This window comes from Megascapheus bottae, chromosome 7 (assembly GCF_031878675.1).
Source record: "Megascapheus bottae isolate mThoBot1 chromosome 7, mThoBot2.hap1, whole genome shotgun sequence".
NCBI lineage: Eukaryota > Metazoa > Chordata > Mammalia > Rodentia > Geomyidae > Megascapheus > Megascapheus bottae.
The window spans coordinates 69,574,969-69,647,057 of NC_143515.1; the positions used below are offsets into that span (position 1 = coordinate 69,574,969).

The window sequence follows — 72,089 nt, forward strand, 5'->3', positions numbered from 1 at the left end:
AAAATTCAATATTAATTTTTCTACTCTCCATTTCAAAACTGTATACTCTTTTTTATTATGTCTTCTGAACAACATTTCTTTTTTCTGCTTCTGGACTATTTTCTTCTCCATCTTTTCAGAGCTGCAAATGATCTTGAGTGTGAACAATCTGTGTTCATGTCACCACCTCTGCTGAAAACTGAACTGATAAATTATGAATTTGTGGTCTCGTTTCACACCATACTAGCCCAGGCTAAAGTGCTCCCATAAGAAATGTCAGTTTTCATCTAAATGCACTGAGCAGTAAATGTCTTCTCCCTGGAGCATGCCCTATTTGTTGACGAGAGACACAGAAATTTCAGAGTTCACGTGTAGCATTTAGGCATCACCCAGCTGGCTTAAAAATTAGTACATTTGGAATAATTAATGGTTGACTGGAGACATTCTGCTGTTGAGTGTAATTCAAAATATTCTTCGCCAAGAGAATGTAAGAAAATTTCCCTAAAATTCTACAAGATTAACTTTTATAAGAGAATCTGAAACAAAACAAAGCAAAACAAAACAAAACAAACAAACACAAAACCCAGACTCCCAGGAGTAGGAGGGCAGCTACACAGTTTCAGAAAGAGGTGCAAAATTCATGACAACATCTACTGTATGGTGAGGAGCAAAAAGGTTAAAACATAGACAAGCTCATACATAGTACATGTTTAACAGATTTACTATATTTTTTCCTCTAGTTCTGGTGGCTTTTATCATGTAGTGGTATCCCCTCTGTATATCACCTCCACAATAACATTCATTTTTTTAAAAAGCACAGATATTGAGAGTCACAAAAGGAAAACCAACCAAATTCACATTGGTCACACTGAAACAGAGTTAGAATTTCTATAGAAATATCTGCTTTTAGATGATATAATACATTTATTTTAGCCTCTTTACTTTTGTTAATATTTGTTGAGTACCTTGCATGGACCAGATATTTTTTGTAAATGCTAAGCTATAACACTGAAAAGAATGGCCATTTCTGCCTGCCAAACAATTCGTATTACAGGAAGAGAAGAGAGATACTATGTAAACAATGACTGCATACATAGCATGTTGAATAATGGAAGGTACTGTAGACAACACCAGAGCAGAAGGGGCAGTAGAATGAGGGCACCGAGTGACTTCTTAGAAGGAAGACGTTTCTACTGAGTCAGTGTTTGGACGATAGACTAAAGGAAGTGAGAGAGTACCAGTGTGAGCTATGTGGCCGTCCAGATTTCAGCAGTTGGACCAGGAGAACTTAAAGGCCAGTAAGTTACACTTGGACATGATTAAATAAGCAGCATTCTAAACTGTCACAAGGTGAGACCAAAGGAGGATATTCTTAGGAGTGGATCACACAGCTCCAAAGCTATGTGCATGCAATCATATAAAATGATGCTTAGCAAAAGGAACTCCAAGAAGTGGAATCAATATGATTTTTTCATATATTTTTATTATAATTAATAGAAGGGTTACATTATATTCACCACATAGAAGGTGCATTAATTCACATACATTGATACCCTTTCTCACGTCTTGGTCCCCATTTCCCTCCCCCCACTCCCACCCCTCATCTTGTTTTCCCCCCTTCCCTATCCAATTTCAAATAACCAATATATCCAATATATCAGATAACAAAGAGAAATACTGTAAAAATATGAGATAACCAAGGGACAGCAAAAGAGATGAGAAATAACACAGTACATTAAGGACAACAATCACTCATTATATGGCTTTTGTTTCTATATCCTAGAGGTCCTTTCATTTAGCATCATTCCATATGGCCTTATGTATCTAAGTTTTGCTCTATTGCAGATCTCTGCTAGGAGAGCCCAAGGTTTCTAGTGATTATGACAAGTGAGGGAAACCATTGAGCCTATGTTCCTTTGAGTCTGGCTTACTTCACTTAATATGATTTTTTCTAAGTCTTTCCATTTCCTAACAAATGGGGCGATGTCATTCTTTCTGACAGCAGCATATCAAAACAACTCTAAGATTCCACCTCACTCCAGTTAGAATGGCTAGGATCAAGAAAACTAATAACAACAGATGCTGGAGGGGATGTGGCCAGGAGGGATCACTACTACACTGTTGGTGGGAGTGCAAACTCGTTCAACCACTATGGAAAGCAGTGTGGCAGTGCCTCAAAAGACTAAACATAGAGCTCCCCTATGACCCAGCAATTCCACTACTTGGCATTTACCCAGTTGCCCAGAAACAAGGACATACTAAATCCACTAGCACAATGATGTTTGTTGCAGCACTATTTACCATAGCAAAGATAAGGAACCAGCCCAGATGTCCCTCAGTTGATGAGTGGATCAATAGGATTTTTATTGTACTGTTTGTGGTTCCTTTTTTTCTGTTATTTTCTGTTTTGGTCATTGTTTTTTATTTCTGTACCCTTTCTTTGTCTTATGTGTAAGTTTATCTGATTTGGGGAGAGTAAGGAGAAGCATAGAAATGGTGAGACAAACAGTGAAGTAATTCAGCAGTAATACTCACTAAACACTATGTTTGAAATGAACTATACAACTTGGGGACAGGGGAGTCTGGAGGGAAATAATCTGGGAGAAAAGGAGAGGATGACACTGTCCAAAAAGAAATGTACTCATTATCTGACTTGTGTAAGTAACTCCTGAGTACATCACCTTTACAATAAAAATAAAGAAATAAAAGGCCAGTAAGAGAGTTACATAAAGATGTGAAAGTTTCAGCCTGCAGTTCCTGAGATGCATCTTCTGGAGTATCAGCCCTATTTGCACTGAGAGTCACAGTTTTAAATAGGTTCACAATAAGAGAGATAGAAAAGATGAGGCTTAGTTGCGCTTTGAGGAACTCCAAATGCAGAGGTTGGTGTTAGAAAAACAAAACAAAACAAATTCCTCTCAGGAGCAATAGTAATTGAGAAGAGAAAATCAAGGGAAAATGGTGTCTTAAACAGAGCAAAAGAGATTTTAACAGGTTAAAAACCTACTACCTAGTAGATTAAAATTGGGGCTAATATCTAACAGCTACTGACTTGCCACCTAATTTGCCATCTATATTTTGGGGTTACTAGCCTTGAAACTAAAAGGTTTAGAATTTTCTATATGTTAAGCAATGATTCCCACGTTGGGGAGATAGTGGTACTCTGTGAGAGACACTTCCCTTTTCTTGAATGGAAATGTAACAGTTTGTATGTGGAAAGTATGCAAGAATGACTGAAAAGACACCGAGTGTTCGGTCTCATTTCTGAATGTCTATACCTCCTCCTTGACAAAGCTTGGGTTAAGCCATTTAATCCTCCTCTACGTTTCAATCTCAGAAAATGATGAAAGCAGCAGTCATACCCTCCCTTACCTTCTCCTGCCTCTTCACTCCATCCATCTCACCCCTGACTAAGCCGGTAACCTTAGTTTGTTCAACTGGGATTTTTCTTGAGGCCCTTTCTCAGGGAAACATCTTGTCAGCTCAAAAAATACAAACAAATAAACAAAAAACTTTTAAAGATGAGTAATAAATGCAAATGTGGAGTCTTACCTCTTTCTGGAGAATATTCAGTAACTCATTCAATCAACCAAGAGCCTGCTCTGGGTTACACAAGTTATGACTACTAGATGGGTTAAATACAAAACAGAAGAGAAATGCAACAATGTGAGAAAAACAGTACGAAATTAAATCACCTATTATGGAACATGAACCCAAAATGGTCTAATAATTTGTATGTATGAAAAAAATGTAAGAAAAGTTATTTAGGAAATGAGGAAAATGTTCCAATTTCTTTGCTACAATTTCCATATTTTCCTAATATCCCTTACATTAGTGTAATGGATTTTCTAACAGCAAAGTAAACTTTATTGAACACAGTAGACCTGGAAGTCTTTATAAATTTATTTTTCTTTAATATTTAATAGCAGCAAAAAAATAGTGCTCATTCCTACTTACCCTTCCATGAAGTTTACACCCTATTTATGAACTTCCACTTCAGCTATGCTAATGCTGCAACCATCAGCAGCCCACTACCTGCTATCATAGAGGATTGCCCCAGGTGCTGCCTTCTGAAACTGCTGTTTTATTAATGATCTTGAACCTGAAATACGAAGGAATAAAGAAGTGTTAAAAAAGACTTGTGAGATGCTCCCAACATTTGCCAAGAAAAATGAGCCTCGTGAAGAAGAGACAGGACTGGGGAGGCCAAGTTCTGTTTCCTGAGCCTCTGACCTTTGTCATCAGCCCTCTGCCAGCCTGAAGACAGGAGTCTTCTAGGAGGTAAGATGTATCCTTGATAGAACCCAGGATTGATTGAATTTTATTTCTAAACAGGTTTCAATTGCATCCTGCTTATAATTGGGTACAGAAAAATGGTTTCAGGCTTCACAGTCCTCCCACTTGATTAATTTTTTTTCAATAAAAGAGAATGATTACTGGAGCTGTGATTATCCTATGGCCCAGAATGCCTAAGTTAAACTAGCATGTCTTTAACATGTGACGTTTTATAAAATAAAAAAATAATAGTATGAAGTGGTAACACCATCAATTTTTTAAATTTCTTTTTAAAATTTTATTGTAGGGATAATGTATAGAGGGGTTATATTTACATTCATCAGGTAATGGGTATATTACTTCCTGAACCTTGATACCCTTTCTCATGTTTTTATCCCCAATCCCTCTCCCCACCCCCTCCCAATCATCTTGTTAATTTCAAAGATCTTTACATGTAGAGATAGCCATACCACTTATTTTATTTGAACTGAAGAAAATATCAGGTGTTAAGAGGATGTAATAGACTCCTGAGACACACACACACACGCACACACACACACACACACACACACACACAGAGGCACTGTTTAGATTGTTAAGATCAGGGCAGTTTTGTGAAGGGATAGCTATTTTTGGCATAACCGAGGCATATTTGTCCCTTCAAGTGTATGAAGCAAGGTATTTTTTAGCATAGGAAGAGTTCCGGTAGTTCTTAAAGGATCTGGTAGCTTCTCAACTCCAGAGCAAAGGACTGAAGTCCTGTCTTCTTGGGTGGCCCCCAGGACATATGCGTTACTTCGTTTTGACACAGCTGGGGGAGGCTGTGCAATGGCAGGAGCAGAGGCTCCTTAGCAGCAGGCACAGGTGGTGAGCGTCACCTCCACGGGTGTTCCTGGCGCATGGCCTTCATCCGGCATATCCTGTCTTGTTCCCTGCACCATGCTCTCAGAAATGGATGCTCAATTGTCATTTTCACTCATGAAGAAAGGGTTGTTTACAGAGACTTGGTGACTTGTCAAAGACAATATTGCACAATGCGCATTTAAACTGAGGCCAGAATTTACTTCTCTAAAAACTGCAATGCTCCCAACATTGCTTTTGTTTCCCCCTTCTTCTTCTCCTTCCTCCTCCTCCTCTTCCTCCTCTTCCTCCTCTTCTTCTTCCCCTTCTTCTTCTTCCTCCTCTTCCTCCTCCTCCTCCCCCTCCTCCTCCTCCTCCTCCTCCTTCTTCTTCTTCTTCTTCTACTTCTTCTTCTTCTTCTTCTTCTTCTTCTTCTTCTTCTTCTTCTTCTTCTTCTTCTTCTTCTTCTTCTTCTTCTTCTTCTTCTTCTCCTCCTCCTCCTCCTCCTCCTCCTCCTCCTTCTTCCTTGTGCCCACACTGGGGCTTGAACTCAGGGGCTGGGCCCTGGCTGTCCCTAAGCTTCTTTGCTCAAGACTGGCCACATCTCTTGAGCCACATCTTTGCTTCTGGCCTTCTGGTGGTTAATTTAGAGTGTCACAGACTTTCCTATCCAGGCTGGTTTCCAATGGTGACTGTCATATCACAGTCTCCTGATAGGCTAGGGTTACAGGTGTAAGCCACTGGTGCCCAGTTTCAACGTTGCTCTTATTAGACACTGTGTCCTTAGGTTGCTTTAAGTTCTTTATCCTTACTTTCAAAACTTTCTTCAGCCCTTTTAAGAACTTCTTTCTGTTGTCTCTTCCTGAGCATCTGCAAACAATCAACACCTCTAAAATGAAATTCACCCAAAATAGCAAGGCCTTCTAGTGAAATAAAAGCCATGAAAAGCACACCTGGCATTCTTGGAAAAAAAGGATGCTGTTTTTGATGGCTCTAAATTGGACTTCCACATTAGACATACTTAACCATGTTATATTTGACCTAAAAATCACCTCCACATTGTCAGATGTACCTTTTTGAAGACTTACATCAGACAGCGCGTGCTGATGTGATTTACCGAAAGAGAATTGACATGAATGGCTAAATTCTCAGAAGTAGCGCAGCGATTTCAAAGAGTGCGTTCCCCCCACGCACCTGGAAATGATGAGATTCATTGACATAAGTGCCTGTGCCACGGCCATCAGGCTTTGCAAAGCACTTGGCCATCTAATTGGATGGCTTCTAATCCAGACAGCTCAGGCTCCTCATTGCCTCCCTCTACTCAAGGGCTCCCATTGATTGCACAGTGATGGGTTATAAGGATTTTCTCGGAAACTGTGTCCCTAGGCTTCCATACGTCAATAGCAGAAGGAACAGGGCTCAAAGAGTGTTGTTCATTGTTCTTGAGAATTCTCCTCCCAGCTTCTCATAATGGAATGAAATGATTTCAGCATCTCTTTTGTTGCTATCGACCCTCCTTCCACATTCAAGGCTGTCCTGCAGTTCCCTGGCATGGAATCCTCTGCCCTGCTCTTCCTACCAGAGACCCCACTTGTTTCTCTCGCAGTAATTAGACTTTTCATTATACGTAATCAACTATTCAGGAAATGCTAACACTAGCACACAACACTAGCACACAACCTGTTTTGCACTGATGCAATAAACATACATGTATTGACGCCATGCACGGTAGGCATTGTTACAGGCATTGGAGTTAGAGTGAGGAAGGAAAAGCCATCATGAGGTTCAAGCTGCTAGAGAGGAGGCAGTAAGAAACACATATATAATGAGGAAGTCAGACAGTGATAATCTCTAGGGACAAAATAAGATATGGACAGGTGGATACAGCCACGGAGATGCAGACACATTTTGTTCTGAGAAATCAAGGAAGATCTCAATGTTTTGGTGTGCTTTTTAAAATTGCTGTTATAACTGTGATAGAAGTTACCTAAGTTGGCTAATGAGTACATTTCTTTTTTTTATTGTCAGGCTAATCTTTAGAGGGGTAATAGTTAAAATCGTCAGGTAGTAGGTATGTTACTTCTTAACACTGATACCCCTTCTCATGTTTTTCTCCCACTTTTCCTTCCCCCACCCCTGCCAATAATCTTGTTTTACCCTTTCCCTTAAAAATCTATTCACTGTTATGGTAGAGGTGATGCCCAGAGGGGTTTCGGTTACAGAAGTCAGTAATGAGTGCATTTATTTCTGGGCTATGTCACCACTTCTCTTGCTCTCGCCCAAAGGGAAGTAAACAAATAGCGACATGCATATGAGCATGTAAAATAACATTTGACCAAATGAACTCCAAGAAATGGAATGACGATCTCAATTTTCAAGTGACACCTAATCAGAAACTTCAACACTTGTGGGAAGTGAGGGAGAAATGTGGGTGTGGGGGGAATATTTAGAGGAAGAGTGTACAGGACAGGGAGGCCAGAGTGTGGAATGGGCCCGGAGCAGCAGGGATGACTGTCTACAGCGGCAGGAGCAATGCAGAAAGGCCAGGTTGGAATCGAGATCATGTGAGATCTTGGAGGCCATTATCAGAGCTTGCACTTTTACTGCAAGTGATAAATGAAGACTCTGGATGGGTTTCAGGCAAAGGATAACATAATCTGACTTTCATTTTTAAAGAATCACCATGGTTGCCAAGATAAGAATAGACAATAATACAAGGAAGGGAAGAAACAGAGACGATTGCAGTAACCCAGAAGAAAGATCAGACAGAAATAATAGAGGTATAACAATTGGATGAATATGCACAGACATTATGAAGATTCTCTCAGGAAAACTTAAGAGAAGTGATTGCAAATGCTTTAAACTTCCCCAGCTCCTTAAATCATTATCCAACAAGAAACTTCCATCTGCTCCTGATGTCCTTTACTCTTCACACCTGGGTCAAAAATATATTACTATCATAAAGAAGAAATGGGTCTCATTCTTGCTAAGCAGGGGATATACCACTGAGTCATGTTTCCAGCTTAATATCTTATTTAATTGAAGACTGCTTCTTTCTCTTTTATTTTCTTGGTCTACCCCACCCCCACCAAAAAAAACCTCTTTATATTTGACATCTTAAATTTTAAGCCTATCACAACATCTTATATCTATTTATAGTTTTACTAGTGGCTCTCTCCATCTTTTTCTTCTTACACTTTTCCTCCTTTCCCTCGTTCTTTACCTTTTCATTACAGAGAGGCTATTGAGAACTTGGCTTACTGATTTCTTGCTTGCTAAGCTGTCATTTGCTCTTTCAATTCTCAGCTCCTCCCCTGTTTCTCAAGACCTTGTAGGAGTTCCCTACCACTTACTATTTAGCTGTCTTGTTAGGGTGGGCCACTTTAGGGTGGGTGGGTCTAGGGGAAGGAGCTTGCTCAGAATATCCTTTGCTGGTTAGGTATCTTCTGGTTTAGTGGATCACTAAATCCTGGACATGTTTTGACAAGTCCCAGCTTTGCTTATGCTTTTGGACATAAGCAAGTGGATGCAGATGGTATCAGAATGCTTCACCCTGCCTGGACAGCCTGGATTCCTTCCACAATGCTATGCCCGCGGGACCTCAACTACTCTAATTTCTAGTTTCATAGAAGTAGGAGTAATCCTTTTAATTCTACATTCATGATCTGTGCTGTGAACCTCCTCAAACCCTAGGATTGGTTCATGGTAACTACAATGCAATGATAACTTTTTTTCCCAACTCACATTTTATGATCGCCCGATAACTACTTGTATTCTTGCTGCATCCCGAAGAGGGCTCAAGCACACCAATGCACACTTAGTTTTTATTTGAAAAAAAAATGAAAAATAAAAGAGAGTCCTTAGAGAACTATGACAGCACTAAGAATTATTACAAAGTCTGAAACTTTGCTTCTAGGGTATGACATTGATATCCCGAAATCTCCTGCTTTTTTTTCTAATTTAAAACTTGCAGTTCTCTCCTTTTGCCTTAATTCCTTCCAAACTAAACCAAAGCATTTAAGTGGCACTTCATAATTTATAAACTACATTTATGCACATTCTGTTATTTAAACAGTGTCTACCACACAGAAAATTTCCTTGGAGGGAAACGAACAAAAAAAAAAATCCTTAGTTTTCTGCCTTCAAGGAGTTTTCTATCTGGTGGGACAGAAACAGACATAAAATAATTAACTCATGATTATGCGGTTGGAATTATCATTAATTATTATGTAGGCTAGGGCTTGTTAATAGGCAAAATATTTGGACCAGTGTGAGGAAGGCTGAAGAAGCTTCTGACACAGCTCTCTCCTTGCTGGCTGAGCAAACAGCTTAATCCTTAGCTTCTCCACCTGTCTTCTTGGAAGTGCCAAAAAGTTTCCACCCCTTTCTCCCCTCCCCTGGCTCCAGCCAACTGTGCTGGGCTGGGCCTGTGAACTGATTGCATATGTTACCCAGGAAATTATTGGGATGTCAAATGGCAGTGTCATCTTCCTGGCAACCTATCCTTGAGCAGATTGTGATTTGGTGACCGACAGGAACATCATTCAAAGTGCCAGTCCCATAGCTGAGCTGTCCCCCACCTCCTCCACCCTTCAGGCTGGGACCCCATCTGTCAACAGAGAAGTACAAATAGACCCAGAGCTCAGTTCTTCAGACTTTCTCTACAGCAGGTACTACTCTCTGCTTTTCATCTAGTCCCAGGTCGAGTTTGCCACCTCGGTTTTTCCACCATAGCCCTTTCACTCTACACACAATAATATCATAGCAAACAAGGCTTTAGAGAAGGGTTTATAAATTTATTAAAACTTTGGACCGTGAGTTTTTCATTTCTGAAGCCATAAAATAGGTGAAAACGTAGCATATGTTATAACATTTGCTCAGAATAATTCCTCACTTCTTTGTCCCTGAATATCAGATGCTTTCTCATCCTGTTTTCATTTCTTGAGATGATTGTGTGGATGGGTTTTTGTACAGCCCTAGGTTTTCTTGTGTCCCTTTGATGTAGACTTAGTTTGATATTCCAGATGAACATTGTGTTTATTTTATTACAAGAAAACATAATTCTCTTCAAAAGTCAACAAGCATGTTGAGCTCTTCAAAGCCTGTCTTACACACAACGAGTATGAAAGGCTAGCTTGTTTAATTCATTGATATGCAATCTTCCATTAATTCATTCTGCAAATTAGTACTGTACATCAAGTAAAGCACAATGTTATGAAATAGGAGGTTAGAAAGAAAATCAAGCAGATCTTGTTGTCAAGGGACAAAGCCTATAAAAATAACTACAATTGTGATTTGTATAAGATTGAGTTTAAATGCTGAGAGAGATACATAGCCTTATGGAGAATGTATGATTAATTTATATTTCCTTTCTTTTCTAAAATAAAGGAAATCTATTCATTTTTCTCCACCATGATATAGTTTGTCTATGAAGTTTGTTGTAATGAACATATATAAGGATATTCATCTATATTTGAACACAGGAAGGATTTTAGGACGGTTCTGATACAAATGAAAGCATAACTGGTCACTAGCTGTCATGGCTGCTAGCACATTTTATTGATTCTTTTTTCAGTTTATTGATTCTTTGAACAGTCAAAATCTGGGACATAGTATTGCCCTAATAAGCAGAAAAGCACAGCAGCTTGATTCTTAGCTCATGGTGAATGAAGGCGAGCAAATGAGCACACAGTCTTAGTTGAATACAGATTGTGAATATTGGACCCAGCACTTAACAGTCACTTCTCCTTTCTCTCACAGGAAAGAGTAAAAGTTCTTCACGTAATTTCTCTCTCTGGCCACTCTAACATAAATTATGAAGTAGAGGTACTCTGTGCTGAATGGCCATGTTATTAAAGCTGTGCTAACCTATGGTGTCAGAGAGCTTGTAAATTTTGAGAGGAAGGTGAAAAGGTTCACAAACACATGTAGACAAAAGCACAACCCAAGACATCTCCATTACCCTGAGTGGAAAGAAAGCATTCTTGACTCTGGATTTTCATAGTAGTAAACATTTAAAAAATTGTGTGCTTGCCAATGGAGGAGTCAGATTTTAGCAGTGAATTCTGACAGTCCCCCCACTTTTCTTTTTCTTCTCCCTCTCTGTCTTATCACTTCTACTCAAAAGGTATCAGCTATATGTGATCATTTGATACTAAATTCTGGTTCCCTCTCCATAAAATATCTTTGAGTAATTATTTGGAAAACTTTTATTTATATTTTGGATTGTTTGTACTGTTTCTTTTTCTCACTTAAAATTCCTGTATGAATATTTCACTGATCATATTATTTTGCTACTGTGATATTATTATAATCAAATGTAATTTTGTTTGTTTTTGTATTTTCCTAATGAATGTAAGATTTATACCTTCAGTACCTAGGATAATCACTGTTTTATATAGGAACAGATCAATACATGTTGAAGTAACAGAGGGAGAAAAAAAGGCTTTAAAATATCTAAGAAGAAAAAGAAAGAATAAAGAGAAAAAGCCAGGTATTCTTTGCCTTTCTTTTTTTTCTTCCTTTGGAACTAAAACAATATGCAAGTAGAATATAACTGTTGCTGAACAGTCAGCAGAATAACATAAGATTAAAAATGTTTACATAGATTTTGGTCTTTCTACTTAAAAAATATAAGCTGATACTCATTTCATTGGATTACATGCAATTCTGTTCATTTCTTTTCTCAAAGCTTCTGAGTATTCTGTAATGTGGGTAGAGAATGAACTAAATTCATAGTTGTCTGTCAATAGTTATTAAAATAGTTTCCAGGATTTTCCCTTTCAAACATTACAGCAATAAATATCTTTGCACACATGGGTCAATATTTATGTAGACCCAATTGTGAGAGAAAAATTGATAGATGCAAACAAATGCGATTCAACCTTTCAACAGATCTTGACAAACTGCTTTCCAAAATAATGTTGTCATAGACCTCACTCAACATCGCCAATCTCAACTTTCCTTCTAGATCAATTTTGTTGAGGTTTGTTTTTTTTTTACTTATAATTTGTATTTATTAGAATGCCATCATTTTATCTATTATTTTGGGGGAACATTTTGTACCTATTATTTACTGCTTTCCATATCATATTATAGTACAGATTTCAAGTCTATTATGCATGTAATAAATAATTCCTGCAAGTCATCTAGCAAGGTTTTGGGTAAAACTATTTTATAAAGATTCACTGTTGAATGTAATATAACTTCCTGACAGGTGCTGATCCACGTATCATTTGCACAGTACTTCTGTGTCAACAAGAATTAGCTAGAGCCCTTCAGTCCCCAATGGCTCTGTGTAACAAGGATTTCATACCACTCCAGTCCCAAAGGGAATCGAATCCTATATGTAAAACAAGGAGTTCCTCAGATTGCTGAATCATTAATGAAATTGTGCACCAGCCTGGACTGACAAGACATGCCAGCATTGCCTTCTTCCTGGTGAACTCCCCAGTGTTCTGAAAAAGAATGTGACAGTGATTCTGACATGTCTTTCATGCTTAGGCAACTTCTTTCGAGAGGGAAAGCATGCTTCTACCAATTATGCTTCATCTGACCTGGGATGATCAGCTCCTTCATCATGTCACAGCAGGTAGATTATCTTAGGGGTAATGTGCAGGGCGGAAGTTTTTTTTTTAACTTAATTTTGTTTCAAACTATTGAGACAGAGGATATCTGTTATATTTGGCAGTCTACTTTTCACCTACTCTTGTCAGACTTGAACGTCAGATGTAATACTTTGCAGTTAAAATTTTTTGATATTATAAATGTGATAGATTGAGTAAGGCCAGTTAAAAAAAGTCAGAGAAAGAGTAAGTTACTTTTTGAATGATATCAGATCTTCCCTTACTCTCTCCCATATAAATTTGGCAAATTTATATCATCTTTAAAAGAATCTATCAATTTATAGTTAATGTATATATATATATTCAGTAGTACATTCATCTATCTATCTATCTATCTATCTATCTATCTATCTATCTATCTATCAATCCATCCATCGAGTATCAATTTAGTTTGCTAAAAAATTATCTAGGACCTCTTACAACTAAGAAAAGGACAATAGAGTAGTGCCAAAAATAATACAAGTTCCTCACAAACCTCACAATTATGTGTTTGTGACACCACATATATAGTAACATTTTATGTAATTTTTTATTACACTGAATTGAAACACCTCTGTCTGGAATGTAAAAGCCAACATTTGGAGTCTGCCTTATTCATCCCTAACTATTTCCACTCTATATTCTATAACACATCAAGCATATAATTCAGTTAGAGTTTATATTACATTTACTCATGAAATCACTTCCACCATTGGGTACACAGTTTCTCTATTACCCAGACCAAAGAATTCCTAGAGCCTGCTATACTTCCTAATTCTCAGAAATCTTATAAGCATCGGACCCAACAGTAACTCTTTTCATCAGCTTATCTTTTTACCTCGTGTAATGTAATGTGATTCCTCTGAGTTGGCATATGTATAAATAAGTTATTCATTTTAGTACTTAGTTGTGTTCAACCTTATAGACGTGCCACAATATCTTCACATACTAGTAGATGCCCACAGAAGTTGTTTCCAACTTATAGTTATTACGAAAGAATTAACATGAACATTTCAGCAGAAATTTGTTATTATGTGCTTAAATAACAAAGAATAGATCTACAGAGTCATGTGGTATGTGAATTTATACTTGTGTATACACATGTATACATACATAATATATATGTCAAATAGTATAGTTCAGTATAGTTGTATCCTTGGTATAGGCATGGTATAATAGTATAGTTCAGTATAGTTGTATCCTTGGTATAAGCATGGTATAAGTATTGCAGTTTCTTTTAAATCTTAACCAGTTTAGCAGAAGTGCAGTTTTAATTTAGGTTAAGTTAAATTAATCAAATTAAATTAAAATTTAGTTAACAGTAAATTAGTGTGTTATTTAATCTCATATCATTTTGTTCGACATGGTTCTACATGTAAGGCTACATGTGTCCTATATATAAGTTACAGCACAAGCATACAGGCTATGTCATGGAGGTCCGTGTAATGTCACACCCCATAGAATTTGTCCTGAATAATATCAAGTCCTTCTACTTCGGCTAGTGGGAACACTGATTCCTCCCAATGACTTGAAAACCCAGGAATTTGAATGTGCCTTGCCCTTCTATGAGCTCTTTTTTTGCAGCTCCAGGTTGCTTCTCACACTGGAAAATTTCTTCTTAGACAAAGGTTCAAAGGAAATTTTGAATAGCTCTCTGGAGCCATTTTTATTCTTCCTCCAGGATTTTCTTCTGCAAATTCTATTCTTTTTGGCTTCTTGGGACTCTGATCTCTGTCTCCTCAACTCAGTCAAAACGCTGATCAGGGTTTGATTTCCACTGAGTAACTTGTGGTCTAGGCACTGCCTGTGACAATGTAGGGCCTTTACCTTTCGTGGATTGTCAGCCTTCTGCGCTGCCTCTTAGCCAATGTCTTTAAGATGTCATCATATATAATTTGCTCAGCTTTCTAATTGGTTTAGAGAGAAGACCAAATGTAAACCTTATTAAGTCTGTAATGGATATCCTTAAACTATATATCCTTCTAACTATACTGGTCAGTAAGTCATTATCATGCATTTCTCTTTTACTTTCCTATTTAAGCTTCTTTTACTTCTCAGTTTATGAAAACATTATCCACATACGAAGACCTTTTGATTCCTCCATGCATTTTGCACAGAGTATTTGAGTTACTCTGAAGTTCCTATGGGAGGGAATAAAATACATTGATATGTAAAAATTATCAAGAAATTACATGAAAGATCCTTCAGAAATGTTCAATAAATTCTTGTATGTAAGTGACTACACATACTATACAATTTCATAATATCTGTGATTTTTTTAATGTAAGTTCTTAACAAAAGTACACATCTTTATGTGGCTAACTTTTCAAGAATTAACCAATGTTTCATGTAGAGATCAGGGATGAGAAGACTAGAATGCAGAAAAACTAGGACATGTCTGAGCAGAAAAAAATAACTAAAATAAAAAAAAACTGTAAATGAAGGCATTTGCTTGTACAAATATACATACAGCCAATCAAAGATCATAGTGTGTTCAAAAAATGTTTATGGTTGGGTATTACATGGGGGTTTGGCTGATTATTGGAATAGAAACAGAGAAAGACTTAGAGCCAATTAAAAGAAACATCTTACATGCTAAAATGAGACATTTGGTTTTATATTGTAAGCTTTAGAAAAAGCACTAAAATGTTTCTAGCAGGTTCTGAAAGTAATAAAGGGCAAACATGTATTCCAGAGATTTCTGGTCCTCTGCGGAAGACAATTAAAAGGGTTATTTAACTCAGTGGCGCTTAATTAGTTCCCCAGCTCTCTGTCTAGCAAGTCACACTAAAACAGCTATAAAAGGTGGTTATTATTCAGAGTCACAATAAGAAAAGATCATCATACATTATCTATCACAGCTTCAACTTATTTTGTGTTTTTCCTCGAGGCTAACAATTGGCTACAATTCCTTTTAGAACTTCAGTTCTTTGGTTTTCTCCAGATCCAGCTTAGAAGCTTAGTTCTCCAAACTTCTCCACGTAAATCTTCTCATTTGCACTGTCTCCGATAATCCTTCTGTATGAAAAGTTGCGATTAGACTTGTGGCTACCATCAAGCATGGCTTTTCTCCTGACTTTTAGAATTAAACATGCTGATTGGAAATAAAAAGAAACTGAATGTAATAATCATAGAAACAGAAAAAGAAGACATGATAGAAGTCTATGCCAGTGGAAATGGGAATATGGTAATATTACATGGAAGTTTTGACGAGTTTGAGATAAACAGTGCATTTTGCTTGGTAAGCAGAAGAGTAAATATGGTAGCAAAACGCTGAGCATCTATATCCCTATATCCTGATCTGTATCATGGGATTGGAGACAAGGGGCTATCCTGTTATCCACTGAGTCTAATGTAATCACAATCATATTTACATGAAGAAATTCAGTCAGAGGAGCTGTGACAATGGGAACAATGGTAACAGAGATGTGGGGGCCATTCCCCAAAGAATGTGGGTAACCTTTGGATTAATCTGGGAATGATTAGGAGAGATATTGTCCCACAGACAATTGTCCTAGAATGGATAACCCATTTTGAGTTTCTGAGTTCCAGAACTGTAAGATAGCATACTGTTTTACAATTCTCTGTTTCTGGTAAAGTTATGATGATCTATTGCAGCAGAAATAGAAACTGAGTGAAAACAAAGTCCGCTATTGACTTTGCTGTTTCTTGACTGGTCTTAGTGCTTAAAATGTTTTATAGTCCACGTACCCCCATTTCCATATGTTTCTGGTTTTCCTGTATTGTAATTGAACAAATATTGTAAATCCCTGAAAATGTTAATATGAATATTGGCAGAGTAACTATTTACAGTAACCTAAACATTTCATTTTTATTCACATTCCATTCTTCTTTTTTGTTTAATATTTTTTTAGATCTGGGGTCATCTTTTCCTTTGCCCCAAATCCTAATTATTGTGCTCATTTTAGTGCAGATTTACTGATAGCAGAATCTCTACATTTTTGTTAGCAATGTTTAACTTTATCTTACCTTTGGATAGATATCACTGGAGGAAGTAAATTTCTATGTAAAAAGGATAGCATCTTGTTTTTCTTTCAGGCATGTCTCTGTGCCATTTAATGGTCGTTGGCTTCTATTATTATTATTTATTTTTTAAATTTGTGGTCTGTCATGGAGCTCCAACTCAGGGCCAGGGCACTGTTCCTGAGCTTTTATGCTCAACGCTAGCACTCTACCACTTTGAGCCACAATGCCACTTATGGTTTTCTGCTGATCAGTTGGAGATGAGTGTCATGGACTTTCTTACACAGGAACCATGATCCTCAGATCTCAGGCTCCTAAGTAGCTTGGATTACAGGCACAAACCACTGGCAGCAGGCAGGTTCCATTATTTTTGAAGAATAAACTGTCAATGGTAATTTTTTAAGGTAAATATGTTTCATTTGCTCTGTTCTCTTATGATTTCGACTTAGTGTGTTGGTTTCCAAAAATCTGGCTATAGTTTAGCTGATTTTTTCCTTTAGAAGATGTGCTTGGTATTGGTGGTGTTTCATGAATATGCAATGTTGTGCCCTTTGACACTTTGGAAAATTCATGGGATTACAGTACTGCTTAAAATACTTTTTTCACTGCATATTAATTTTTCCTTTCTAGTATCCCAGTTCCAGTTTTACTCTGTCCACTCTTATACATAGTTTTCTGAATATTCTATCTCATTTCTTCTCCAAGAGTAGGTGTGGATATTTTCTGTTGAATTTCCTTCCAGATTAACAAGTTCTCTTTTGCCGTTTTAGCTCCTACTAAACCTCTATTTTCACTTCTCATTAACAGTAATATTTTGGTCTCCCAAATAAGAATGAGATGTTTAACAGAATACTTGAATACTTATATTTTCAATCTTGTCATTTGCTCTCTTGGCCTTGTAATATTAACGTTTGAATAATTGTTACTTTACAATGCACAGTTTAAACTCTTTTTCCTCAGTACTGTGCCTTAGTATGCAAGTTAGGTTTTGATCAAATGCAGGACACTGTACTTGAAACCTGGAGACTTTCAGAGTGATATGATCTAACTTTGGAGTATGATTCTTTCTCTTTTGTGGCAAGCAGGTCTCCTCTCACTAATATCTGATATGAAGAGCTTGGTCCCCGCATGTCAGCAGACTCAGATCAAGATGGATTATTCCAGTGCTTATGTATAGTTCTCTAGAGGCACTGATTCAGAGCCTGGATAGTTTGCTAGTATCTCTCTCCTTTGGAAACTCTTAATTTGTATCTTGTTAGTAGCTCGAGACTAGAAGATTCTACCCTGTTACCCAACTTCCTTTTTTTTTCTGCCTGTCTTCTCAAGTTCATATGCTGTACAACTTAATGAGTTTGTAACTAGTTTAAGAAACTGGACTAGAGCCTCTCAACCAGAGTAATTTTGCAACTCAGGAGATTTGGGGAAATGTCTGAAAGTATTTTTGGTTCCCACAACTCTTAGAGTCAGAAGGTTTGAGTTGCCACAAGCACCTAGTGGGTAGAGATCTGGCACCTTATAAACATCATACAACATGTAAGAAAAGACTTCCCTCGACCCTCTCCTCACGGATTGACTGAAGGAGAAGAATTATCTGGCCTTACACATCAACAAAGCACAGAGTAGCAGGTATGCTTTCTCCCATCTCTCTTCTTTCATAGATTCTTGTTCCTTCAATTCTTCACCGCTTTGGCAACTGGGAAGTTCCCAGTTAAAATTTTTCTATTTTATGACATACTCCGTATCTTTGCTGGTTTTCTGTCTTGCACCAGTAAGGCTCTGCCAGGCATCTCAGTTTCACCTCTTATGCCAAGAAGAGGCAAAACTCCAAGGGTAAGTATAGCTTCCAGAATGCCATGCTCACTTCAGCATGGTTCCTTTGCTTCTGATCTGGCTGCTCAAGTCCAGTTCTGCATTCTCCTTTCAAAGTAGTCAAATAAAGTCTTAAAGTTGGTTATTGGTCTAGAATGTGCCAGTTGTTCTTGACCATAACATTGGTGTCTGTAACCTACACTTTTCCAGCTAGAGGTCATAGTTCTCCTCACTGAAAAGAATGCAAGATGTGGTAGACAGAAATCTACTGTGCAGAGTAACTGTGAAGCATGTTACAGCTTAGGTTGGAGAAAAGAGATAAGCTCTGTGTCTCCTTCACTGCCAGAAAAGGGAAGCTGAAAATTCCTTTACAAAACATCTGCTAGATCCATGGCTTTGAGGAAGCTGTGAGGCTAGGAGGTAAGAGGAAAGAGACGAAGACAAGGAAATGAGCAAGATCCCTAGATGACTACATAATATTTTCAGAATCACTGTGAATCAGAATCCTTTTTGCCATTTAAAATCAATTCTGGATCCTGGCCTGCACAGGTCTTCATGTGCTTGGAGGGTAAGTGCAAAGGGAGGGGTCCCTGTGCTTCCAGTGAGGCTGCAGATAGAATTGTGAGCTCCCCCCTAAAGAAAAGAATTCTGAGCTCCCCAAAGAGAACAAATGTTAAGCCTACTGTAAATTAATATTTCCCAAGTCAAGCCTTTCTGGCAGAGCAAATTTTCCATTATTTTACATGATTAAAATATATATGTTGGGGGTGTCAAAAATAAATAATGAGGGTAGTATCCATTCCATTGAATGTAGAATTCTGACAAAAATTAAGCTAAGGAAAATGAAAGGGTCAAATTAAAATTTTAGTGTAATCGTTAATTTTAAGTGATAACATAACATTGATCAGTTGGAGGGTATTTTTGGATGACATTAACATTTAATATGCTGAACATTGGGAAGGCAAATTGCAAACCATAGCATGCATGGTTCTCATGCATCCAGCTGAAGACCTGAATAGAACAAGAGGTTGACTCATCCAAGCAAGAGGAGAATTTTGCAGTACTCTCAGCCTTGGTACCATCGGACATTTCCCAGATCTCCAGCCTCACAGTCCTAATGCAGAATTCAAACTTTCCAGTCTCCTTTAGGAGGGGAGCTCAGCTCTTACAATGCATGTTTCTGTTTCTCTGAACTAACATCTATCAACATTAAAACTGAAGGATGTGATGGAGGAAATAAAGTCCTGAGTGAATAACTGACTGGGCTCAAGCATCTACATGGTAAGGATTCTGGAAGGAAAGATAGATGCCATGGTCTGGAAGGTGAATATGAAGACACAATAGCTGACATTGTGATAACAGAAACTCAGAGCCTTTAGCCAAAATATACACACAGAAAAAGCTATACTGCATAAATAAAAAATAGATCCACAACCTGACACATAGTACTGAAGTTCTAAAACATTAAATAGAAATAGAAAAAGGTTAAAATAGCAGAGAGAAGAGATAGATTACCTACTGAGGACTTGGAGTTGGGCTGAGTGTAGACTTAATGGAAAGGAAGGTGTACAGCAGACAGTGGAATGGGCATTCAAAACCCTCTGGGGACCCACTGGGGACCTTGAATCCACCATGTTCAGCTATATCTTCATTCCACAGGAGGTTTGGCTGCAAGCACTTCCCAGTCATGTTCAGCATGCTCCCTAGTTACAGAAAACACAGATTTATTGTAGTGTGTTTCAGGAAGAGGAGTGGGGAGCCTGAGCAGGGCCAGGAAGCAGAGTGAACATACACCCCCACACCACATGCCTTCCATATTACACCACATACATGACCCACTATAAGTACCTCAGTTCATCATATCGTGTGTGTACACATATACACACTGCTACACATGGCACCTTTGATACTATACACCACACAAGGCACCACACATCTACACATATACATACTACATACATGAAATATCATACCACAGAACACACATACATGCACATCACAGATACCACATGCACATGCATTATTACAACCCACAAACACATACCACATACACAGCATGTAATACACACATATACAAACCATACCATATAGCATTCACAGCAAACATCACACACACACACACACACACACACACACACACACACACACACACACACAAGTTATGTCTGTAAACTCAGAAGTTATTTTGTGACTTATAAAAGTAAGACTAAAAATACAGACAGCAGTAACACAATGGGGGTGCTAATGCATTTTTAAAGCATGCTAAGACTCTTGATACATTTAGGGATGTGAAAAATATTAAATAACACCAGAAAAAATGACAAAACTGTGTAGTTGAATTTGAGTAAAGTAATTGAAATTGAGCTTCAAGCTAGTGAAGAAAAAATGGATTATAAAACCTTTTGTTAGTTGAATAGAAAACACAAGAAAAGAAAAAGCAAATAAACTTTGGACTTGTTTTTATAGTATGATATAAAATTATTTTTAATTTAATATTATTATCAGAATGATATACAGAGGGGATATAGTTACATATGTAAGGCAGCAAGTACATTTCTTCTAGGATGATTTTTCTAGGATGTTTTTATCCTCTCTCATGTTTTTCTCCCACTTTCCCTCCATGACAATTCCCCACTCCCCCCAAGTTGTAAAGTTCATTTCCAGCATAATGTCTTGTGAGCATCGTTTTTACATTAGTTCACCCTATGTCCTTTCTCTCACCATTTTGTTGTTCCTCTTTCCTACCCTAATTCAAATAAATATATATAAAATACACCAGGTACTAAAATCAGATATAGTGACAACTGTGAATAAAACATAGGGAGGAAAATGAAAGAAAGAAAGAAAGAAAAAGAGAAAGAAAAGAAAGAGAGAGAAAGAAAGAAAGAAAAAAGAAAGAAAGAAAGAACTTCACATAGTACATAGGAAGATAGCAAAAGAAAAATATTAAACTTATTTCCCGAGGCACACAAATTTTGTGCTCAAACAAGGAAGACAAAAGTGAGCTAAAAGATCAATCTCATGTTAGAGTATAGATACAAAGACCTTATATTAGTGACCGAGTTTAGCAGTCATCCATAGGTTGAGTAATGAGAAACTCTGGCAAAACAGATTTAATATCAATAATGTGAGAATATCCTGTTACTAACTGTATTAACTGTACTAAAGGTTAAGAAAAAAGAAGTCAGAAAATGGTCAATATCAAATCAGCAAATCAGCAAATAGAATTTTACTGCAATGGTGTCTATAAACAATTTTCTGAAGGACAATACACAGAACACAGTAAAATGTAACTAACCTGAGAAAGCATTGTTGGGATTCACCCTGACGTTGCCACATTCCTCTAGTATTACAAAATCGGTCTACTCAGTTGGCTCCATATGATCAAATTAAAGGCAAAACTCATACCCGCTGAGAGTGTCTTACACTTTCACCTGCACTCATGGTTTAAAAAAGTAGTGTGGGGGGAAAAAAAAACATGAGAAGGGGTAGCAATGATTGCTAAGTAAGACACCTATCTGGCAAATATAATATAACCCTTCTATTAATTACAATAAAATATATTTTTAAAAAGTGCTGTAGGATTTTAAGAATAGAACTTAAAACTGCAAACTTCAGAGCCATCTAAAGGAAGCATGCTAAAAGATGAGGTATGAAATGACTTGTCTGTGACTGAGGGTTCAGCAACCTGATCTCTTTGTTTACTTACCATTGTCTAGTAGTGTCTTGATCTGGACCCATCTTCATCTCCCATTCAGGCCCTTGCAATATGCCCACAGAGGTCCCCTTAAGGTAAACTCAACACAAAATTTGTCTGGTTGTGACTCTTCTCTCTTTGTAGAGCCTCCATGTTAAGGTGGGGTAATAGAAGACCCTGCAGGACCTGGATCCATGCTCTTGTTCTAAACACCTAACTGCCTCTATTTCTCTCCGTCTTTAAGTTTTTCTTGCTATCTTATTTACTGAGCTCCTAATTTCGGTCCCTTTTGTCTGATCATACTTTTCTTTGTTCTTTGAATTGAACCACTCCTATCACATCATTTTATTAAATGAGTTATGTATTGTTTATCCTTCCCTGCTGCACTTCAGATTTGCCTGGGATGAGGATCTTGTTTATTCAATAGCCCCGATGCCAAAGCATAAATATGTGGTAAGTGAGACAGTGAGGAAATTACATGTGAAAGCCACATAGATTTAGGAGTGTGTTCTGGGAAATCAAAGCAAAACTATGTCTGATGACCTTAGATCTTTAGAATTCACCATCTATACTTTGCAGCAAGCACATCTCCACAAGTACATTAGTAGTTTCTATTTTACTCACTTGCAATATTCATTGTTTTTTCCAAAAAGACTGCAAGATCTTTGCAGTGAATGTTGTACCCGATTCTGCTTATGTGTGTTAGAAAATGCACGGGAGGCTAATTTTCCAGTGCTATGTTTTCCAGGAAGGCCTCTTCTGGTTTGCAATGCTGAACCCATGGAATCAGGGACAAAGCTCCAGTTGCAAACTGCTTTGCTAAATGAACAGCCTGAGCACAGACACCTAGACACAAACACGTGCACCTCCCTGCGCACAGACATAAACAGACACACATGTGCAATGGAATACTATGTGCACGCATGTGCTTGGTTGCTGAAGATGCATTCTACTCTAGAATTGTTGCTGACTACCTTCTCTAGGAAGGAAACTCACCTGGACTTTCTGGACTTGGTTTCATGTTAAAGGGGATACATGACGTAAGCCTTAGTGATTCAGTATACCAAGTTTTCCATGAGCTTTCTTATTTGCATGTTTATTCATGTCTTCTTTTTGATGGGCTTTGGGGACTCATGCATGCCACAGGGGAAAAGATCACTCTTTGCTTGGGTTTACCTCTCCGATACAGCATTTAATAGTTGTTCAGTCTTATGACAATGTGTACCCTCTCCTGGTTGCACTTTCCTCATCTGCACAACCTGGAAATGATAGTGTTGATACCATCCAGGATTCAGCTGTTTGTTTGTTTCTGCCAGTTAACCAAAGGGAGGGAAAGTTTTCATAGCAGATAGATCAGGCTTATTCAAAGAGAGAAAACAGGTAAGAAATTGCACAACAGACTCTTGCACAAGGAGTCCTAGATTTGTGTGTCTGTAGCCTCTCTCAGGTCCCACTGCATGCAGGATTCCTCTCCTATCCCTCCCCCCACCCCCATGTCCTCCTCCTCTAATTGGTGGAGGATGGACATGCATTCTTGTGATTCTCACCTTGGAGTCTGGGTGTGGATGTTCCCTTAGGCTTAGATTCCCCATTTTGATAAGGGAGCACAAAGGACTCTGAATTGGCTACCTTTGGGGGGACACATACAGAAGGGTGCACATGTTTGGGCCTCAGAGCCCTCCCCATCCCCCAGGGTGGAGCTCCCTGCTGGGAAGACCAAGCTTCCCTCTCAGTGTCTTCCTCCTTGGGTGGGTTTCTTTAAGTTCCTGTGTATAAATCCTTTCAGACAGTGCCTGACTCTCAATGTGAGCCAGTTTGAGCCTTTTTCTTCCTCTTCCCCTCCTCCTCCTCCTCCTTGTCCTCCTCCTCTCTGCTTTCTCTTTCTCTTTCTTCTGCTTCCTCCTCTTCCTCTTTTCTTCTCCTCCTCCTCCCCTTCCTCCTCATCTTCTTCCTGTCTCCTCTTTTGTTTCAAAGTGAAAATAGTCATTGAACAAAGAAATTGGAGAGGGTTTCAATTAATTCTCTCATACAGATCTTTTTCTCAATCCTGGTGCTTGCGCCTGCTTGCAGCCCATCTTGCTATTTCAGGCACCCGATCGTCCTCCTTCCTGGAAAGTACATTTTGATCTAAGTCCTACTAACCTTCTATGTTCACACCAAGGTTTTCTAGCCTAAGTGCAATCTGCCTTGCTCCTGGTTCTGCATCCCTTAGCTTTTCTTCCAATTCAGTATGTTTCCATTAAAATGCAAGCATCCCATCATAACTAATGCTCCCTAGATTCACACCCTGCATTAACATTATGCTTATAACATTATCAATATCATTAGCTTAATCTCTTCTAAAGATACTATGCCTTACGTATTAAATCTGATATTTGCTTGTGAGAACACTGAGATTGAGAGCTATAAAAATTGACTTCTCTAAACTCCCAGAATCAATAACTGGTAGAATTGGTAGTTTACCAAAGTAGAGAGGGTTTTTTACAATTGACTTAAGATTTTAGTATCACACAGACTTTTAGATGCTGTTACTACATTTGGTATTGAAGAATCAGTATTAAGACATATCAAGGCAACGTTTGCAAAGGTACCCACTTATGTCAGAAAAAATTGAAAGAAAGCAAAATCAGAGTGGAGAAGATTTTATAGAAGGTTATTGAAATTAATACAAGTTAGAGTACTGATCAAGAAAGAAAGAAGAGTCAACAACTTCCCTGCTAAAGTCTTTAGTAGTTTCATAGTAGCTTGTTCTACTGTTCAGAAACCTTTACACTTTTCATTTCAGTGGGGCTGCATTAGATCTCTCCCTCTCCTTACAGCAGTCTTTTCTGTCGTTTTGTCTATTACCTCTGTCTGGCAGAACATTTTATTGACAATATTTCAACAATACTTCCGGCCACTCTCCTCTTCTCACCTGCCTCGTTGACAGTAGCTTTGGAACATGGCCACCAGTCAAAGAAGAAAATCAAAGATCTTTGGCATTCTTCTGCCTCCTCTTTTTCCTGCCTCTTTGTTTCCCTGTAGTGACCATCACCTCCTCCATATTAATAGATTTCATCAATTTCCCCAACTGTGACTCATTTTTCTCTTTCTTGCTTAGTCTTGGTGTAATGGCTGACATGGAGAAATATGCCAGCCACCTTAGAGGAGACATAAGCCCATGTGTGGTTGTTGGGGTCAGTGCTCAAGGCTCTTGTGTCCCTGAGGAGACCCTGCATCAGATACTCAAGGGCAGGTCAGAGGCAGGCAGATCTGACGGTAAGATATTCTTTTGTATTTGGGTTATCATATTGACCTTTCTAGAAAATGTGTTCAATCTGTGTGGCTTTCTTTTAGTGAAGAATTGTGAGTACTCTTGGTGGTTCTGATGTTTGAACTCAGAGCCTTTCACTTGCTATATCAGCCCAGTCCCATTTAAGCTCCAGTCCAATTTTATTTTAGTTATGTGTTAAGGTAGGCCTCAGATCTCAGTCCTCCTACATGTGGCCTCTTGCAGTGCTGGAATCATAGGCAGGAAGCTAATGCATTGAGATTGTGTCTTGCTGAGTTATGCCCAGGCTAGAATCACATCAGCTCTCTCTACATCCACCTCCTCAGTCTCTTGGGTTACAGGTGTGAGCCACAACACCTAGCAATAACTATTCTTAAAACTGGAGAGTCCTGATTATTGACCTTACCAGAGAAAACTGTTTCCAGGGACTTTATTTTGGGGAAAGAGAAATTCTATTTCTAGAACCAAGAAATGCAGCTACAGACTCATTTCTTGTTGCAATTTGTTTTTTAAATGTGTGAAGGGATTAGATTAAACATATTCCAGAAGGTAGATTTGAAGAACGAAACTAAATTAAAGGAGTAAAACTAAAGTGAGGCACAGAGCCCGCCCCTGTTCCACCTCAAAGTTGTCATGTGTTCTTGGTTTTTCTTCTGTGTCATGCTAGGGGCTTCTGTGGTCATTCAGGTTACTTGTACTTACAAAGCCAGGTTCTTTCTGTGACACTAGATTCGAAGTGCAACAACAGGTTGTGACCCAGATCTGTGTGTGTCATGCCCATTCCAGCACAATTGGATAAACCTTGTGAGTAGACGTCTCCACTAGCTGCTCTGCAGAAGACACAGGTGCTCTGGGAGAAGAGTTATGTTTCTCTGGCTGGGTGAGTTAAGAAGCATCGTTCCACTAAAGGAGACCTTCTGAGCAAATGCTGGCTCCTTAAATCTCCTTGCACTTTCATGCATGAGGTGATGTCAGTGATAAATGACGTGGACGCTCGACCGTGGTGAAGTACTTCAGACAGTCAGTCTAGGAGTAAGCTGGTCACGTAGCCATCTAGGAGGCAACCTTTTCAATCTGCAGGGAGCAGTCAGGATCATGACCTACAACCAAGGCAGGAGGAAAGCCTTCACCTGAATAAAAGAGAAAGTGCTGTGAGACGGGCAGCTTTTACTTTATTAAACAGAGAGGCTGGGGCAAAAAAAAATTAGATCCCAGGTTAGCTGGGACATACTATTTTTTTTGGTATGTGTGATATGTTTCAAGAATCCTGAACACATTTTTTTTGATACATTTCAAAAGGCTTAGGTTTGGATTCCTGGAATCTCTCTCTCTCTCTCTCTCTCTCTCTCTCTCTCTCTCTCTCTCTCTCTCTCTCTCTCTCTCTCTCTCTCTCTCTCTCTCTCTCTCTCTCTGTTTCTCTCTCTCCCTTCCTCTCTTGCTCCCTCCCTCCCTCCTTTCCTCCCTTCTTGGTCTTGCTCTGTGTGTGTGTGTGTGTGTGTGTGTGTGTGTGTGTGTGTGTGTGTGTGTGTGTGTGTCTGAGACAGACGGAGACAGAGAGATCCTGTGGTTCTTGAGTGTGCCTCTAGCATACCTCTTCGAAAAATATGTACCAGGGCAGTGTTCCTGCCCTGTATTTAGGATACACTTTTGTCCCTGCCACAAAACATAAGCCTTTCCTCTGAGAAAACACAATGACTTCAGGCAGATAGGCTCTCCCAGTGCAGCCTGCCCTAGAACCCTGCACAGAGTGGGTATCCTGTGCTGTGAGGGGTGAGCAGTGCGCAGGCAGTAAAGCCTGGAGTAGTGATTACTTGCCTGTTGAACAGAATTGTGTAATTTTATGATTTCCCAAATGTTTTTGCTAACTTCTGCTCTCTGACACAGGAGTTAAGCCTTCAATTTTGCAGAGAGATCAGGGCTACAACTCAGAGTCAGCCTGAGAGGGAGCCCAGAGACAAGCCCTCCTAACTCAGAGGGATGAAGAGGCTGAGGGAGGAAGAGTAGAGAGACTGGCCAAAGGGGAGTCGGAAGAAAATGGAGATTGTTGTAAGCAGTCAGAAAACAGGCCGAGAGTCACACAGCTGGACACTCATGTCAGGCGCTGGGGGCAGGGGAAGCAACCAATAAAAAGGCCTAAGTATGAGGGGAAGTCATTTCAGCTCTTTTCTGAAAAATAAAATGAAAAGACCTGAACCTTTACAGAATTGAATGCAGCTGATGGGGGAAAGTGTTTGGCACCAGCAAAGGAGCACTGCGGGCCTGCAAAGTCCTAAATCAATCAGGAAACCATCATTGCAGCCCAGTGTCCCAGCAAGCCTGCCCATTCATGAATATTCTGTATTTTGAAATGTGGTGTTGGAGAAATATTGAGCATATCTTCTATTATTCAGTCATCAGATAAGAAGTACCACCTCTGCATTCACTCACCCTTTGCCCATCCATTTCTATGCCCCTCTTACCTTCCTAAAGAGAGATGAATGCACAACTTAAAGGGTTCAATACATTAGGAACAAAAATATAAACTAATAAACTAGTCTCTGGAGCTACAGAACAACTACCACCCATGCTCACTTTGCTTGTCTCCCTGGTATCTGTGGGGCAAGGAGAGAGAAATGAATGCGAGCCATTGTCTGTCATCTTAAGGGCATTATCCATAAACCTACCATGTCAATCCAAATGCTTAGTTTCTTTCTTATTAACTTTTGGTCATATATATTCATATTTTAAATGGATCCATTATATTGCATTGCTTTATTTAATTTTTAATTTTTAAATTTAATTTTATTGTCAGGGTGATGTACAGAGAAGCTACAGTTACATATGTAATGTAGTGAGTACATTTTTTTTTGTTGGTCATGGGGCTTGAACTCTGGGCCTGGGTGCTTTCCCTGAGCTCTTCTGCTCAAGGATACCCCTCTCCCCCTTGAGCCACAAGGCCACTTCCTGTTTTCTAGGGATTAATTGGAGATAAGAGTCTCGTGGATATTTTAGTGCCCTGGATGGCTTTGAATCACGATCCTCAGGTCTTGGCCTCCTGAGTAGCTAGGATGACAAGTGTGAGCCACCCTGCCCAGCTTTGTGAGTACATTTCTTCTTGAACATTGTTACCCCTTCCCATGTTTTTCTCCTGCTGCATCCCACCCCACCCTGCAAGTTGTCAAGTTTATCTCCAACATATTGTCTTGTGATTATTACAGTTACATCGGTTCACACTTTGTCCTTTTTCCCATTTCATTATTCCCCTTTCCTTTCCTATTTCAAATAAATGTACATACAGTACACCAGGTACCAAAATGACAAACAGTGACAATAAGGGATAAACAACAGGGGGAAAAAGAAAGCAAAAAGAAATCACGTCACATAAATAATTTTTGATTTTAGCATCCTTTGGGAAGTATTTGCTGACTGTCTTTCCCTGCGCACCTGATCTTCCCAATAACTATTCTTCAAGGCTGCATGAGGTTGCATCAAGTCAACAGATCATTCCTGATCAACCCCCTTCTCCTTGCACCATATTGCTTCCATTGTTTTGGAAGCAAAGCCTGAAAATATGATGTTTTCCTTTTCATGTCATCATCTACTGGGTGGTGGCATGTAGCACAGGATACAGTAATGAAGACTCGATCTTTGGTTCCAAAAATCACGAACCAATCAGTCTTGTTTGAAAGGCTGAACAACTATTCTGAGCATCACATACCCCAATCCTTCTTCTCAGCCTCATTTTGGAGGTACCTAGCCATAAAGGACTGAAAAAGAAAATCAAATGCACTGTTATGTCAGAAATAAATGCACTGGACAAGATGATTCAAGCCTGTAATCCTAGCTACTAGGGATGTAGAGATAGAGAGATTGGTAGCTGAGAAACAAACCTGGGAAAAACATTTGTGAGACTTCATTTCAACCAACTAAAACTGAATGTGGTGCTGAGTGCCAGCCATCCCAGCTGTGTGGAAGCATACATCTTAGTCCAGGCCTACCCCAGCTTATAAGGGAGATCCTATTAAAAAAATAACTAAAACAGGGGCCAGGAGTTTAGCCCAGTGGTAGAGTGCTTGCCTGGCATGCAGGAAGACCTGGGCTTGATTCCTGCATTCCACATACACAGAAAAAAGCCAGAAATGGTGCTGTGGCTCAAGTGATAAAGCTCTAGCTGGAGAAAGCCCAAGGACAGCGCCCAGGCCCTGAGTTCAAGGCCCAAGACTAGCAAAAAAAAAAAAAAAAGAACTAAAACCAAAAGAGCTGGAGGTGGTGATCAAATTTTAGAACACCTGCCTGGTAAGTTCAAGTCCCTGAATTCAAACCCTAGTACCATAGAAAAAAGTCAGCAAGCAAACAAACTTAAAACCATATTTTTCATAGAAAAATCCGATGCCTTTGAAAGGAAAACTCTAGTATGGATCTGGTTAAATTGTCATCTATGGGGCATCACCCGTAGTTACACTCAATGCGTAGAGCAGCAAGACCTGGGTCATAGCCCTGCTGTGTTCCATGATGACTTCATAGTTCCAGCCCATGACTGCACCTGCCCAAGGCACATGTTCCTCTCATGAAGGCATATACACCTGATGTTTTTGGTCTGTTTGTAGCATGTATTGAGAATACATCATGAAGATGGTGATGATGTGATGATGATGATGATGATGATGATGATGATGTCATGTATCTTCCATGCAAGAACCTTGGGCAAGTTACATAGCTCCTTTTACCTTTCATTGCTGCATCTCTAAAATGAGACCTGTGCTAGGATCTAACTTATGTCTGTTAGGGAAATTAAAGACATTGGTAGATAAAAATTCCTTAGCAGTACCAAGCTCAAAACAATCATTCAACTAATGACATTTTAGGCCTTCCTTCCTTCCTTCCTTCCTTCCTTCCTTCCTTCCTTCCTTCCTTCCTTTCTTCCTTCCTTCCTTCCTTCCTTCCTTCCTTCCTTCCTTCCTTCCTTCCTTCCTTCCTTCCTTCCTTGCGTTCTTGCTAAGCATGTATTAATATTTCTACTTTTGGTAAGGAAGGGCAACCCCAAAGGAGTTCAATAATCTGATAATTACTCACCTATGTTGGAGTTGAAACTAGAACTACTATGACACTTCAAATCTTATGGTAATCCTTTGCATAACTACTTTAAGATAACAAATAAAAAAATCAGATAAAACTTTAAAAAATCACGAATAGAAAATAAAATAAGAAGGACTCAGGAAACAAAACAAACCTGTGTTGATTCTCGCCTAGTAAATGCTGGAAAACTCTGGATAAATGATGGAACAATGCGTGTGTGTGTGTGTGTGTGTGTGTGTGTGTGTGTGTGTGTGTTTTGTTAGCTGTGGGATTTGAGCTCTGGACTCTGGGTCTGGGTGTTGTCCCTGACTCTTCAGCTCAAGGCTATCACCCTACTTCTTGAGTCACAGCACACCACTTCCGGTTTTCTGGTGATTAACTGGAGATAAGAGTCTTACGGACTTTTTAGTGCCCGAGTTGGCTTTGAACCGCAATTTTCAGATCTCAGCCTTCTGAGTAGCTAGGATTACAGGCATGAGCCACCAGCACCCAATGGGACAATGCTCTTGATGAGAATTTTAGGTGAGTGTGGATTATGACACATTGTTTTCATAAACTGGTTTGTTGACTGACAACTCCATTGTACAACTACTTAAAGATATATATATGAATTCTAGAATCTAGCAACTGGGGACTACAAGCATGAATACTTAGAACAAGAATCATGAATATCTATTTGGTGTGTGGGGAAGGAGTGGAGCTGGTGATAGGGGAAGCAGGACAAGATGACCCTGTCTGGTGAAAGCATTAGGAAGGCCCAAGTTTGTCTCTGCTCCTTGAACTGAATCAACTGTGAATTCCAGGACAGCAGTGTTGAAATGAACTTAATATTTCTCCAGATGAGAAAAGGTGCCCTCAGGGAAGAAAAACTCGGTTGGGCTTTGACATTCAATTTCCAAGCACTTTAGCTTCTAAAAGAAGCTTCCTAACCTACTTTTCTGTTACATTCTTCATCCTCTCTTCCTCCTGTCCCCATCCTGTCCCCAAGGGCTGCTGCTCATACCATAGGCCAGGGATTGAGAGCACTCGGATTCCTGATCCAGGATTTACTAGGAAGGCAGCTAAGACAGAATGGAGAGGAATGTATTCCTGCTTGTCTTTAACTCATTGGCTACCAATAGAAATACAAATAATAATTTTGTATATGGTGTAGACTTTAAAAATCACCCCTTGGGAATTGCAGTAGTGGAGCTTGAGCTCAGGGCTTTGAAGTTTCCCTCTGCTCTTTTGTTCTCGGCCAGTGCTCTACCATCTGAGCAACCCCTAAACTTCTAGCCTTTTGAATCTATCTTCCTGAGATGGCTTGACACTGTGAGCCTCAGACTTCAGACTCTTTAGTAGTTAGGATCAGAGGCATAAGCCTCTAGTACCTTGCTTGGTTGCGTATTCCTTACTTCTTTTTCCTTTGTGGGGAACAGGGAATGCTTTCGCCCTTCCTTCATTTCTTTCCAGCTTATCCTGATACCCTGAAATCCTTTTCTTTGCTGAAAATTCAAAACACTAATCTGTATTTTGGTGCTAGGGTAATGTTTGGAAGCATTCAACTCTTGGAGTTTCCTGTCTTAGCACAATTCCTGGAGGAGACATTTCTAGAGACATTCCCCAAGTGCTGTCGTTTGAGTGAATTACCAAGAAGAAAGATTAGGCAGATCTTTCCTGGAAACCATGCTGCCTCACTTTTTTTTTCAATCAGCAACTAGCTCAAGGTAACAGGGCCAAAGTAGACCCCCAATTTCACATTCAAACTAGAGCTCCTTCTTCCTGTACCCAGTCTTAAGTGAAGGCAGCAGGGACACAGACCAGAGCTGCTCTGCCTGTTAGTGAGGGTGGGGGAATGTGTGACTCTTGGATTACTCTAGAAGGTCAACTGCAGCAGGGACACTTCAATTCCATGCTTATTTCTTTACATTAGGATTTAATTTTGCCTGTGAAATCCTAGCATCCCTTCTAGATGTGCCTCTCTAGTTTGGTTGGAAAGTCCCTCAGGGAGCGGTTTCTTTGGCACTGTTTCCTGTGTTACTTGAGGCTTTTACGTGGCAGTGTAGCGAATGGTAGAAGTAAGATTGTAGAGGAGACAGCTTGGATGTAATGCCGGTTCTTCTCGCTACCCTGTGATATGGGCCAAGCTCCTTAACTTTTCTGCACACAAAAGTTTTCATCTAATAAATCAGAGAAATGCTTTGAGGTTATCGCAAAAGGTGGATATCTGGCTTAAAGGTGATCTGTACTATTACATGCAGTGGTAGACACCTTAAACCCTTCGACTAAGCACTGGTAATGCCAGAGGGTGCTTTTATTATTTGATCTTTTCATCATCGTATTCATATACAGAAAATAATAGAAATGATACTTAGGAATAAGCATGGATGGCATTGAGCATCCCATTTTTTCTTCATGGCCTTTAAGAATAGTATTCTATGCTTGGACACCATGGCTAATGGTTTCTTTGCCCATGACTTTCAAGAGTGTCCTGCTTGACATCCTGTGAGTTTTCTCGCTTACTTATATATCGTTTCTATCCTCTGCAGCAGGCAGGGCCTTTTTTCAATCTTCATTGTCTAGTATAGATTAGTGAATTAATGGTTCATCAATGACAAACATCTCTTCTATTCTACAATCTCCAGTTTCAAACACCAGCAGAGGGGACATTGTATGATTTCTATGTTCAAGCATCTCAGGCAATAATTCCTAGCCTTGTTTGGGTCAAATGTGGGCACTGTGGATGTGTGAGAATATCTTACGGTAATGTGGCCTTCCTGGATGTGGCAAGAATGGAAAAGATGAATGTCTTAGGAAATAAACACAGACTTGAGCAGGTAACACAGGAGATGCCAAACAAAAAAATTACACTGTGTTTTCTTCAAGTAGTTTACTTATAGTGATCTCATCCTTTTTCCTCTCATTTCAAATTTAGAAAGGGCAAGCCATTGTGACCCAGAAAAGCCCTTTATGCATTTATCTGCAAGAAGATGACTTCCATCTTACCCTACAATCAAGCAGCAAGTATTTCCCGAGTAGTGATTGCCTGCCAGCAGCATGCAGTAAGTACCCTGTGATGTAGAGAGACTGACATGCACAGTGGAGAAATAGATTTGGGAGTCATTTACATCCCGGGGAGAGAGGAAGTGCTGAAAGCAGATGAACGCTCTGAAAAGACAGGGGGAGAAGGGAAAGCATAGAACACACTGGCTCAGGAAATTCCTGACACTGAGAAGGAGAGAGGGTGGAATCTTTTGCTAGCTGGGACTGTGTGAGGATGACTTCTGAAAACCTTGTCCTACCTGAGTCTGGGCCAGAGGAGGGAACTATGCAATGAGGATTTCCTTCTCCAGAAGCTCACCACAAAAGAGGTTGGCAAGTTTCTTTTGCATCTTCTTCAAAGACACAGGGATAGGTTTGATCTAGACTGTTATTTTACTTCCTAGGACTATCCACCCCACTATTCCAGCACATAGTGATTCCAGAGAAATAGTACAGATTGTTCTGCCATCCACACTGAAAGGACACAAAGTATGATCTCAGCATCGCCCTCCATGGTGTGATGTTATTTATCCTAACATGCTTCTGTGAGGCATTACCTTTGCTTCTGACAGAATCCATAAACATGGTAATTTCAGGAGTGCATGGTGTCTTTAAAGATATTCAGGGATTCCTGTAGCTTCAGAGCTAAATTGACAGAGTTTTGGAAGTGATTGACAATTACCAATAGCTGGAGGTTTTAAAACTTATCTCATACGCTCTGCGAATACATGGTTTAAACTTCTATTTCTTCCAAGGCCCATGGTTCAGTAACTGTAAAAGGAACATTAAAACAAAAGATTATGAAGGGAAATGTGGTGGATAAAATAAACAAAGCCAGGTCAATTTATTTCTTTGATAACAAGATCTCGTTCCTCTCTGATCCTCTCAAGGCAAGAACTGGTTTGTCCACATTTCTATATTATTCACCGTGTGACTGAGGATAGGTCCTTTGCACTGAAGGCAGCTAACAATAATGCAAAGGAGTAAGATAGATATATAGATAATGATGACACAAGGCAAGAGGAGTTACCTGCCCAATGATAAAAATGAGCAGTTTCAAAAATGAGTCAATAAGCAAACTCACTCACTGACTGGAACACATAAATGATTTCAGGGGAAGAAGAGGGACCTCCCTCAATGGTGGCATCTACTTTCCTGTTGGATATGGAATTGTAAGAGTTAGCCATATAGAGATGAAGAGAAAGAAAACTATTTTTCAGAGGGTTATGATATGAAAGGCATCATTGAGATAGGTTTCCAAAGACTGGAAAGATCATGTGGGTAATTCTAACAGAAGGCAGATCATTTTGGTTAAATATGGTGTGCTAGGAAACTTGGCCCTTGTTTCTAAAGTTTATCATCAGATTGCTATGAACCCCTTATAGTAAATCCCACAAAGATCTGATTATCATAACATCCGAAGCTTTCCATCTCATGTGGACACTTCAGCATACCTTTGAGTCTTTTGAAGTGCAAAAAAATCTATATATTGTACCTAAAGGTAAATTTAACAAAGAGGGTAATGTCTACAATCATGCATATAATATAGAAGGGAAATACTAGCCCTGCCTGCCCCTGGCATCAGTGGCTAACACCCAAGGAAGATTCTCGGGTCTCTCCATGACTCAGGCAAGCCTTCCTGCAAACTACCCCACAGGAGTAGGGTCTTACCTGATTCCAACCAGCTGGACATGAGCCTAGGCCAGCCCATCTTTATGTCCTTTACCTTCTTCCTCCTCTCCCTCTTCCTCTTCCTCTTCTTCTTGCCAGTCCTGGGCTTGGGCTCAGGACCTGAGCACTGTCCTTGGGTTTTCTAAAGGCTAGAGCTCTACCACTTGAACCACAGCATCACTTCTTGCTTTTTTCCATGTATGTAGTACCAAGGAATCGAACCTGGGTCTTCGTGCATGCGAGGCAAGCATTCTACCACTAGGCCAAACTCCCATCCCCTGTTTCTTTTATTTCTATACTGAAAAAAATACAACACAAGAATCTATCAAAAACATGCATCAGTATTACTATTGGAGATGTTTAAACAAATGTAAATTGTCTACCTTAAACAAAATACTACCTCGGCATACTTTCATGGAAGCCTTTGCATATTCAGAATGTAATTTCTATTCGAATGAAGATTGCATCTAAACTAGATGCAAGGGTAAAGGATCCACTTTTGTTTCCTTAGCTTTTGTTTTGAACATGCTGTAATAAAAATTGGGATCCTCTTGGGCCAGGAGTTTGGCCTAGTGGTAAGAGTGCTTCCTTGCATGTATGAAGACCCAGGTTCAATTCCTTGGTACCACATACATAGAAAAAGTTGGAAGTGGTGCTGTGGCTCAAGTGGTAGAGCTCTAGCCTTGAGACAGTGCTCAGGCCCTGAGTTCAAGTCCCAAGACTGGCAAAAAAGAAGCAAAAGAAATTGGGAGCCTCTTGTAAGCATGTGGTATCTAAATGTTTTGAGAACTCAGAGACTGAAGCTAATTTTGGAGGATCAGAGTTGCTCACTATGTTTGGACGATGTGATAATGGAAAGTGTCTTTCTTAACTGTGGGACCATTTTCCTTTGTGACAAGTAGCCATGGGAAGATGGGAGACAATAATATAGATGTCTGCAGGTGATGTTTCATTTGAACAGAAAAGCATCTTAACTATATGATATTATTGGTTTACTTCATTTGGACCAATTTTCTATATATTGTCAGCTTCTATAACATATATCTACATTGTATTGCATTTGAAATCAGTGGGGGTACAAATAAACAAATGGATTTAAATCTTCATACCAGTGAGTTATCAAAGTCCTTGCAACCGAAGAGGCTATCACTTTGTAGATAAAAAAGGCATGAGTTTATTGCTGGTAAGCAAAGGATGGCTGTGTTCTGGGACTATTCTAAGCAAATCATCAACCCCATCTTGTGTCAGGGTTTAAGAATTGTGGGATCCAGAAATTGGTAGACTATCAAAAGGAAGTATACAGATATTGGTTGACCTTTATCAGTGAAAGCAGGGTTGCTTAATAATCATTGCTACTCAGTTGATTTTCAGAAATATTGAACTATTGCTGATTGGCTGGCATTCAGAAGCGTGGTTAATGATGTAAAGTTGGCATTGATTAATTATAGTGGATTTAAAATCGGTTCAGGTGATTACTTGCTGTGGCGGCTGAGGCAAAAGCAGCCTTTTCTTATAGGATAGAATAGTTCATTGTCACTAGAAACCATTATCATCATCCTCCATGTCTAAAATTTTAAACCCTAGCCTGACCTTTTTTATTTCATGTTGAGGAATGCAGTGAGAAAGGGATAAGAATTCTTTTTTACAAGATAAAGTATTAAGAAAAAACAAATATTAAAATAGGCTGTCAGAAATGTTGACAGGAAGAGATAACAAGTGATACATGAATTGTTAACATTTGAATTAAAATTTTCTATCTCTGGGCATTTTATAGTCATGAAATAGTCTTAAGTTTGCTTAGGTATTTGCATTGCCTTCCTGATTATATAAAGCACATTCATTTACTTCAGATCTGTTGAAAACTGGACATGATAAATTGAATTAGTTTGACATATTAGTTTGGAGAAAAGAAAAGCAGAGAAAAGTGTCAGGTTGAAATTATGATTTTTTTTCTACTTCCACTTTGTAAGAGATTTTTGTTTTGGATTTTTTTTGCCTTCATGAGAGCCTGGATTTCAGGGTCTCTCTGATAATGAGGATGGAATGAAAGCCTTTGGCTAATGGGTAGCCTCAGGAAAATGATAGAAGAGAGGAAATAATTTGAGAGTGGGCAAAGTGGTTCTTCAAAAAATTAAATTTTTTTCCTTCAAGAGTCTGAATTAGTCATTTGGGTTTTCTATATATACCAAGACGAGTACATTGTGAGGAGATTGGTTTCGTCTCATAACATATTTTGTGCCACGGAAAAGCATTGTCATATATCCTTCACCATCTTGAAGACTATTAACATATCTTTGCCTTTGAAACGTCTGTAATTGCTAATGGTCCACAGTGGCCATTTGGGGACCCAATAGCCTTGTTAAGAAAGAGCAAATTCATGCCAATCACAGAATACATGGACTCTGGAAACAAATCAGAAGGGAATTCTTGCCAAAGGAAGAGGTGAGGAGAGCGCTCCTTAGGGGAACTGTTTGAAATGGGCTGAGGCAGGGAGGCTGTAATCATCACCTGAGTACCAGCCACAACAGAACTACACAGTACGTGGAAAAGAGCCAGAAAAGGAGTCTATCAGTTGTCCCTCCCTCCAGGCCTTGAGTGCAACACCTTTTTTTTTTCTTCTTCTCTTACTGGGATGCAATGGGCACTCAATTAGGAAGAGCTGGGAAGGATGATGGGAGGGGGCAGAGAGCCTTCTCTTCCAGATTCACTCCCCTTACTGCAACCACACCTTCCTGCCTTTCAGAGAATTTGCAGTTGTTCCACTTAGCATTTTCTTGCTTAATTGCATCTTGTCTTGTGTTATCCTCTAATTGTTTCAGGTGTGCCCAAGTCAGGTTTCCTAGAGGGCAAAACTACACTTGGCTCTCCATTCTTCCCAGCAGAGCTAAGCACCAGGCTAAGAGCTAATTAAGCAAGCTCTCATTTCAGACTTGATTGGCTGACTGATTAACATGGGAGTAAACAGCTCAGGTGATTTATTTTGTCCATTGGTAAGCTGACTGGAAGACATCCATTTCATAACCGTTGCCACGTGGGTCTGAGAAAAAGTGATAGCTGCCTCCCATTCTTGGGCCTCAGTTTGACAATATGAGGATGAACTCTGGCAACATTAACATTTCCCCAGAAGACCCAGGAGTTACTCAGACTGGGATTTCAGCCTAAGCTTTGGAAAGTGTCAGTAGCACACTGCAGAGACACGGAGTGCAGTTTTGTGGATGAAATTTTAATAACTGGGCAGAGCCAATAGGAGTACTTCATTTCCTGTATTTAACACTCCCCTACACATACTTTTTAAGGGTTGAGGTGATGAGAACATTTTGAGAATCATTTTATTATTTTACTTTCTAAATTATTCACTGCTTGGATTTGTGTATCCCTGGATAATGGGGAGACCTCACAGGATGATAACAATAACTTCCAAATAGGGTGAGGAAGTCATTTTTATCTTTTTTTTCCTCACTTTGTCGGCAAGCATCCTGAAAATCACAAACATTCCAATGTGAATAAATATTTTGGTCAAATATTGTGATGGAAAGAAAGGGAAGAGATAAAATAGTTTTTTTCTTATTAAGAATTTCAACTGCATAAATGAATGTGTTGTTAATATGTGAGTATCTTCTTTTGGCATCAATCACTGAAGTAAAGGTAGTATATATACTGCTCAAGAAGAATGTGTGCATGGTGGATATCAATGAGAGAGAGTTGGAGATATCCCTCCTCTTTTTACCTTATTGCCTGCTTTCTGCAGGTATTATCAGTTACGTTATAGCTTTTACTACCTGAAAGCCCCTTAGTTCCTCTTTTGGATTTCACACAGTAGATACCAGAGTAAACGCATCGCATTCTATTCACCCTAACGTACCTAATTAAAGCACTGAAGAGATTGATTGCCTATGTGGAAGAATAGAAGTAACAGTTAAATAGGGGTTGACTGTCTCATCCAGACTGAGACCACTGTACCCTAGTAGCAAAACAGAGTGATATGTGATATGGTAGATCAAAATCCCACACCACAGAGTGTCTTCTGAAAGTTAGTCCTGTTAGCTGTAGGAAATGATGGAGATGGAATAACAAGATGGATGGATTCTTGGTTCTGGAAATCTCACAGGAGACCTGAGAACACCAATCATTAACAATGGAAGTCGAGGAAAAGATTTGCCTCTTGAGTAAGTCAATCTTAACTGGAACATGCAGGTTTAGAGGAAGTGCATGTGCAATACAGGCTGTGTTTTGGTCTACTTTAGATGGTGTCAAAAATATAATTGTTATTATAGAAGTAATATCATGTATGCTCTTTTATATTATGCATCTCTTTCCCATCTCACATTTCCTAAATGCTTTCTCTCTGTCCTTCTTTGCCTGCCTGCCTTGCCTGCCTGCCTGCCTGTCTGTCTGTCTACCTGCCTGCCTCCTGTCTATCTCTCATTTTGGAGGTATACAGGACCTCTCATCATTCTAATACTTCTTACATTTGTTTACAAGCTACCTGAACTCTAGATTGTACCTCTCTGGCACAAAACATATTCCAATTATCACCCCCATGACCCAGAGAGTCTATCATATTTAACATGGCCCAGTATTTTATCAAATTTTGTCATGTAGCATTAAATTTAGCTCCTAGGTTGCTAAGACTTTTGCTTTATTTTCCACATGAGTTCTTTTAGCCATAGATCTCTTATGATTTTGCAATAGTAAAATTCGGAATCATTGTACAGAATGAACTTGAATCTTTGTTAAACATCCAGCCACTATTTTTATGAGATCTTCTAACCAATCATAATTTAAAAGATCCATTAAGTATAAACATAATATATTAAAGACTCTTCTATGCCTTTAGACAACCACTATCCAAATTACCTAGAAATTTATGCTGCTTTTAAAAAATCATATAGTGCTTTCAAAAATTCAGAAATTAGATTTCTTTACCTTTCCCACTCAGGAAAAATGCCTCATGATGCAGAGTGAGGAAATGCCGTTTATTCTTTGCATCGTAACAATATGTTTTTCTCAACCCAAATTTCCAAATTGTCACTTATCACTGCTTTTCCCTTTTTCTTACTTTTTCTTAGTGGCTAAAATGAAGGCTTCTTTGATTTGAACATGGCTTCTAAGCAGTTTTCTCTTTCATAGGTCAGATGTTATTTGGTGTAGAAATAGTCAGCTTAGGTAGCCACATTTGTAGTTTAACACATTTCTGAAAAGGAGCAATAAAAAATTCTGTCTCCCCCACTGCGCCTTCCAAAATGACTTATGTTGCTTTATGCTAATATTAACAGGCTGCTTCAGGCTGGAACAACACACTGGAAAATTGTGGTCTGCCATGCATTTCTTTTGATGTTATTCCATGCCAGATCGGCAGGGAGTTTGCACGCCCTTGGCTCTGCGCAGTTCCGAAGTTCAGAACGCTCAGTTCAGCACCACTTCAGGGGACAGCTCCCCGCACACAGCTATCCTCTTCATTCATTTTAGGTTCCTTCCTAATAGACAGCTAATGGTTTCAAAGGAAGCGTATTGTCAGTGTCTCTCTTTCATGTAGGACTTGCTGACTGGTGTGTTTACATAAAGTAGTTTATAATTATTATTTTTAAACACAAAGACATTTGAGAGGAGGAATAGCTCATCAGCCATAAAAGATGCATCTGAGAGAGCTCTGAATTTCTTCAGGATATTAAAACATCAGGTACAGTCTCCACTCTAATATCAGCAGTACCATTCTTTTACCCAGAAATACTAAAATTACTACCAAATCGAAGAACATTACTTAATGAGCTTAAGCAAAATCAGGATAGACTCACTGAAAATATATGTGCTAATTGCTTTACCTGCATTATTGAATAACATTTCCATAATAATTTCAAAATGTTCATGCTGTGATTGAGACTAAGTTGCTCTGCCTTTTAGAGTTCAGCAGCCACTTGCAATCCTGCCTTCACTTTTTGGTGAAATTCATTCATTTTTTTCAGGTCTCAGTGTTCAATCTGTTCAATGCCTATGTATATATTATATTAAAAGAATCAATACAATGTAAGTGAATGAATATAAAGTGTTGCCCAAAGTTTGTGCAAAATGATGGAATGATGATTAAAGTGTGTATTATCTAATACTTATTTACCACTTCCTACCTATTATCCTAAGGATTACATACATATCACGATACATTATCTATGACTCAGAAAACGATTAGCAAAAGCAACATTTAAATCCAGACAAATGTTTATACCTGGCTCATAGCAAATGAATAATGAACACCTTTTTGTTAGGAGCTCAAGAAGAAAAGTAGAAACCTTCCCTAACACAATAAGAAAAAAAATGGCCTGACCACTCTTCCTCAGAACTAAGTTTATGGACACAATCTAGTGAACATGAGTATTAGGATAATTAAACCACTTATAGTGCACTTAGGATCTAGTCAATATCCTTTGCTTAACCTTACCATAGTGGTACACTGTGACTGTCATTGTGGACTCATGTAGTAGGGAGGAAACCAAGTGTAAGAACTCTAGAGACTTTACAGTAAATTAGGGAAGAAAAGGAGGTCAGGTCTAGAGTAGGTATCCTAAGTCTCCATTCTGTATGATGTTTCCCTTGGAAAGGGTGTTGCTGAGTAAATAAAAGAAATGACTGTATGAGTGATATCCTATAACATGTTGAGTGATAACGAATATAACCATCCTTCCTTCCATCTTTCCTTCCTTCCTCCCTTCCTCCCTTCCTTCCTTCCTTCCTTCCTTCCTTCCTTCCTTCCTTCCTTCCTCCCTCCCTCCCTTCCTCCCTCCCACTCTTCCTTCCTTCCTTCCTTCCTTCCTTCCTTCCTTCCTTCCTTCCTTCCTTCCTTCCTTCCATCTTTCCTTCCTCCCTCCCTTCCTTCCATCCTTCCTTCCTCCCTCCCTCCCTCCCTTCCTTCCTTCCTTCCTTCCTTGTTTCCTTTCTTCCTTCCTCCCTTCCTTCCATCTTTCCTTCCTCCCTCCCTTCCTTCCTCCCTCCCTTCCATCTTTCCTTCCTCCCTCCCTTCCTTCCTCCCTCCCTCCCTCCCTTCCTTCCTCCTTTCCTTCCCTCTCCCTCCCTCCTTCCCTCCCTCCCTCCCTCCCTCCCTTCCTTCCTTCCTTCCTTCCTTCCTTCCTTCCTTCCTCCCTCCCTTCCTTCCATCTTTCCTTCCTCCCTCTCCCTCCCTCCCTTCCTTCCTCCCTCCCTTCCTCCCTCCCTCCCTCCCTTCCTTCCTTCCCTCTCCCTCCCTCCCTCCCTCCCTTCCTTCCTTTTTTCCTTCTTTCTTTATTTCCTTCCTTCCTTCCTTCCTTCCTCCCTCCCTCCCTCCCTTCCTTCCTTTCTTCCTCCCTTCCTTCCTCCCTCCCTTCCTTCCTCCTTCCCTCCCTCCCTCCCTTCCTTCCTCCTTCCCTCCCTCCCTCCCTCCCTCCCTTCCTTCCTTTCTTCCTCCCTCCCTCCCTTCCTCCCTTCCTTCCCTCCTCCCTTCCTCCCTTTCTTCCTCCCTCCCTCCCCCTTCCCTCCCCCTTTCTTCCTTCTTTCTTTCCTTCCTTCCTTCCATCTTTCCTTCCTCCCTCCCTCCCCCTCCCTCTCTCTCTCCCCCCTTTCTTCCTTCTTTCTTTCTTTCCTTCCTTCCTTCCATCTTTCCTTCCTCCCTCCCTTCCTTCCTCCCTCCCTTCCTTCCTCCTTCCCTCCCTCCCTCCCTTCCTTCCTCCTTCCCTCCCTCCCTCCCTCCCTCCCTCCCTTCCTTCCTTTCTTCCTCCCTCCCTCCCTTCCTCCCTTCCTCCCTTTCTTCCTCCCTCCCTCCCTCCCCCTCCCTCCCCCTTTCTTCCTTCTTTCTTTCCTTCCTTCCTTCCTTCCTTCCTTCCTTCCATCTTTCCTTCCTCCCTCCCTCCCCCTCCCTCCCTCTCTCCCCCCTTTCTTCCTTCTTTCTTTCTTTCCTTCCTTCCTTCCATCTTTCCTTCCTCCCTCCCTTCCTTCCTCCCTCCCTCCCTTCCTCCTTCCCTTCCTTCCTTCCTTCCTCCCTCCCTCCCTCCCTTCCTCTCTCCCTCCCTTCCTCCTTTCCTTCCCTCCTCCCTTCCTCCTTCCCTTCCTTCCTTCCTTTCTTCCTTCCTCCCTCCCTCCCTCCCTTCCTCCCTTCCTTCCCTCCTCCCTTCCTCCTTCCTTCCTTTCTTCCTAGTTCCCCCTTCTTCCCTTCCCTTCTTTCTTTCTTTCTCTTTATTTCCTTTGCCCCTTTTGTGATATTGGAGTTTGAATTCAGGCCACTGCTAGACAGTCATGTTTACACTTGAAGCTTATGTTCATTTTTTACATTATTTTTCAAGTAGGATACTTGTTTGTGCCTGAATGGTATGGACAGAAGTCCTCTTTTGTCACAGCAACACACCACAGTGCAGCTCTTTAGTCTTTATATTGAAGTCTCATAAATTAATTTGTTTTCTTTTGGGGGAGAGCAGGGCTGCCTGTGAACCATGATATTTCTATCTCAGACTTAGAAGTAGCTAGGATTTCAGTGAGCCAATACATTGGGGCTATGTAAAAAATAAAATCCTTATCTTTTTGATCAGTACATTAGTCACAACACACATGTGATTGTTGAGTCCTTGAAACTGACTACTACAAATGAAGAATTAATGAAGAACTCAGAATTGATTTTTTATTTTGAATGAGATGACAGTTATAACTGTTACATAGTTATGATACTCTCACATCCCTGTTAATGAATGCTTTTTCTTTAGATCTAGAACTTATGCTTAATATCATATAATATAGGACACAGTGGATGAAAATTAGCTTCCAATCAATATTAGCACAAAATAATTTCCTTGTTCTTCATCCAATATAAAATCTACCAATATATTCAGTTTTCTGTTGGGTAGATTATCATAATTATATTGTTTGTAAGTATATATATATGTTTATATATACAAGTGTATAGATATATACATATATATGATGCACACATTTGTGCATGTATATATGTACAAAGCTTCAGCCATATCAATGAAAATAAATAGTATGAGATCAACACCACATGACAGAATAGATTTGGTACAATTTTTTAGTTTTCTTGCATCTTTGCTTCCAGAATGGCTCCAAGCTATGGAAATTTTTGTTTGCTTTCCTTGAGTCATGTGTCTACCACACATCACACTGTAGATACTCAGTACTGACACGCTGCTGACAGTACTGTGGAGTTGTCTGCCAGCTGTAAGTCCTTTCTTGAGGGAGGACAGTGCTTCTAGCAACAAGGAGCAAAGATATGCCTTGGAACTTTGCAGATGGGAAATATTTCCCTGCTTCTTAACTTACAAAATAACTAAGGCACTATTCAAGAACAAAGCTGAAAAAGTTGAATAAAGAAATAAAGTCACATAGGCACCCAAGATTCCTTGTATTTTCCAATAAGCCTTCTTTAGGAAAAATGGAAATGAATTCAATCCGATGAGGCTGTGAAGATTCTTTTAAATTGGCAGAGACTCAACATTATATCACAGAAAGGAGTTTAGCATTGACAGACAGCTCAGGGAAAAGAGGGAGTGAGCCTTCCTCTACTTTTGACTTTGGTCCACAGGAGGATCAGATTTTGTGTTCTCATTTACCTGATGTCACTGAAATTTCCTTTGTCATTTGTTCCAAGAGAACACTGTAAAACTAATTTTTTACTGCAAGATGTCATTATGCTAGCATGTCATGATAAAAACTAGCTTATTAATGCAACCATTTTTCGGATGCCAAATTCTGTTTAACAGAGTTCAGCCATTGGGAACTGAACATTCTGGCCTTGGAATCTCTCTCTCTCTCTCTCTCTCTCTCTCTCTCTCTCTCTCTCTCTCTCTCTCTCTCTCTCTCTCTCTCTCTCTCTCTCTCTCTCTCTTTGTAGTCTCTCTCCCTCCCTTCCTTTCCCTATCCCCATCACTTGCTACTTCTTTTAAGTGATCTTTATGCAGATGTACAAAGGAGTTGCCATTTGACAAAGCAAGTTATTAATATAATGCATCTTGAACGGTGTTACCCCTTCCAACATTCTCATCGATGTCTCTTCTACACATCCCTTCCCTCACTCTTTTTAACTTTATAGGATATGCATGGAATTCTTGAGTACATTCTCCTCTTCATCTGTCTACCCTTGACCCCACCCCATTCCTTTTGAACACTTGCTCCCTGGCATTTATTTTGTTGAATTTTGCCTTTCTAAAAAACTACAGTATTGGGGCTGGGAGTTTGGCCTAGTGGTAAGAGTGCTTGCCTAGCATGCACGAAGACCCGGGTTCGATTCCTCAGTGCCACATACATAGAAAAAGTTGGAAGTGGTGCTGTGGCTCAAGTAGCAGAGTGCTAGCCTTGAGAAAAGTCCAAGGACAGTGCTCAGGCCTTGAATTCATGCCCCACAACTAGTAAAAGAAAAACTACAGTTTTTGAGCTCTCCCTTAAATCTACTATATTTCAGCTCATACATATGATTATACTTCCATACCATGCAATGTATTTGCTTATAAATTTATAAGCTAAATCTAGCTTCCACATATAAGGGGGAACATGCATCTTTTGTCTCTCTGGACCTAACTTACTTCACTTGACAGAATTTTTTCCCAGGGCTTTTCATTTCTTTACAAATGGTATAATATCATTCTTTCTAATGGACGAGTAAAATTTTGTTGTGTATATATACCCCCATTTTCTTGATCCATTTGTCCATTGAGGGGCATCTAGGCTGATTCTATACCTTGGTTATGGTGAATGCTGCTACCATGAATCTTTAACTAAATGCTTTTGAAACATTGTGTGAGCTTTTTAAAAATGTGTACTTTCCTTTATCTCAGTGAGAATTGGCTTACAGAAACTTCTTTCTCTGCTGTATGAACTTGATATGGAAAGATACAAGGAGGTGATATGTTATCAATTCCAAGACATGAGATCAGATTGGTACCTAAGATCAGAAACTCTTCCTGAGGGAAAGACAGAAGGTGAGCAGTGATGGTGAAGGTCTTGGGTATCTGACTCAGTTAGTAGAGTGTTGTGAAAAAGTCTTTACCTGCAAGTTAAGATAACTGAGTCCATATCTTAGCTATGGTAAATAGTGATGCAATAAACAAGGTTGTGCTGGTAGGTTTAGTATGGCCTTGTTTTTGGACGTTTGGGTAAATGCCCAGGAGTGGGATTGCTGGATTATAGGGGAGATTTTTGTTTAGTCTTTTGAGGAACTTCCATATTGCTTTCCATAGTGGTTAAATGAGTTAACATTCCCACCAACAATGTAGTAGCAATCCCTCCTGGCCACATCCTCTCCAGCATCTGTTGTTATTGGATTTCTTGATCATGGTCATTCTAACTGGAGTGAGGTAGAATCTCAGAATTGTTTTAATTTGCATTTCTTTTATGGCCAGAGATGTCGAGTATTTCTTCATGTGTCTGTAGGCCATTCTTATTTCCTCTTCAGAGAACCAACTCAGATGCCCCTCAGTAGATGAACAGATCATGAAGACGTGGTATATATATATATATATATATATATATATATATATATATATATATATATATATACAATGGAATTCTATGCTGTCATCAGAAAGAATGGCATCGCCTCATTCATAAGGAAATGGAAAGACTTGGAAAAAATCATATTAAGTGAAGTAAGCCAGACCCAAAGGAACACAGGCTCCATGGTTTCCCTCATTTGTAATAATTAGCATATTCCTAGGATTCTCCTAGCAGAGGACCACAATAGCTCAAAAGCAATGTACATATGATCATATAGGATGAGGCTAAGAGAAGTGAACTCCAGAACATAGAAACAAGAGGTTTATCTTTGTGATTGCTGTTCTTAATGTACTATGTAAAGTTTTATTTCTTTTCTCTTTTTGCCCCTTATGGTTTATCTCATGTTGTTCCTGTATCTGACGATGGTAACTGGTATATTGTATATGTGTGTATTTGAAATAGGGAAGGGAAAGAAAAACAAGATGATGGGGAGGGGTTGGGGGAAGGAAAGTGGTAGAAAAACACTGGAAGGGGTATCAATGCTCAAGAAATAATGTACTCACTACCTCACCCCGACAATAAAATGCAATAAAAAAAGAGAGAACTACATTCAAATCCTGGCAAAGAGATTTAGACTAGCCGTTTAATCTCTTGTTTCCGTTTCTCTTCACAGAAGAAATTATAATTTTTCCACTCACCTGGCCATGCAATTTGTGCATTACTTTAAAAATGCTTGCAAACATATTTTTAAATTATTCTGAATGAAAATATTGTGATGTTTGTACATGTAGTTCTGCAGACAAATTCTCAGCACTCTGATACGTTGAATGATGATGTAGATGCTGGTGAGAAAGATCCTTATTGTGAAGGGAAAGGGTACAATCCCAGAGAGAGATTATAGGAGGGTAGCAAGCATGGAAGAATATTTGGATTTGGTTGTGGGATTTGATTTAAAAAAAGTTTTCTTGCGCCCCAGAGAGTCTAAATGATCAAGTACTAGAATGAATTCTGTAACAAGTTTATTCTATTAAGAATAAATATGTCCTAATTTAATTTACAAACTGTTAAACCTTCTATAAACCAGGATGGTTTACATGCATTGGATGTGTGAAATCTACATAACATCTATCTATGAGGGTGAAAAAGTAGTTGCTTCGTAAGTAAGAAAGGAGATGTATAAGGAAGTGTCAGATTGATTGATCAGGTGGGCTTGGACTAACTTGATCTAGAAAACATGAGGTTGAGTTTCTGGGCATCAGCAAGGTACATGCCATCATGAGTTTTCCTGGAAGGAAACGTCTATGTGTGGTGGCAAAAATAATAATGTAAGGGGGGAAATGATTGTAAAAATGAAAGGACAGAGTTTCCTGTTTGTTATTTTTCAAAATAATGACTATGGGTTCTCTCCCCACAGAAAAGATGCTATTTATTTTTTAATGATGAGCTGTTTCCCAGAGAAACAAAGTGGCATTCTGTCGACACCATATGGCGGCGGAAAAACAGATTCCACCGTGTTCCATTTGTTAGACTGTCTTCTGCATTTCTGTATCCATAATTTATGTGGGGGCCTCTGTGATTGCCAAAATATTCAAATGGATTTCTCTTAGCAGGGCAGCCTGCATGGGGGGGGAGAAAGGTTTTCAAAACAGCAGGACCTGAACAGTTCCCTGCTGCTCAGAGAAGAGAACACTTCCAAGCTTCTGTCCTTCTGGCGGCTTTCATTGTAATACTAATTTACATCCTCGGTTTAGGGACCATGTTTGCATTCAGAAAAAGCAGCTTATGTTCTTTTATGCTAATACAATCATCCTTGAATTATGCCCCACACCCTTAAAGTCATATTCTTCCTCCTGCCTTGGTGTTAGTGGAGAACCTGGCCTTTAAGAAACTGATGGAAGTCGGAGCAGATCCACCACGATATAGTGGCATTTTGAGCTTCTCGCCTCTGCAGCTGGCTTCCAAAAAGACATCTGAAGTAGTTGTGGATACATTAAAAATAGTCATGAAAGGCTTCCTTTGCTGTATAAGCGTGTGATTACCACGTACATATTCGGAAGCTGTTTCCAGTGGAAGTTGGAGTGGATCTTCTGGTGCATAAATAGAAACCTGGCAAGTGCATGATGGAGAATACGAAGAGGGGACTTGATGAGTCAGATGAAGTGATGTTTGGGCAAAACGGAACATGTGGAAAAAAGAAAGTTCCTTGCTCATGCATGCCCCCAGATAATGAGGATCTAAACTACAATGTTCTAAATGTACTAACTGCTCTTTTTTCTTTATAGCCCCAGTTGTACTCTGTAAGACGGGAGAACTGCATGTTCATTGATGAGATACCAAACTGTTTCACAGTGATCCATTTCCACACACGTACATTGGATAGTATGACGACATGAACCCTCCTTTCCATTTGTTTCCTTGGCCTCCCTCTCTCCCAAGACAACACGTGTTCCAGCTTTCTGGCATACATTTTGTTAAACTGTAAGTTAGTTCTTCAAAGGAGATACAACCTTGGAATATATCACACATCTATATCCACATATATCACATTTCAGTAAATATATTTGTGCATATATATGAGATATCACCAAATACTTACATATATTTAGTTGGATCTAAATGTATATATATATATGTATACATGTACACACACATATATGCACATACATACACATACAGATGTGTATTTGTACATAAACTTAGGTCTAACTTCTACACGATGAAGCCAGGGTAATTTAGGAGATGGGAGGGGAGAGATGAGAGAGAATGATGAATTGCACTCACAAACTGACATGTTGAATGGAAACCCCTTTGTACAACTCCTTAAAGATAATAAATACATAATAGAATAAATGCTTTTGAAAAATCATATGGGAAAGAAGAGATGTGAGGAATGCTATTTAATTACAGATGGAAGGCATGGAAATATTACCAGTAAAATACCCTTTTCTTCAATCTGTACTACAATAGAAAAAATCTGTAGTCTATCAAAATAAATGGATCACTCTTTAATATTTCTAACTATGAGTAGAATGTGAAGGCTTTAGATTACAAAGGGCAAAAGTAAAGGCCTAGCCAGGTGCCAGATTCTCACGCGCGTAATCCTAGCTACTCAGGAGGCTGAAATCTGAGGATCATGACATGAAAGTCTGTGAGATTTTTATCTCCAATTAGCCATGAGAAAACTGGAAGTAATGCTGTGACTCAAATGGTAATGTGCTAAACTTAAGCTGAAGGGTTCAGGGACAGCACCCAGGCCCACAGTTCAATTCCCATGGCCAACACACACAAAATGTAAAGGCCTAGAGATTTTGTTTCCTATTTCTTTTAAATCAGACCTTTAGTCCTATTCTGGATGAAAAGGGGAATTCATTTTCCTGATGCTTTTCTTCGGCAAGCAAGATTTCACTGGGCCCAAAGTAGTGGTTGCTTTTGCTGGCTTAAGGCCCTAAAAGCTTGCTTTTCTAATGGAGGATGCTCAGCTGCAGTCCTAGAGGCCAGTGAAACTTCATTGAACACTCTCACTGGAGTTCATGGTCACAGACTGTTCGTGGGACTATCCAAGTGAGGTAAGTGATGGTTCCTTCAAGTATTCTTATTTAAACTTGATATTCTTTGCTTGGAGAAGGATCAGAATGTCAAAGGTAGAGTTGCCAAGTGTTAACTCTTTTTCGTAATTGTTGTGCTATATTATTCAGTGTCGTGCCCCTCAAACCTGACTCTGAAAGTGGCTGAATTGGATAACATGCCATGGGCCTATTTCTCAGGTTCTAAAATGCTTCATTCGTGCGTTGTTGATATCTGAAAATGAGGACATTTCCAAGAGCCCTCATTCTCCCAGGGAAGCTTGTCAAAAGAATGGATCTAACTTAAGTCTTTATAATATTGTTAAAACTCAAATCTCAGACTTTTCCCCTTTTCAATTAAAAAGTTATACTTTCAATTAGGCTGTATCTGTGAACCTGCTTTAGCAGTAATTAAGATGAACATTATGATATGGGTAATAAAAAGTAATAGTTTCCTTCAATCTCTTGGGTTTTTTGAAATACATTTTCTTGATGGAAATCAAATTATTTTATTGCATAGAAGTGATTCCTCTCTTTTCAATAGGTGAAACGATCCATGAGCTGTTGCTTGTACAACTACCAAGGCAGAATCAGTAAAAATAAAGTTTAGTAAATAAGTTCTTCGGTGGCTGCTTTTTCACAAAAGATTTGGATCTGCATTAAATTAATAGGAAATAGGCCTAGCATTTTCTCTAACTAACCAATTCTCAGAGGAAAAAAAAAGAAATGAAATGGCCTTATTCAAGGACATCTATTTGAAATCCATAAATATTTTATAAGGATGGAATAAATTGCTTATTTCCAAATAGGTGCTATTGTAAAAATTATTTTGATTTTTCTTTTGCCTCGGGGCCCTTGAACAAAATAACAATATATCATGTACGTAGTGCTAAGACATTAGGTTATGTCTGTGTTTTCCATAATTGGCCCAGACATAGGGAGACTCCACTTAGGTTTCCTCTGCTGCCATCTCAGTGTCTTCCCATAAGGAAAATCATGCCTTAAATAACACCTGCATCTCATTGCTCATTCAGCAAATTGTCATCTGAAATGGTACCATTTCCTTGAAGATAATGACAATAGATTGAAATGTATTCTGTTAGCTTGATAGATAATTTCCACCTTCCACCAACACCTTCAAATGTTGCCTGTATTCTGCGGGCAGCTTTGCCTTTGAACAACTGCAGAAAAAAAAACTGAATTAGGAAAACAAAACATTTTATTTTATTTATTTGTAAATTTGGCCTTACCTTTCTTTCAGGTTGTAGGCTTTCTCTATGTAATGTCTATACCATGTAACTTTGAGATGGTAATTTTGTTCCTTCGAAGAAGTTATGTCAGTGCCCAATATCTGCAATTCTTCCTACTAAAAGAACGGAGTTGCTGGGCATGGTGACTCATGCCTGTAATCCTAGCTACTCAAGAGGCTAAGATCTGAGGATCAAGGTTCAAAGCCAGCCTGGGCACAAAAGGACCTGAGACTCTTGTCTCCAACTAACACCTAGAAAACTGGAAGTGGGGCTTGGCTCAAGGGTAGTGCTGTAGCCTTGAGCTGAAGAGCTCAGGGATTGTGCTCAGGCCAAGTTCAAGCCCTATGACCCACAAAAGAAAATAACCCCAAAACAAAAAAAAGAGTTGCTTTCTTTCCCTTTTAATATTACATTTGGCTTTTCACACACATTGCTGTGAGCATTGTATAAGGTAGGCTTGCTTTGATTTGGGTTTAGATATGTTTATCTCACAGGGGTTCATGTATTGGAAACTTGGCCTTGAATGTGATTGTGCTCAGGTGATGGGCCCTGGAAGACACAGAACCTAGTAGACAGTTATTATTGGCCAATCCGTCTAGCTAATGTTGTGAATTCTTTTCAGAAGTGTATCTACCATTCCAAAATTGATCTAGGACGATGGCATTGCCATGGGATTGAACCTCTAGATTGTGGGACAAATAAAATCTTTTTTTTTATTATGAAGCTGTTTGATTCATGTGTTTCCCTACAGTAATTGAAAGCAGAGTACTTCCTGTGGGGGGAAAAAAAAAGAAAGCAGAGTACTTTTAGGGCTTTAACTGGCCCTGAATATTTTGACTTACACTTTCTTGCCTCTACCAAAACAATAAGAACATTTTCATGCCCTAACTGGGTCTGCTAGTTAAAGGATAAAAAGAGACACATGAAACAGAGATGTGATAGCCAACTGAAAGATTGTACTGAGAAATACCCACTTGAACCATGGCAGCTGAAAACAGAGGTTTCCAGTTGATTTAGGCTGAGACCACTCAAACCCTACCAAACCTGAAGACTCAGAAGCAAATTCATAATTGCTTTTTCAGATACTGACTTTTGTAATTGTGCACTATGCAGCAAGAACTAATCAATAGATAAGCTTTGATCTCTTAGTATCATTTTCTTGGGTGATATGAGCTCTGAATCATAACTTTGTGATGCTACCTTGAGTAGATTTCTATTTCTTGAAAACATTTTTCCTACCTTGGATAAACATGAAAGGAAACTTAAATGAGTGGGAAGAAGACAAGTAGAGCCCATTTTGTGGAGTTGCTGGAGTTGAGTGATATACCATAAATCCTCCAGGACCTCCCCTCTGTAATCCCCAAAACACCCTGTGGAATTGGCTTCTACATAAACTAAGATAGGGAGGAAAATTAAAGAAGAACAAAAGTTGAAATCAAAACAGTTTCTTTGTGAGGAGCTTATAACAACTAAAATGACTCCAGTTGCCAACTAGTCTCAAAGGCAAATCTTCCCAGAACAAAGGAACCTCAGACAGATTGTAATGGACATTTTCTTTGTGATCTTGAGTTTCAGTAATATAAAATGTCATAATTTGAATGTTTTCAAACACCAGGCATCATACGCCATCCACGGAACATCTGCTTTGGTCCCTGGTGTGTTGAATGTCAAGGGAAGACACTGCACTGTGCCTGACATCAGCCATGCCTGTGGCTGAAGCTGTCTGCCTGCTGTTCTCTGACCATTGCCGATACCTTGAATTTAGTACTCTTCTGTCTGGCAGCCATATTTTCTCTGCCACCTTAGCTTGTATTGCTTTCTGATTAGAATTTCATGCTCACAAGGACCATCTTAATCTCTTTTTTTCAACACCACTGGAGAGCATCATTGCGAGTGATCCTAGCGAGCGGGAGGAGGACTGAAACCTGTGACGGATTTACCTGTGTATGGCATTTGTGAACTCTTCAAAGGTGCTTCTTTCAGCTACTATTTCCTTCCAAATTTAAGGACAGCATTTTTATCTTGTAAGCAATATAGTATCTTGCTTTTCTTTCTTTCTTTTTCCCTTCCTAGGGTAATAGATTTGAAAGTGTTATTATGTAGAAGAATTCTGACCTTCCCTTTCCCAGGCTGAGAGATCACACAGAGAGCAAAATGCACAGGCCAGCGATCAGTTCCCAGTGGAGCTAATTGATAAGGAACATATTTTATGAATGAAGTTACAAGATAAAAACTGAGACTAATGAAATACCCCAGTGACTCCAAAGTAATTAAGGAAGGCATTCCATACACTACCTCTAATTAGACACTCAGGCTGAGAATTCGCAATTGATTCTGTGTTCTCTGGTGGCACTGACCCCTGGTTTAGTACAACAGTAGCTGCGAATATTCACAACAAAGAAAAGGAAATGCTACTTTCTGGAGTGGGTATGAGCCATTTAAGAGAGGGCTGGGGCAGAGAGTAGATAATTAAAACTGCGGTGAATTTAGCATGTTTTTGTAAATGATTTATTTAGCTGAAACAAATTTAAAAGATGTTTTATAAAATGCTTTTTATTACACCGATCTTTTCAGCTTAAAAAAAAACTGATGAGAAAGAGGGTACTTCACCTTTAAAAGAGTGTTTACAAACTGTTTTCTCCTGTTAGTGTTTTTATTTCAACTTTTTAATCTAATCTTACAGTTTTTCTTCATCATCATTTCGATAAAGTGGGATACTTCAAGCTGGCATTGATCTTTGACAGTTTGGACAATGACTGCTTTACACTTCTCAGCTCTGTTTCAAAGCATTTTTCTTCAAAGTACCTTGTAGGGGTCTTATGATTTCTCAAAGGCTTGATGAAACCATTATAGACAGAAAACCCCCCAAATGGATTTTAGTCAGCAGGTACTTATTAGGTACAATGTGTTTTCTAGACATGGTGAGAAAGTTGAAGATTTTACCAGGCCCTGTGATCTAGAAGATCATAGAAACAATGATTACTCTTTCTTTAGACTCTATTCTTTTTTTTCAGAACTGAAGCAGACACAGAAAACAGTGAAACGAACAGAATACACCATGTGACATTGAGAGCCAGACTCCAGCTAATATGCCTTTGCATGAAGGGACCTGAAAGAGGCCTGAAGTCCACACTGTGTGCACAGCACCCTAAATGTGGAGAGGAGGAAGGGATGGAGGAGCACGAAGCCCAGTGGCCATGCTACGAAGGGAAATTTAGGTTAGGACAGAGGGAATGTAGAATTACATTTGTGACTTTCTCCCTATTATTGCCTTTCACGCAAACAAAGATGAAATCATATGCAATTATTTTACTTTAATAAACCAGAGCCATTTTGCCTCATTATGAGTAATTAGAGATGTCAGAGGGAATAAAAGTGATTTTAAATTAATTTTAATTCTTTCTGTATTTAAAGATTCCCCCTTCCCTCTATAGATTCTTAGAGCAAGCAGGGATATTGGGTTATATCTATTTAAATGTTTCTCCAAATGCAGCGACTTATTCAGATTTGGGTGCCTTGGGCCAATGAACACCAATAAGCAACATCCGATTTTGTTTAATATGCAGGGTTTTCTGTAGAGAAGTTTCACAGCTCTCATACATTTCTAAAGGCATTTAATATCCTTAGAAGCTTTGACAAACTGTGAGCTGTGGCATCTTTGTCCAGTGGCAGTCCACACAGAATTCATCATCTACCACTTTCGCTGGCTGTAATGCCAACAACTTAACTCTCCCTGAGTTAACTTGGCTGATCTCTCAGTGGTGCTTGTCTGGTCCTTCTCTCTGGATGGGGTTCTGTATCCTGGAGGACAGAGCATAGTACCCAGGCAATTCTACCCACAATGTTGATCACTATGGTTATTCCTTTGTTTGAAGGTTGTAGAGACTGAGGTTTTCATTTGCTTTTGCTTTCTTTACAAAGCAAAATTTAAAAACAACCGCCCCCCCCCCCGCCACAACAAACCCAGAACCTGGGACTCCACTTGATTTAGTTGACAGTGCTTAGCACCAGAATGGTTTTCAGCAAACAAATCCTTTCCACTGATGACCTTAGCATCACTGAATAGATTTGGGGTGCCTTTTGTACTGAGGGTTTCATAAGTTTTCTCCCTAATAAGTAGAAGCTGTTTAAAATAACATACTGATTTAGAATTTTCTCTGACTTATTTTTAATGTGATGTATTAGAATCCCTTTTCTACTCACATCTTTCAGAAGTGATGCCAGTAACAGGGGGAGGCCATAAATTATTCAAAGTGGGGGACCATATAACAATCAAGATAGTGAGCAGTTTATTACAGATAGCTGGGCTCAAGTGCACATTTGCCAACATTGTCGACAACAAATCAGAAATGATATATGACCTTTCCCACATGCCTGCGACATTTAATATCTCTGAAAGACATTAAAGATGCCAAATATTTAGACCACAATCTGAGAGGTAGTGAAAATATACTATCACTGTTTGCAAATAGGCTTAGAGCTTGGTTACAATTACCTATGCCTGTCTTTTCCTAAAGGGTAAACAACTTTCAGATATTTGTTTGCTAGTGTACTTTGCTTTGCAAAATAGTTTTGATCCTGAGGTGGTGTTTGTTAATCCAATCTACCTTACCATAAACTAGAATTATCATTTCAGAGGCAGTTAGACTTCATTTATGTTCAATTTCCACTTCATGTAGGCTTCCATCATTTACATTTGTTTGTCTCCTTCCTGCACTGTGTTTAATATTGAATGATTTATAAGTAGCTATTTTAAAGCACAGAAGAAATTGTTTCTTTATAAACAGGTAAACGTGAATATCTTTTGGAAGTAAAATATTTTTCCCAGCTCTTTCTGTTTTAAGTCAGACATTGACTTCACACAATCCTTTCCTTTATTATTCTATAAACTTAAGGATAAAATCATAAAACATAAAATCATGAACAAAATAATATAATGAAAAAGATGTACCTTCCCACCCAACTTCAGCAATTATTAATCATAACTGAAAATGTGTTAACTATACCTATTACTTTATTCTAATCTGAAGACAATACTAGCATCCTATTGTATGATTAGAACCATAAATTTTGAGTAATTCTAAAAGATAATGATATTTAAAGATTACAACAGTATTATCATAATTACATATAAGAATTTTTAAGACTTCAGGATCATCAAATAACAGCATTACTTGTATTTTCCCAATTGTCTTGTGATAGTTTTTAGCAATTTGTTAGAATCAGGATCTATATTATATCCTTTTGTGATATTTCATTGCTTCACTTGAAAATGATATATCAGTTCCTCCTTCATCCACTTTTCCCTTTATTTTCTCTCTTTTAAAACTCTCTGTTTTTATTTTATTGAGGGAAATTTGAGTCATTTCTCCTATACAGTTTCTTATAGTCTACATTTTTCCCCTTGAATCCATGCTGCGCATGGGTTCAGCATGTGCTTCTGTACCATGTCTGTCTTATAAATGGATGGTTAGTTGTAAAGACTTGTCTGGGTCCAGGATCAGTGGTTTGCTCCCAGTTGTACATGAGGTTTCCATTCTGACATGTCTGTAATATTCATACAATACTCCTTGATCAGACTCAGACACTCTGTCTTTCCGTTTTGGCAAGAATATTTCATTACCTGTTTTCATAGATGACGCTATAGGTTTCAACCATGAAGTCACAGGTCTGGATCTCTATTACCTAGGATTCTTTATTATATTCTGGAAGTGTGAAAAATGGTGTCACAGTTAAGTGCATAGGATGAATGTTTGGATACTTTCTACATCCTGGTGTGCAATAGGACTGATCCTTTAGCAGTGTTCAAGGGAACAAAGAAGAGCTTCTTGTGGTATCCTTCTGCACTTTGATTTAAACATATTTTATGCATTTCAAACCATTGCAGTTATTATTTGTACTGATGATCCAATCACACCACACCTGCCAATCAGATCATCTTTAAGTTGGCTCCTCAGCAGTTCTGACACAGCTCCATCCATTTTGGTACATTTCTGTGCTTCCTGATTTGATAGACTATTCCAGATTTATTTATTTATTTATTTATTTATTTATTTTATTGTAATTAATAGAAAGGTTACATTATATTCACCAGATATACCACCTGGAATCAGTAATTATTTTGTTTTCCAAAATCTCAGGAGCCTGCAATCCAGAGAGGAGCTGTGGTGGAGAATTGTGATCATTTCTAGGCATTTTTAGTGACCAGAATTGGGAAACACTTTCAAAGATGTCTTAATTTATGTTAATAGTTTGAATTAAGAAATGCAGGGTTTTTTTTTTCTCTCAAACTTGTTGTTCTCATAGCGTATGTTTTGAATCCTGATCACCTCCAAATCTTAGCATTCAAAGTACAAGCAGTGGTGCTCATGGCCTCCTCTCATGCATGTTCCACAGAAAAACACAAACAATAAATGTCTGTTCTCAGGGGGTTTATGCAGGTAAATAATAGATAAGACTTCCCCATGGAGACATTTAAAATATTGTAATACATCAAATCAACAAATACATAATGACCTCCACCATATGGCTAGCCACATTTCATATGCCTAGATGGATAATCCAGGCATATCCATTGCAGGATTGCAATGACAGGATTGAGAAGTGTCCTTCCATTGTGGAACTTGTTTTTTCCTTCCTTCTTTCCTTCCTTCTTTTTGTTCTTCCATTTTTTGGGGGGGTTGGTATTGGGCTTGAACTCAGGGCCTGGGCACTCAAGGCTATCACTCTACCATTTCACCCATGGTTCCATGTCTGGATTTTTGGTAGTTAGTTAGAGGTAAGAATCCTTCTTGCCAGAGCTACTTTCACACCATAACCTTCAGATCTCAGTTTTCTGAGAGATAGGATTCCAAGCATGAGCCCCTGTATGGAACTTATGTTTTATTATAATTTATGGAATAAGCATAGGATGTGGGAGTGTGACAGGTGATTAAATACCAGATAGATTTAGGTCTCATAAACGTATTAAATTAAACCATTTTCCAGGGCTGAAGGACAGACTAGAGAAATCACTAACGATACCCGACTTTCTTAAATCACATCCCATCATAGCAATTGTGTAACCGTTTGTCATCTCAAGGGAAGAGAAGTAGATAGAAAGAAACTAGTCTTAGACCTTATCTGATGTAGGGTACACAGTAGCTTAAGCTTTGTTTCCTTTTTATTTATATCCCTTAAACTATTTAACAAAAATACATACATTTCAAAGAATCCAAGCAATTCCTTTCTATTAACTTCATTAGCTGCATTGAGGAGAAATTACATGCTATCTGCTGTACATGTTTAAAGCACAAGATCTGATGCATTTTGACAAATGTAATCCCTGCTTCCTGCCCTGGCCTGCCCTGTTCATTCCCAAGCCACCACAGATCTGCTTTCTGTCACGGAAGATTAGTTTATATGTTCTAGGACTCTCTGTTGATGACACCTTTTTCTCACTCTTCCTTTTTCTTGGTTTCTTTTGCTTGAGTACAATTAGTTTTACCAGGTTGAAAATATATCCACAGTTCAGTCTTTTTGATTGCTGGAGACTGTAATCCATGCAATGACAGTTTTACCATCTGATTATCCACTCATGTGTTTGTGTTCTTTTCAGTTTAAAGATATTATAAATAAAGCATATGTAAATATTTCATGTATGAACTTTGGGATAATGAAATATATCTATTTTTCTTGAGTACAGCTCTAAGAGAGGAATGGCTCGGTCATATACATATATGTATGAATGTATGATATATATACATATGTATACACCTGTGTGTATGTATCTACATACACATATATCTGTATATGTGTATGTACATAGATGTGAATGAATGTATATACATGTATGTATATACATATGTGCATAAGTATATATCCCATACACATATATGTACACACACACACACACACATATCTGTCTTTTGTTAAAGCTATCTCCATGTTTCCAAAGGGCTCACATGATTTTATTTTCTCACCAGCATTATATAAATACATGCTGATCCATATCCTGATAACTGTGGATAAGGTCAGTGGTTCTTCTTTTCTTTTTCTGATATATATATATATATATATATTATATGTATTTAGTTAGCATTTTAAAAGAGTAGGTAATGTCTGATGAAATGTGCATTTATAACTGTATTCCTGACTATTTAATTTCATTATTATTTTATTTTTATTTGGACATAATTGCATTGGTACTAGTGGCTTATAAATGTAATCCTAGCTGTTCAAGTGGCAAAGACCTGGAAGATTGCTCTTTAAAGCTAGCTCAGATAGAAAGGTCTGCAAGAGTTTATCTCTCATAAACCAGTAAATGCTGGGTTGATTAGTGGAGCAGCAGTTATGATCAGAAAGCCAAGTGAGTAGAAGCTCTGAATCCAAGCTTCAGTGCCCAAGAAAATAATTTTACATTATCAGAAAGTTTATATGATACTGGAAAAATAATTGCACTCATTTTCAAAAGATTCATGCCTTTTAAACATTATGTCAGATTAAGTTGTGCACTATTTTCTTCTTTGCTACTAAGGGTATTTTCTTATAAAACTACAGTGTAATGCTTAATTTCAGCAGAATGAACATAAATGCAGTACTTTGTGTAGGAGGGGCAAGATATAGTGGTCCTGGGGATTGAATTTAGGGTTGAAAGCTGTCCCTTAGCTTTTGAGCTCAAGATGAACACTCTACTACTTGAGCCACAGCTCCACTTGTGGCTTTTTGATAGTCAGAGATAGAAGTCTCATGGGCTTCACTGCCTAGTCAGACTTCAAACTGTAATCCTCAGATCTCAACCTCCCAAGCAGCTAAGATTACAGATATGAGCAGCTAGTGCCAGACCAAAACTATAATCCTTTTATCGATCATGTTGCCATTGCAGCAATGCCTTTTCAAATATTTTTAAAATATTTCAAAAGCATTTTCAAATATAAGCTTAAGTATTACATCTGTTTTCATGTATCTTAGATATTTTGAATCTGAAAAAGTTTCTTTGCCTTTTGGCTTCTTTTGAAGTAGGAACAACTTTAGAAAACAAGGTATTTCTCATGTTGAGGTTGGCTGATGTTTCTCATGATTAGATTTGCTTTATGCATTCTAGGCTACCATAGTACACAAGAGAGATTTTGTCATTTTTAAAGATTTCTATGCCAGAGGCATTTTATGACCATTTTCCTGCTAGATAGGGGTCAAGTTTGGTCACCTAGACACTTTTTCATCTGATTTACCAAGTATATAATTTCCTTTGTAAGTAGTAAGGAACTCAGAAATTGCCGAGTGCTAGTAGTTTACCCTGTAATCCTAACTATCCAGGTGGCTGAGAGCTGAGAATTTCCAGTCCAGTCCATGAGACTATCATCCCAAATTGACAAATGATGGAGCTCCAGCTTCAATATATAAAAAAGATATTTATTTTAAAAGCTTCAGAATAGTACCCAGTCTCTGATTCAAGCCTTGGGATTGGAAGAAAAACAAAAACCAAGGAAAAAGACAAACAAAAAAGAGACAGAGATGTAAAGCCAGCATTACAGCAATACCCTAATTTACATCCTAATTTTTATCCAATTAGATGGGACCCATGTTTCTTGCCTTAATAGATTTTATTTTGGAATTGCATGAAATTATTCTCCAACTTCATCATTTCTGTTCATATTTACCTACCAGTCTTCTACATAAACAAGTTCTTTATTCAGTGATGTGTTCTTTCTCCTACAGTTATTTCTTACTTTTCATATTTTATAGTTTAATGATGAATCATTCTGTTACTCTAATGTTTCAAGCTTTGTGACTTGACTCCTGTAAAGCTATTTGTTTTATCCTTGTTATCGCACCCCAATTTTTACATTTCTCACAGAATATAAAAGTCTGGATTAAGTTTTGAAAAATTATTTCAGTATCTTACAGATGTTATTACTTTGCCTTTTGGCTTCTATTATTTCTGTGAAGAAGCTATTTGCTATTCATATTAATGTTGTTCTGTAAGCAAAGTACTGTTTTTCTGAGTCTATTTCCACAATCTTCTTTTATTACACTTTCTCAGATTTTTGACATAATACTCTTAGACATGAATGACATTCTCTGGATTTGACAAGCTCCAGAATGCTTTTCCTACTATCTGGTCATTTTACAATGATGATCTTAATTCTTAGATTTTTTTCTTTTAAAATTCTAATCACATATCCTATATAGGTGATTGAGGCTCTGTTCATGTTTATGTTGATATTATTTTGGTGATTCAAATTAAATAATTATATTGATCTATTCTTGAGCCCTATGGGTATTTAGTCCTTAATCACAAATCACTCAATCCTTTCTAAGTTCTTGGGTTTTTTTTTAACATTTCTTCTAAAATTTCTGTGTGATTCTTTCTTATGGCTCTCCAGTGTCCATTTTCATATTGTGGTTGCATTTTCCTTTAAACTTTTGAATTTGTTGATTGCAGTGGCTTTAAGTTCCCATTCCACCATTTCCAAAATCTGGATACTTTAGGGCCAAAATTTAATTAATTATATTTTAATTGACTACAATTAATTGTTTCCTATTTTTACTTCTTGAAGAGGCAAAGAAAAAAGTTTAAAAGAGAGATAGAAAGAAAAATTTTCTGTCAAGGGAAACAGTGGGCTCAAACTCCATGGCTGAAGGAGCAAAGGGAAAAAGAGAAATATTTACTATTCCTCTGGCAGGAATGCAAGTTAAAGAACACTTTTAAGCAAGTTCTTTAGAGATTCAGGAAAATTTATTTTATAGTTTCTGGATTGTCTTATAATCTTCTGAAGGATGATGATTTTGTGGTTAACCTAGTGGTAAGAACTAATTGTCATATTACTCCAGATTCATGAGTTGGAATTTATTCCAATGTGTTGGTATTTTGATATAAGACCTTTGAGAGGTAATTGCTTCTTGAGAGTAAAGTTTTCATGAATGAGATTTCTTTTCTCATGAGAAGAAGCCAGAGAACCAGATGATGTGTGAGCTCTCTGTTTTATGACAGTTCCATAAGAAATCCAGAGACTAGAGCATGGAAAAGTTGCTCATCACAGCCCACACATATTTATATCCTATCCTATGGTAGCAATTTCCAGAACTGTAAGAAAAAAAATGTATGTTCTTGGTAAGCCATCTAGTGTAGAATATTTTGTTATAAAATCCCAAAATGATTAAAAATCTTGGTTTGATTCAAACTCCTGACTCTGTCTCCCATATGATGGAAAGCAGCAAGAATCTCTGAAATAATAGTTTGGTCTCCTCTCTACTGGTTTCCTTGGTCTGCAGAAATCTCCCCTGACAGTCACTCGAGAGCTACCGCAAGTATTTTGGATGAAAGTTTATACAAAGGTACTGTGGCTCCCTCCCTGGGGATCCTTCCACCTCACTTTCAGAGTAGTATGAAATCCCTCACCTCCACTTTCAAACTTCTCAGCCTAGTAATACTACGTTTCTGCTTGAGTTCCTGCAGCTGCATGCTACGCTTGCTGAGATCTCTCAGGAGAAGAGCTGTTAAATGCAAACATTTTTCCAGAGCTGTTCTCCTCTTATAAGTGACAGATCTTTTCCTGGCCCCTGCCTGATATTTGGCTGCTCTCCCATACTTTCCTACATCTTTTATATTATGTAAAATATGTAAGCATTACCTATATATGGTTTAGTTCAAGTCAAACGACTTTACCACTAGCAAAACCATAACACCTTCTTTGCTGTTGGGCTCACACCAGTGTGTTTGCTATAACTTCTACTCTACTAATTTTACTCTCATGTCATCAAAATCCTCATTACCCTCATCATTGAAAAATACATTAGACACTTTCAGTCTTTTATTTCTGGACCCACGCATAGCTTTGGATCTCAATATTTCTTTTCTCTACCTTGAGGTTTTTCCTTTGGTTTAGGAAACCATCTTTTTATTGTAATGTATAGAGGGATTTCAGTTGTATTTGCCAGGTAGTAGATATATTACTTCTCACACATTGATACCCCTTCTCATGTTTTTGTCCCCATTTCCCTCCTCCCACCCCTCCCAATCACCTTGTTTTTACCCCTTCCCTTTCCTATTTCACATAAACAAATAAACGTATATACAGTATGCCAGGTAACAAAGTCAGATACAGTAACAATATGAGATTAACTAAAGGGCAACAAAAGAGAAGAGAAATAACATAGTACATTAAGAACAACAATCACATGATATAAAGCTCTTGTTTCCATATCCTGGAGATCCTTTCATTTAGCCTCATCCTATATGGCCTTATGCTTCTAGGTTTTGGACTATTGTAATCATCTGCTAGGAGAGTCCTGGGTTTGTACTAATTATTACAAATGAGGGAAACCACTGAGTCTGTGTTCCTTTGGGTCTGGCTTACTCCATTTAGTATGATTTTTCCCAAGTCTTTCCATTTCCTTACAAATGGGGTGATGTCATTCTTTCTGATGACAGCATAGAATTCCATTGTGTATAAATGCTACATATTGTTGATCCAATCATCTACTGATGGACATCTGGGTTGAGGAAACAATTTTTTAAAAATATTCTACTGCATTGGCACTTTTTCTGGTTGTCACTTATTTTACATAACTCCTGTTGTAACCACAGCATTTGGAAGAGTAGTAAACTCTAAACTGGTTCTCCTTTTGTGCTGTCATATTACATATGACTTCATCTAGTACCATGTGTTATCCAGTTTCTATTGCTGTGACAAAATTACTGACACAAAAAACAACTTAAAAAGAGGAAATATGTCTTCTGACTTTCAGGTTCAAAGGTCTCAATCCATGATTAGGTAGTTTCTTTGTTTCTGGACCCAAGGTGTTTCAGACCATTGTAGATGTTGTGTGTAGAAGAAAAGAATTGCTCACTTCATGACAGACAGAAAGGGGAAAGGTAAGGCAGTGATGGGAAGAGGAAGGGAGGGAGAAAGAGAGCCTCAATCTGAATAGTCCCTAATAATTACATGAGACTTTTTCATTCATGCATACTTCTACTCCAATGTCACCATACTAGAGATATCTTCTCTAATTGAGGTACTTAAAATAAAACCACTACCTTTTCCATTGTCAGTTCCTTTCTCCTATAATTAATTATATTAGTTGTGGAAATGATTTCTTTGATAAGACTGTAAAGCACAAACAAAAGCATATATAAAAGTATGAGGCTACAAAAATCATTTTAGGAAATAATCAACAGAATGATAAGGTAGCTAACTAAATGAGAGAGAGCATTTGTAAATCATGTATCTGTCAAGATGTCAAAACCTAAAATGCATAGAAAGTTTCTACGATTTACTAGTAACAAGTAATAATAATTTTTAAAGAGCAAAAGGATTGAATAGGTCCCCAATGAAGACAGAAATGGCCAATAGGTGGTTTGAAAAGGGAAATGTAAACAAACTACAATTACTATCACCTTGTCATTGTTAACAGAAATTAAAGAAAGATATCAAGTGTTAGCATTGTTCTAGAAAAAATAAAACATGTTGATGTTTTGGTTGGAATATGAGAAAATATGTGAGATGTCATTTATCCTTAAAAAAGAAAGAGAACTGGGAGTGTGGCCTAGTGGTAGCCTGCTTGCCTAGCATGCATGAAGCCCTGGGTCTGATTCCCTGGAACGACATACACAGATAAAGCTGGAAGTGGTGCTGTGGCTCAAGTAGCAGGGCACTAGCCTTGAGCAAAAAGGGTCCAGTGATAGTGCCCAGCCCAGAGTTCAAGCCCTAGGACTGGCAAAACAACAACAACAACAAACAAAAAACAAAAAGAAAAAAGAGAAAGAGGGCCAGAAGTTTGGCCTGTGGTAGAGTGCTTGCCTACCATGCACAAAGACCTAGGTTCGATTCCTCAGTAGCATAGTGTTCAGGCCCTGAGTTTGAGCCCAGGACTGGCAGAAAGCAAGCAAGCAAGCAAGCAAGCAAGCAAGCAAGCAAACAAGCAAGAAAGCAAGAAAGAAAGAAAGAGAAAGGAAAAGAAAGAAAGAGAAAGAAAGGAAGAGAAAGAAAGAAAGAAAGAAAGAAAGAAAGAAAGAAAGAAAGAAAGATTGCCATTATGTAACACATAGATAACCCTGGAAGACATTATGTAGCTATTATAATATAAGCTAAGGAATGGTCCCGGGAGTTTGGCCTAGTGGTAAAGTGCTTGCCTAGCATGCACAAAGATCCAGGTTCAATTCCTTGGTACCACATACATGGTTTTAAAAAAAAAAGCCAGAAGTGGTCCTGAGGCACCACTCTAGCCTTAAGAAAGTCCAAAGTCAGTGCTTAGGCCCTGGGCTCAAGTGCAGGACTGGCCAAAAAAAAAAAAAAAAGACAGCTAAGGAAAACATTGTGATTCTATCTATCCATAAGAAGTACGTAGAATAGTAAAACTCATACACTGTAAGAACAGGACAAAGCTGGGCACTTCTGGCTCACTTCTGTATTCTTAGCTGGTATAAAAGCTAAAATTCGAGGATCGTGGCTCAGAAGCAACATAAGAAGGCAAATCAGAGGCTCTCATCTTCAAATAAACATCCAAAAAAAAAAACTAGCCCCACAAAAGTGGAGGTGAGGTTCAAATGGTAGAGTACATTCCATGAACAAAAGAGCTCAGTGAAATCACCTGGAGTTCAAGCCTCAGTATCAGTACAACAACAGCAAAAACAACAATCAAGATAAATATAAAAATAATTGAATCATAGTGATGGGAGGGAGATAAACAAGAGGGCTGATGTTCAAAAGCATAAAGTTTCACTTATGTAAAATAAATTCCACAAAGCAACTATACACCATTATACCTAAACTTAACAGTCAGATAAGAGGATAACAGATGTCTAGAACAAATCTGAAGGTGAAACAGTAGCACTGGATTTTCAAGTTATTGTCTGGAGTTGGAGGTGTTGATGATTGATAGTCCCAGAGTCCATGACAAAGCAGCAGGTCAAGTAAAATTTACTGAAATTATAAAATAATGCTCTTGTGTGGGAACAGAAGGACAAGAGGGAAAAACCCAGACACAGGTGGATTCAAGGTACAGGGGTTTTTGTTTGTGCTGGAGTGTGGATCTTATTTTTAGGATCAAAGATTATTAGTACTGATTGAGCAGTAACTAAAGTAATTCAGAGGTCAAGTTGCTTCATTGAGCAACATTATATCATTTGGCTTTTTCTTTGAGAATCCTTGTGTTTTTGTAAAACAGTTATTTAAAATTGAGCCAGATGCTTATAGTTCATGCCTGTAATTCTAGCTGTTCAGGAGGCTGAGATTTGAGAAATGCAGTTTAAAGCCAGTTTGAGCAGGAAATTTTAAAAAAGAAAGAAAGAAAGAAAGAAAGAAAAGAAAGCAAGCCAAAAGTAGTGTTATGAGTCAAATGGTAAAAGGCTAGCTTTGAGTAGAAAAAGCTCAGGGACTGAACACAAGGATTGAGTTCAACCCCCAAAACAGCCCCCTCTTTGCCAGATAAAGTGTCTTACTGCAGCACTCTAGGGCTTTCCTCTCCCACCTCAGGAGAAGATAAACAAAAGCCTCAAAAAGTGAACAGAAACAGTGTTCTAAAGAATTGTTCATGATTTGGACAGCTCCAACTTGAAGGCAGCTTTGAGATCCAGCAAAGGAACCCAGAGTGAAGGGTTTTATTGAGTAAAACAGAAATGAGACAAAGAAAGCACAGAACTAGTTAGAGTTACGTGGTTGTCTAATCTGGATGAAGCCATCAGAAAGTCCTTAGTTATATATTTGGGTGAGTTCAGAGTCAGCTTCTGACTAGCTATACTCTGTTTTAGCCTGATTCAGCTTTTGTTCTCATTTATAGCAAAGTCTAGGTTACCCAGTATTAGCAGTCTTTTTTCTGCTCAGTCACTCCTAATGACTAATGTTACTAGAGGAAGAGGAATGTTTCTAGTAGAATAGACAGGACATGCTGTGCCTAAGGAAGGAATTAGGATATAGTCGGCAAGCAGATCCACCTCATTTACTGCCGGTTTATGCCTATGAGATGCAGGCTAACTGAAAGATGAAGCCTCAGTGAAGCAATAGAATAGCTCTTCTACTTTCTTCTAAGACACTGGGAGATTCAGAATCATCAGAAGTGTGTTTCACGTGACAAAGTAGCAAAGATGGACTGGAGAGATCTAAGTGTGCAAGACTGAAAACTAGGAGTGGAAGCTTAATCCAAGAACTTAAATCTTCTCTTACCTCTAGCTAATGAAGTTCTTTAACACAGTCTAATTCTTAGCCACATACACATTAACCGTCCCACTAAACACCCACCTCGCTTTATATTTATTATTCTAAACAACTCAATTAAAAATTAAAAGGTATATCTGGAAGCAAGAAAGTAGAGAGATAAGTAATCATTGAAGTAGACTAAGTTGACAAAATAGTAATTTAAAATTCTTATGATTAACATGGTAAAAAGGTACTAATGGAAAAATTTCGAAAACATATAAAAACAGATAGGAAAGATAGCAACAGCATATAAAAGCAGATAGCAAGATGGAGACTAGAAATATGAAATAAAGTCCTGATGAAGAAAGTAACAGAAGGCAGGAACAGGGTCAACTTTAACTTTAAGGGGAGAGAAATAAATTTTGGTCAAAAATCATAGATATTCATGTATAGGCTTGTTTCTACATGTTGGTGTGTTTTATCTGTTAATTTAAGCCCTCTGTTCATGATTGGATAGACCTGGGGTAGGAGAGAGTATGGTAGGAGACCATTGTTCTTTCTTTCCTTCTCTTGGAACTAAATTATACATCTACAGGATGAACATGATGAGAAGGGTGAAAAAATGTAATTGTTTTAAATTTTTTAAAATCTGAAACATTGACAATTATCTATAGTTTTAAAAAGGGGCTTCAATTCAACATATCAATTCATGAGCATAATGCCTTTTGATAAATGTTCTTGTATCATTCAGTCTTGATTGTAGGTACGGCTTTGTGCATGTAGACAAAAATCACTCGGGAAAATTATATCACCTGGCCAAAGAAAAGGAATATACAGAGTGTTTTAACTTCAATGTGTTTGGTTATTATTCCATAATATTAAATCAAGTTACAATCAAGATTGTACTGATTAAAAAAAATAAAAAAGGATGAGAGGGAACACATGTTATCATGGCTACAAATTGACTGACGATCTGTATTTGAGGGAATGTGTTTTACGTCAGATTCTTTATGCAGCTCCGCATACTGCCTTTAAGGTAGATTTTTTTTTTCAAAATGCACATTTTATACTGGATGTGTAAAAATGTAGAGAAGTAAATAAATGCTCAGAAGTTAAGAGGCACATATCCTTTATAAATCCATGTTTGTTTTGTTTGTTTTCAATTCCACTCTCCAAAGCCATTGCTTGTTCTAACAAACTATGTTTTTCTTATAATGTCTCTGCAAACACATCAAAATTTAAAAGTAGCAACAGGAAAAACAAAACAAAACCAGAAGTGAACCACAGAGCAAAGGAAAGGTCTTATTGCACTACAATTGCAGGTGTTGAGTATTATTTCTCATGTCTTAACTAAGTGAGTAATTTTACAAGGATAATTCTCAGTGAATTCTTGTGTCTTATTTTCTAGCCAAATTAATTTGATGTGGTTCCCAGATCCATATTTACAATGTGTGTATATGTTTGTGTGTGTGTGTGTGTCTGTGTGTGTGTGTGTTTTAAATTTTAGTGACTTGGATGTTGAGATGCATCTTTTATTGTAGCAGGAGAAACTTGCCAGTGGCCAAGAAAAAGACTAAATTGTGAAGACATTTTACTTAAACAAATGACAACTTGGCTCTTGGTTGTGATTTTATTGGATTTTTAACATTAATTTAATATTCTACACTGACAGCATTGTACTCCATTGTTTGAAGCATAAACAAGGACTCCTAATTCTGGCTTTTGATACCTTTAAAAGATCATATTATAAGGCGGCATTGAAAAAAAGTTACTGTGAATATGGAAGCTTCCTTATCGTAGGCCAAGAAGTTCAAAAAGGTTAAGAAAGTAAAAAAGAAAGAAAGAAAGAAAGAAAGAAAGAAAGAAAGAAAGAAAAAAGGAAGGAAAATATCACCAAATCTGTTAAACTAGTCTGTATCATGTTAAACAAATGATTATGATTGAGTGGTATCTTAGGTGATGTATCATGAAGGACTTCATTAGGGCTCTGAACTACTACTCTGTGTGTGTGTGTGTGTGTGTGTGTGTGTGTGTGTGTGTGTGTGTGTGTATGTGTGTGCATGCTTATGCACTCACCTGTACTAGGGCTTGAAATCAGAGATTGGGTGTTGTCCCTTGCATAATTTGATTGAGGCTGATGCTCTGTTCTCCCTCTTGAACTTACTACTTTGGTGGTTCATTAGAGATAGGAGTCTCACAGACTTTTCTTGCCCAGATCTCAGCCTTCTGAGTAGCTAGGACTATGGGCATGAGATACCAGCTCATATTTTGATGAATGTATCCAGATAGCTTGCAAAAAGGCTATATATATATTATATATAATATATAATATTATATATTATAATATATAATAAATGAAGAAAACCAAATGAACAAATAAACCAAGCATCGGACCAGATAGTCAATGTATATAAAATTTTATCCCTTAAATTTATATGTTCAATTGAAAGCAAGCTACAGTAACACTCATGGGGGAATTTGTGATTAGAAGAATATAGAGATAGAAGTCTCACTGGGATGATAAATAACAATAAAAAATTTCACTAATGTCTGTGGTTTCCAGAGAAAAATTTTTCATGGGCCAGATAATTGTTATAGGAATGGATATATCAAGGACATAAAGAGAAGAAAAGCAACCTACAACTGACCAAGTAGAGATCTTAAGAAAACTGAATATTGAGGGGTGCTATAAGTCTTCACAGAATGAGGAGTTGGGAGATGGATTCTATGTTAAATATGTAGCTTCCTCCTCTACTCCTCTAGCTTCCATAACAACATCTTACAACTAGTTGTACTAAAGAAATGTTTGAATTATTAACGAAAATGAGAACAATGCCACTTAGCAGATACAGAATTCTTAAGGTCATGGGTGAATAAAAAACAAGCCTGACAGCAACCATAACCATATTCTATTCTTACTGTTCATGCATCCATTCCAGGAACATTCTCAGAATCAGCACTAGACTATTTTTAAATATTTCATTTGTCAGCTTTTTGTTATTCACAAAAAATGTCCAATTTGCTTAATGTGCCTTGGGCAGAGTATGATCAAATTCATTGACGACAGTGGCATTGAATAAAAATGGACAGGGACAGAAGTACCAGGGCCCATTAAAATGGACCCACGGATAAAGAGCAGTCTCAGCTCTAAACTTGACATTATCTGTAGCTTCATGACATAAAACTAGGCATGATCAAATTCAGGGATAATTCCAAGACCATATTGTTTTGATAGCTTAGGCAACTGAACTGTACTTTTGTCTGACAAAAAATACTGGGGGAGGGGAAAATTTATGAACAACCATGTTGTCTTGTCTTGTCCATCCTGTCTTACCTTAACACTTTTCCCTTAAAGATCTGTCAGGGAAAGAATGGCTCTTGACATTTCTGTGTAGAGATTTTGCCTTAAGCACATATGTAGATCTGCATACTCTTGAATCTGATACTCAACTGTCAATATGGCTATGAATTTGATGACCCACTAGGAAAAGGAACAACATTTTAGTGAGCACAGTGCTTCATAGTATCTCTTCATTCATTAGCATATAATTAGCCATTTATGACACTACCTAGATTTCTGCACATAAACAACTCTTCCAGTATGGCAGGTACGGGCTGAAATATATAGTTAACGAGGAACATCTGGAAAGACCATGAGCCTGGAGAACCAAGCCAAGAACATACAGATTCAAGAGATGTTTAGATCAAATATCTAGTTTCCACCCACTATGTTCTTATATCAAATCATGGGTGGTATTTTTTGTTGCTTTTGTCTTTTTTTTTGTTTTGGAATCAGGATCTGATTGAAGGGCAGGAAAGCTAAAGCAATGAGCCTCATCAACAGCCTTTCTCAATACCAAAAGATGACAGTTCTGAGAGATTTCCCTTGAAGATTCCCACACTGCCTCTGTGGGTGTATGCATCCTCTTCTTAAAGAGGCTTTAAGCTTCTTCACTTGGAAGAAGCTGTCAGTTAGGTTTTCTGAAGGCCTGGGTGAAAGAGAAGTTGGTAGGGCATCAGGAAAGCCAAGGAAGGGAAGGCTTAGATGTTAAGAAGCCAACCAGGACAACTACATGTGGAGATATCATTTAAATGTCTGCTTATAGAGATCAGGGAAATGTGCAACTTCAAGTAAACACACTGGATGATAAAAGAAAGAAAAACCTATACTGGAGCATTCACACATTGAGACCAAAAGAGGATATGCTTTTTTTTTTTGCATTATTTGCAGTTACATATTTTCTTATTTTTCATATATTTTTTTATTGTAATTAGTAAAAGGGTTACATGATATTTGCCAGATAGAAGGTGCATTAATTCCCATACATTGATACCCTTTCACATGTCTTGGTACCCATTTCCCTCCCCCCCCCACACCCCCCACCCGTCTTGGTTTCCCCCCTTCCCTATCAAATTTCAAATATCCAAATACAAATAAATTCAATATATCAGATAACAAAGTGAGATACTATACCAATATGAGATAACCAAGGGA

The 72,089-nt window shown here is 38.4% G+C and overlaps 1 long non-coding RNA gene across 1 annotated transcript; it reads left to right on the plus strand.

The window, feature by feature from the left end:
- Nucleotides 1-4,096: 4,096 nt before the first annotated feature.
- LOC150061037 (uncharacterized) lies at nucleotides 4,097-54,799 on the plus strand. The gene is made up of 3 exons (XR_016536180.1): nucleotides 4,097-4,260; nucleotides 33,429-33,555; nucleotides 54,494-54,799. It is a non-coding gene; the product is annotated as an uncharacterized LOC150061037 (long non-coding RNA).
- The last annotated feature ends 17,290 nt before the right edge of the window (nucleotides 54,800-72,089 follow it).